At 46.0% G+C, this 72089-nt stretch overlaps 1 protein-coding gene and 2 long non-coding RNA genes across 3 annotated transcripts; 2 read left to right on the forward strand and 1 right to left on the reverse strand.

Annotated features, from left to right (window-relative positions):
• Window positions 1–24213: 24213 nt before the first annotated feature.
• Window positions 24214–25944, forward strand: LOC308159169. The gene is made up of 3 exons (XR_013937474.1): window positions 24214–24324; window positions 25660–25696; window positions 25879–25944. It is a non-coding gene; the product is annotated as an uncharacterized lncRNA (long non-coding RNA).
• Window positions 25945–26116: 172 nt separating this feature from the next.
• Window positions 26117–26990, forward strand: LOC308157511. The gene is made up of 3 exons (XR_013937452.1): window positions 26117–26159; window positions 26654–26754; window positions 26961–26990. It is a non-coding gene; the product is annotated as an uncharacterized lncRNA (long non-coding RNA).
• A 9632-nt stretch (window positions 26991–36622) lies between these two features.
• Window positions 36623–40395, reverse strand: LOC308159332 (cysteine-rich motor neuron 1 protein-like). Its single transcript, XM_080533099.1, has 5 exons — window positions 40132–40395; window positions 38798–39037; window positions 38177–38338; window positions 37782–37964; window positions 36623–37495 (listed from the first exon to the last, which is right to left on the reverse strand). Exons 1-5 carry the CDS (start codon window positions 40319–40321, stop codon window positions 37248–37250), a joined length of 1023 nt encoding a protein of 340 aa, XP_080389225.1. The 5' UTR covers window positions 40322–40395; the 3' UTR covers window positions 36623–37247.
• Between the last annotated feature and the right edge of the window lie 31694 nt (window positions 40396–72089).

The following is a 72089-nucleotide window of genomic DNA, read 5'->3' on the forward strand; positions in this document are numbered from 1 at the left end:
GCCATTCTTGTAAAATGGTCAGTAACAACTAACACATCAACTGACTTGTTCCTTGAGTCCTCCGCTGACCAGAAATCAATGCAAACCAGCTGAAGTGGCCTGGTTGATGTGATACTCTGCAAAGGCGCCCTCGCAGCAGGTTCAACAGTCTTACTGACAATACACCGCTGGCAGTTACGAACGTAGTCTCTTACGTCTCTGTCGAGGTTGAGCCAGAAGAACCTCTGTCTGGCCAAGCCAAGACTCCTGAACTGACCTTGATGGCCGGCATGGTCATGAACACCTCTCAGAACTTCAACTTTCTTAGACTCAGGAACCACATACTGGCGGCGTTTTGACTTCACGACTTGATCCCTCGAGACTCTGTAGAGTATCCCATTGCTCACAACAAGTTTCTCCCAGTGCTTCAGGTACCTCATGACTGTGACTGATTCCTTATCTCTCTCTCTCCTGGAGGGTCTCCGATGTCTCTCCACATAGTACAAGACTCGAGAGAGAGTCCTGTCTCTGAGCTGTTCATCCCGGAGTTCCTTCTCACTGTAAGCAGGAAGTGAGTCCTGACCACCTGGGACTAACTGAGGCAAATGGTGCAAGACTGCTACAGCGCGCGTTCTTGCTCCGACCTCCCACAGATCGTCATATGACTGTAGAACAACAGACACTTCATCCATCTCCATAGACTGAGCGTGGACATGCAGAGGTGATGGGACACTTTGAGCGTAACTCTCTGCCTGGCGTGGAGTGTCACCACTATCATTGGACGACCGGAAGGCGTCCTGTACAGAAGCACTCGACACATCCTGGACTTCGGAGAGGAGATTCTTGTAGGGCTCTTCAAGTAATCTGTGACTGACTCTCTGCTTGACGAAAGGCACACGACTCAAGGCATCAGCGACAACATTCTGTGGGCCTGGCACGTACTTGATGTCGAAGTTATAGCTCGCTAACTTAGCCACCCATCGTTGCTCGCAGCAGTCCAGCTTGGGCTTCGTCATGATATGAGTCAATGGATTATTGTCCGTCCAAACAGTGAAATCATGCCCCTTCAACCAATGGCTGAACTTGTCACAGACACTCCACTTCAAGGCTAGGAATTCCAACCGATGGGCTGGGTAGTTTCTCTGAGACTGAGAGAGGGACTTGCTGGCGAATGCGATTGGCCTCGCTCGGTCTTCACCCTCTTGGATCTGCGACAGGACAGCACCGATGCCAACAAGGGACGCGTCCGTTGACAGCATGAAGGGACGGCTGAAGTCAGGGTGAGCCAGGATAGCCGTCTCAACCAGCGCCGTTTTCAGCTTCTGGAAAGCCTGCTCCGTTTCGGGGGTCCAGTCATAACATTCAACTTCCTGCTTTGTGACCTTTGTTTGGACTGTTTCACCTTCCCTTTTCTCTTCTGGCCCGTCAACAGAGAGAAGAGAGGCTTTGCAATAGCGGAGAAGCTAGGCACAAAGTGCTGGTAATAATTGATCATCCCCAAGAAAGATCTGATTCGTTTCTGTGAGGGGGTTACACCGTCCGCTTCCATCAGGTCAGCACTTGTCATCTTTGCGATGCTCTCAACTTTGCTGGGATCAGTCAACACACCGTTGTCATTAATTATGTGGCCGAGGAATTTGACGGATTTCCGGAGAAAAAAACACTTCTTGGGGGCCAATTTCAGGTTATGACCACGCAGTCTACTGAACACCATCTCCAAGCGTTCCAGAGCTGTCCTCTCATCAGGGGCATACACCAATAAATCATCCAGATAAACCAGTAAGCTCAGATAGTTCTGGTCTCCGAAAATGCTAGTCATCATACGCATGAAGCTCCCAGGACTATTACAGAGGCCCTGCGGGAGGCGATTATACTCATACAAGCCCATAGGTGTTGTAAAGGCAGAGTACTTTCTGTCATCCTCGTGTAGTGGCATGTTATAAAACCCTGAGGTTAGATCCATAGTACTAAACAAGGAGTTACCTCCAAGTGCAGCTAAGCAGTCGGCCTGGTGAGGGAGAGGGTGAGCATCCTTCAGGGTCCTCTTGTTCAGCCAGCGAAAGTCTGTACAGATACGGAGATCTCCGTTCTTTTTCCATACAAGAACCAACGGAGATGCATATTCACTGGTTGACTTCCTGATTATATCTTTCTCCTCCATCTCACTCAGTACTTGGCGCAACTTCTGATACTGACTGGGGGGCACTCGTCTGAATGGGAGCCGGAATGGCCTGTGATCTGAGAGGTGAATGCGATGTATGAAGCCCTTTGCCTCTCCACAATCCAGGTGATGGCGTGAGAAGATGTCCTTGTAGCGCACAACCAGGTCAGCCATCTTGCTTCTACACTGTTCAGACACGTCACAGGAGTGTATGTCGAGCCCACTCAATCCCATGTACTTCAGTTCCTCATCAACAGTGCGGGCCGCATTTTCACTGGACGGGGTTACTTGACAGCAACTGAGTAGTGGGACCTCAGCAGGTCCGGTCTCATCCATGTCCTCGAGCGCAATGCAGGAGAAGACGTCGGCCAATTTAGCATTGCGTCTTACCAAGACGGGCCTGTCGGACGAGTTGATCAGCTTCAATGGAACCCATCCGTCTCCCCACAAAGGAGTAACAACTCTGGCCACCAGAACCCCTCTTGGAGCTGAGCGACACGATGTGGGCTCTGTCATCACAGCGCTACCAGGAGACACAATAGTGGACTTGGGTAGCTTGCCCCACATCAGGTACTCCCGACCAGGCTCAAGACACACGGCTGAGTTGCACCTGACTGTGCTTATCTTGTCAGGTATGACGTCACCTCGCCAACGGTTCAGACCAGCGAGCATCGAGAGAAACTGTTCAGATTCTGGATCGCCAGCAGGACAGGGCGTAGACACAGCCTTCCAGTAGCCATCACATTGCTTATACTGCCGGAGGATATATTTAATAACATTGGTGCCTAGTATCAACTCATCATGCTGGCCTTCAACTACCAGAGTGGGAACCATAATCCTACAGCCATACACCTCCATTTCCACGTTGAAAGCTGACTCAGGCTTGACACGGCGACCACCACAGCCAACAAGCACCACATTTGAACTGAACTGGTTATGCTCTGTAGCAACTCCAACCTCTTTAAGCTTTCCCTCTGCCGTCTTACTCATTGTACAAGCCATAGACAAAGGTCACTGTCTAGCATAGCATTTAGAGTCACTGTATTACCAACTGTCACAGGTGTGTAGAAAAGGCTGTCACTACCACTAATTGTATGCGTATTCTGATAAACAATATCTTCAGAGTTATCACTTGAGCTTTTGAGAGCTATATACACTGTCTCAGCACTGGATTCGTCCTCACAATGGGAGTTTACTTGGCGACCTATACTTTCTCCCTCTGAATACAGGCCACCTAGTTTCCCTGAGGCTGAGGTGCTCGGGACGACCTGATGGGACACTCAACTTTTGTGTGACCTGGGGCTAAACAGACAAAGCACAGCTTCTCTGACATGCAGTGTGAGATGGTAGTGTGTCTACTGTCATCACAGACTCGGCAGGCCTTCTCACGGGCGCCACCCTGGTATCTTCCGCCACGAGGAGCACTGTCACGCTGCTGCACTTTCCCCATCATCTGCTCCAGCCTCTCCATAATGCGAGCAAGAATCATGCCTCAGATTGCTGAGTGTTCTGGGCCACAGCAGTCGCGGAGGAGGGGCACGGAAGCTGGCCTAAAGCATGGTCCTGGGAAGGAATGAGGGTAGAAGGCAGACACTGTGTATGGTACACTGGACTATGGGCAGGAGCAGGGGGATACTGGGTGGAACACTGCTCAGACACAGACTGAATCGAAGGCTCTGGATGAGACTGCACAGTGTGGAGGGCGGTGGCATGGCTCTTCAATGGCACAGAACTACCGGTCCTGCCAGAGGCTCTCAGCTCTCTCTGATAATTATCAATCTTCAACTGTATGTCTCGTGAGCTCCACTCCTCAATAGCCTTGCATTCCAGAATACGGGATAGTCCAGAGTCCGGGCAATGCCTGACAAACATCCATGCTACCTCTTCAGCCATGTTCTCCATCCTCCTACCTTGTCTGCGAAGGCCCTCACCAGCTACATCAGCTGCTTTGTTGATCCTCAACCAGTAGTCTACAGGGTTCTCATTGGGTCTGGGTAGAGTGGCATAGAAATCTGACAACGGGAGGCATGATGACACATCACTGAAGTACTTGAGAAGGATATCATAGATGAGATCAGGGTTCTGCTTCACATCAAGTGTCTGATCGCTACGCAAACCAACCCTCACGACATCCTTTGCCTTACCCATCAGCCTTGCCAGTATCTCCTCAGCCTGTTCATGCATTGGACATGGGTGTGGATGTGGGAGGAGCCTCCCCTGTAAACTGCCCGACAGCAGCACAACCTGGGTCCTGACTTGACCCTGTGCCTCTACCACTGTCAGTAAACAACTGGGAACACCCCACCTCCCTACTATTCAACCCACCGATGACAGCACTGTCTGCTCTGCTCTGACATGCCCCCCATGCACCCCTCCCCATAGGCAACACTGGACTGGCAAAAATCTCATCATTAAAACCTGGCCTCTGAGCCATAGTGGTACAGACTTGCGTTGTGTAATATTACTGAATGAAAAAAAATAAAAAAATAATAATGTTTAAAAAAATATATAAAGTTACAGCAGGACATAAAAACCAAAACAATCAAAGCACTTTTTAAACTGATGTAATCACAGACCTCAGACTGAATGACCATTTACTATAATACTCTGACCCAGGGCTGGACTGGGACAAAAATTAGGCCCTGCCATGTGGCTCAGACCGGCCCAACACAATCGGTCCGACACCGCCGATCAACATGCTGGCAGTCTGTTGAATATACCATTTGTAAAACCCCCTATAGAGCGGAGTAAGTGACATGGACAGCAAGTATACCAATGCAAGTGTGAACCAGTGTACTCACTCACTGTTAACGTACTCCACGGTGATGAGACATGGCTGCTGTGCTGAGCAAACAATACCCATACTCAATACTGTTAAGTAGTTGTATAACAAAAAGCTCGGCAGCCATAGGAATAATTAAATTTATTTATTAACATTCTAATACTGTTAAGTAGTACAATTATTTATTAACATTTTAAATACAAACAATATCAAATATCACATCTTATCTACGAACATGACACTGCACTTGGGTTGTCGGCCGAGGGATCAGAGTGGGGGAGGGGGCCGATGGACAGCAGGGCCTAAGCATGTGATTGGGCCAGCCCATGTGTTAGTATAAACGGGGGCCGCCGCTTGATTCAGCGCTAGTTGATGCCGCGCTATTTTGGGCCGCGCTATTTTTATTTTTATTTTTATTTTGGGGGGGGGGGGGGTGGGGGTCAGGCGGCCCGACCGGCCCAAAACTAGCGCGGCCCATCTGCCAGCGGGCAGAAAGATTGTATAGCCAGTCCAGCGGTGCTCTGACCACACTTGATCTATCACACTAAGACCTGGCATCCACGGAGATCGGCGTTCAGCTGATCTTGAGATCGACGTGTCACGGCACCAGTGTAACCATGGTCAAACAGGCAACCTTCTTTCAACCAATTCTTTTATTTGACCTGCAGAGAAGACATATAAAACACAATTCTTCTCTGGTCTGCAACTCTTGTGAATCCATTACGATGGCAGCCATGTTCTGGTTGTCTCACCGTGTATGTATATTTCACATCAGGATAATTTGTTTACAGAAAGAACACAAATTTCCCTCAAACATTACAAATAACAATTACAAACAACATGTGGAGCAACATACCTGCAGAGAAGACATATAAAACACAATTCTTCTCTGGTCTGCAACTCTTGTGAATCTGCGCGTTCAAAATAACATACAATAAATGTTCTGTTTCACATCATCACAATACATGTAAAAACAAACAGCACAGTACTACACCAACATTTTCACCCTACATTACAAGATTCTCCACACAAACAACAAAACACGAGGAGCATTTTACATCACGCACATACCCATTACGATGGCAGCCATGTTCTGGTACCACCGTAAGTACGGCAACAACAGAAGGACAAAAGAACGCGCAGACCTGCAGTACACCCAAACTCCAAAGGGGGGCTCCAACAACAACCAGGGCTGCTCAAGCACGGCGAAACTCATCTACATTCACCACAACTAAACATACATTCCCAACTCTGTTACATTAAGTTAAGTGTAAAATACTCTGCCATCCATCTAACTCCCCATGTTCCTATGTTGTGTGTCCAGGCATCCAGACAGACAGTGTGCTGTCAGCCCGACTCCAGATCATCAGACTGGGCATTGTGTACAGTTGCTGTCGCGGTTGATGTTTTGGGGTGAAATTGGATATGTGTAGAATATCACCATTCAGAAAAATGCCTTACACAGGGAACAATGAACAATGAGTGAATAATCCCTTCAGATTGATAAAGATACTGTATGATAAGATAATGTATAGAACTATTCACACAAGTCTTACAGGGCTGATCTATTTTATTTACATTACCAATGTTTTTCCAAAAGTCAATTATTCTTGACCAGGAGATGTTTTCCGGTAATGTTTCACACCCTGTAATGGCATCTTTGCTCTCTTCAACAAAGTCAAAAATCTACTTGTAATTTCACTTTGGTCACATGTTGACGCTCATGTAAACATCAGAACCAGAATGTTTTACCTGTAGATGGCGCTGTTACACTGCGGTACTGTTGACAGTACCTCAGAAAATTTGCCTCACAGGTCATTGGTGCCCAACAAAATGAGGTGATCAAATCAGTCTCAACAAGTGTTCTGTTCTGATCCATCAGAATGAACAATTTTTCAGTCCTCTAGTTGTAAATCATCCATCCTGAGCTTTACAGTTATAATGGTTTCTCAAATTGATCTACAAAACTTTTGCTGGACTTGCTGCAAAAAGGCAACACCACAACAGATAGGAGTACAGACTCCCTGGGGCTTGATCAGTTAGGACCAACTTCCCAGTTGAACATGAACATCTGAACATTCTGATATTGCTCTATTAAATTAGCCTTCATACATATGGATAACACATACACGTACACACATACATGAATTCCAAATAGCAACCTCTTTCATGAAGAGTACCTCGTTGATCAGGTTCTATAAATGACTATCACACCTCAATGATGCTATAAAGACCCCGAAAGAAAAAAACATTCTGCACCAACAGAAAACATGTACAAAGAAGGAGAGGGTATTAATTAACCCTTTCTGCCTTTATATTGATGCATGTATCACACTCAATATGACGTCTCTCTTTCACAAAACATGTGAAAAAAATTACTATGGTGTTATGTTCATGTAATATTTCTTAGAAAGATTTTGATGGATTGACATTATTCTCCCACTGTAACTACACATCATTGTAACTTTGTGTATTTGCTCATGTCATCCTGACATGTCAAAAGAGATTTTTGCTATTTGTTCCTTCCCATTAGAAGTAATTCAATAGCTCCCTCTAGTGTCTGTCAAGCCAGTGAGCTTCTATAATTGACTATCCTGTGTCAACAACCTAACAATGAATGAATGAATGAATGAATGAATGATGAATGAATGAATGAATGGTCTTTATTGTCATTAATATAGTACAGGTACCATACAACGAAATTTGGGAGGGGGGGCTCCCCTGGTGCTAGGAGAAAAATACTAAAAACAAGAAGGGAAAAAGAGCTGGTTTACATAAATAAAGGCTATAATATAGCCTTTATTTATGTAAACCAGCTCTTTTTCCCTTCTTGTTTTTAGTATTTTTCTCCTGTATATTATACACTATCCACTATACTATACTATACAAATAAAACACTGTGCTGTACTCTATGCTATGCTATAAATATCCTAACATTTCCTATCTCTGAACCTTATGTACCCGAGGGTTGTCATATTGCACATAGTATTATTGCACATTCATTTAAAGTGTCGCAGTTTGCAGGTTTGAAATGTTCACAGTTGTGTTTCAGTATTGCACTTGATTACAATCTAGTAGCTGCCATCAAATTGTCTAGATTGTCCAGGGCCTAGAACCTAGGTCTTTGCTGTGTTCAGGGCCTGAATGGCCCTAGGGTAGAAGCTGAGCTTCAGTCTATTTGTCCTTGCGGACATGGTCCTGAACCGCCTGCCCGAGGGCAGCTGAACAAAGTGTTCGTTCCCAGCAGTGGCGGCTCCTGCCAAATCTCTCAGGGGGGGCAATTGTTGCGTTGATGGTTAAGGTGACACGTTCAAGGGTAAATTCACCTAAATCAGCGGGCTTAAATAAATTGACTCTCACAGCATTGGTATTCAGTTATCACATATTTTATTTTAGGTGCAGCAAATCCAGGATAAAGAGCAGTGGCACAGGGGCTGATAATGTGCAATGGATGGATAAAACTATTTACATACTACAAAATACAAAATATGGACGGCATACATACTGCTCACTTGTATTGAAATTTAGCTCGTCTCTCTTTCAAAGCAGCAAAACAATCAATGACCCTCTCATTAAAATCAGGCATCTTCCTGACTAGTTCCCTCTCCATTGAAAGCATGGCCAGTGCATTCAGGCGCTCCTGGCCCATTGTGTTTCGCAGGAAGTTCTTGATTCTCTTAAGGGTCGAGAAACACCTCTCAGCTTCAGCTGTTGTCATGGGAGTGGTAATTAGGATGTTCAACAGAGCTACAGTCTCAGAGAAAGTCTCCTGGAGGTTGTACCTGTGTAGAACCTGGTACAGTGCCAGTGCACCAGAGCAGCCCTTGAACTCAGCACTCTCATAGACAAGGGACAGCTCAGTCTTGAGCTTCACCTGGTTCAGCATGGGGTATGCCTTGACAGTGGTGTTCAGAGCCTCAACAGGGAATGCATGGCAGTGCTGTTGGAACATCTCTCCTTGGAGCAGCGTGGCACTCACAAGGTGGTTGGTGAAAGAAAACCTTTCTTTGGAGTGGGCCAGGATTGTGTCGCAGATCTGTCAAAAGTATGGGGTGTGAAAGAAAATGTGGAAATAAGCACTTTGGAAGTACAACACTGAATAAAGACTGCTACCATCCCATCCCTGAATGTAACTCTGATTGGTGGTGATTTTCCAACACTGTGTTTCAAAACTTGGACCTACCTCTTTAGACAGCCTCTGCTTCTCTTCTTCTCCCAAGACCCTCCTTGATGTTCTGGTTCCTGTGGCTTCTTGCTGCTGCTCTTGAGATGAGCTTTGGTCCCTGAAGGCAGACAGACCAACAGTGTTAAGATTTCAAATAAGAAAATGTGGCTGAACAATCTGCTGTCTTGTAGTTGTAATTGTATCTACAGTAATTTCTGAAATGTAGTCTAACGATGATTTAAGGTCTCCAGGAGAGAGGGATCTGTTTTAAGTATAACAGTTGACTTTAGCTTTAACAGGCTGTGCACATGAGTCACTCCCGACCACTTAGATATCTTGGAGCTATTTAGGTAGATATGCTTATTCTTGAATAGAAATATGTAGGTCTATCTATTCACAAATTAAACCTCAGACATTTTTAGACATGTTCTATATATTAGCCTATTACATATATCTAAAAAAAAAAAATGCTTAGTTGTAATTTGTGTATGTATGTAATAAAATGTATTGTATAGTTTGATAAATGTAATATACTACATTACATTAAGTAACTACATATTAATATAATGTAACATAATAAATTAAATGCAAAGTTTTGTTGCAAAAAAGAAGCTTCGCATAGCAACCTACCAAATGAATAGTGGAATATCCTACTCCAATTACTCGGGCAAGCCCTAATTTTAATTCAACTCGTTATATAAGCCTACTAGTTTTACCGGCGCCTTTCCCATTCATCATAGCATGCATACATTTGATTATTACAAAGTTCTATATTACGGAGAAGGTACAAACTATATTTGTTGATCTTACCGTATGGCCTGCATGCTGCTTGTGAAGCTTTGGACGGCATGTTTTATGAAGACTGCGTCAATGTCCTTCTTCTGCAGCCGTATGACATGACGTAAGCACGTACGATTCTTTGGGCATGTCCCAAAACCCCATAGACAAATGACCGAATGGCCTGAAGTTACCAAAATAGATTTTACATGCAAGTCTACGAGAACAGCCTAGTGCAATTTCGAGTCGAGGGAAAGTTGCACTGAAAGGGGCGGGACTTGAAGCTGATTGGAAGATACTCCACAGAACACTAGCTGATTGGACTATGATATACTCCACAGAACACTAGCTGATTGGACTATGATATTCAGAAGCAACACTGTCTAGAAGTCATAGAAAAAAAATCTCTCTCTTCTCCCTTTGGTGGGGCATTGTCCAATTGCCCCTAATGAACCAGCCTCCCCTGGTTCCCAGGGTGGGATAGGTCTCTGGAGATAACAACCTTCCTGAGTCTAGGCCAGACCTGGGCATTGTGCGGCCCCTGGGCTGCATGCGGCCCTATGGCTGTCCCTGGCCGGCCCTGTGTGAGGTCAATATTTCCCCCATAATAATAGAAATAACATGTAAATAAGTGTAGGCAATGCGTCCAGTACAATTGTATTGCTTTTATTTTGAAGGCGACAATTGTATTTTCAATTTACGTATGTGCGTACGTGACTATGTTATGGCGCTTTTCCACTACCATGCCGACCCGTGCTGTACCGCATGAGCCCGATTTGTTTTGATTTCTCCACTGCCAACTGAGCCGGGCCGAGCCAGGCAGTTTTAGTTCTCGTTTCAGAGGGGTAGCGAGAGGTAGTTTTTGCCAGGCTGTGTGTGACGTGTGACGCTGCAGACTGTTGATTGGTCAATGGAAATCGTCACAACATCGTCATTCCATGTTCAGAGTTCACCCTTAACCGCCATTTTTTATTTTTAACAGATTTCGCTCTCGGATAATGTCACTTACTGTTTCTGTAATAACTTATTAATAAAGATTAGAAAAATTATGATCACCATCTTGTTATCTTAGTTTAATGTCATTTCAATGCATCATAGAACTTTTATTTACAACAAGCATAACAAAAAAATCGCTATTATGGCGATGTGCTGTGCCTATGCTAGACATGCATTGTCGGTGTGTGTGTGCACTGCGTTTATATCACAAAATGTACATTTGATAAGTAAAGGTAAGCTAGCTAAGTAAGTAATCTAGCTAACTATGATTGGAAACATTGTTTCTATCCAGTTAGAATTATAGAAGATCTAGTTGTGTTTTCATGCTGTGCTGCCTGGGTTTGAACAGACTTTGGGATTAACTACAACATCTCCATAGCCTACGCTACATTATAACTTGGCATCCTCTGAAAATAAATGGTGGGATGTAAGTATCTTTTAACTTAGCAAACAATAGCTGCATTTACATAGTTTTGTTTATGTTCAACTGGAAAAGGTAGTTATCACAGAATTTCGTGTTTTGACTGCTGGGAGTTCGCCTTTAAAAAAGCCTTTCCACCTGTATGTACTGTATGTTACGGCACATGTGGGAATACGGTACATGTGGGAAAAATAGGGTTAGGGTTAGGTGCTACGTCTACTACGTAGACATTCTGGCATGTCTAACCCTAATCCTAACCTTAACCCTAACCCTACCCTTACCCCTAACCCTAACCTTAATCGTAGCACCCTAGCACCTAACCCTAACCCTAGTTTTCCCACATGTACCGTATTCCCACATGTACCGTAACATATATATCTGCCATATACCTCCACTATGATTGGAAATTAAGTAGTGTCCAGTTGTGGAATGATAAAATAAATAAGCACTAAATAAATAAATAAATAAATAAATAAATAAATAAATAAATAAATAAATAAATAAATAAATAAATAAATAAATAAATAAATAAATAAATAAATAAATAAATAAATAAATAAATGAATAAATAAACAAATAAACAAATAAATAAATAAATAAATAAATAAATAAATAAATAAATAAATAAATAAATACATACATACATAAATAAATAAACAAATAAATAAATAAATAAATAAATACATACATAAATAAATAAATAAGCAAATAAATAAACAAACAAATAAATAAATAAATAAACAAATAAACAAATAAATAAATAAACAAATAAACAAATAAATAAATAAATAGATTAAGTGAAGTGCTCTTATGACACGAAACTCCTACTGTCCCCGGTCGCTCCAGGGCCATATTCCACAAAGCTCGATAAAGTTCTAAGCCTCGATAAAGTTCTAAGCCTCGGAAATGTTAGCTTGCGTTCGGTGCCATCAATGTGGCTCAAATAATTCGCTGCTTGGTTGAGCTCCTTCTGAGTCAGATATAATTAGCCTGGTCCCGACCAGGCTAAAACACAGGCTATAGTCATCCGTGCGTCAAAAAAGGCTCACAGGCGGAAACTAAACCCTGAACGAAAGTTCCTCATGTGTCTTTTAGGAAATATTAGTTCCCACTTCACATGAGATAGATAGATTAGATAGTTTGATTAGATAGTTTGACTGTGTGATAGATAGATAATTTGATATTTTGAAAGTGTGATCGATCGATAGATAGTTTGATTGTGTGATAGATAACTTGATATTTTGAAAGTGTGATAGATAGATCGGTAAAAAAAAGAAAAGAAGTGATTGTCTCAACTTGCATTGCCGTCATCACAGCGGTCTAGCTGGCGTAGTGGTTAAGGCTGCGGACTCGAGTTCCAAAGGTTGCGAGTTCGAGACTTGACTAAGTCATTCATTTTTATTTTTTTTTACATTTAACCGAAGATTTCATGCAAAGGTTTCAAACACCATTGTAATCGTGTCAGTTCTTGTAAATTAGCCTGCACCATAATTTTATAGCCTACATACTTTTTTAGATGAGATTTTAGATTAGATTCAGACAACGAAATGCAGTAAAAAGTGCGCCTGAAGAGGGATTTGAACCACCGATATAAAATGACGAATAAATCCTATGGCAGCGGTCGATACCACTAGGCCATTGTGGCGATATGACGGTTTGTAGCCTGCTGCTGATATCACCACAGTAGTAAATATTCATTTATTAAAATATGAACATATAACAATAACTGGGGCTAGTATGACCTACGCATTTAATCGGTCAGCAATTTCTTGCCAAACCATTTCCCTCGCCTTGTTAATTGCGGCAGTATTGCACTATTTTACATCTTATTTTTCCGTCTTCATAAAAAATCAATAATTCGGAATGCTGCGCAAATGTAGTACCCCTGCAGAGTGGAGTATCTTCATTTCGACAGATCGACTCTTCTGGGCTGCGTATGTCTGCGTGCACGCGCCCATATCGAAGATTTGTAAGCCTGTCTTCTGTGAACACTGATGACACAAGGCTGATCCTCATTCGAGGAATCACCTGAGGCTTGAATACCAATCTCGAGGTCCCTGAGCGCCGCATTTAATTATAGCGCCGCTATATTAAGCCACCGTTAGTGGAATATGGCCCAGGTATGTTGTGTATAATATAATATAAACATCTCTGAATAAAAGTCTGAAAATCAAATTTCAGAATAAAAGTCTGAAAATCAAATTTCTGAATAAAAGTCCCAAAATATTTCTGAATAAAAGTCAGAAAAAAATATTTCTGAATAAAAGTCATAACATTTTTATTTCAGAATGAAAGTCCTAAAAATACAATTTCTGAATAAAAGTCAGAAAAATTACATTTCAGAATAAAAGTCCGAAAAATAAAATGTCAGAATAAAAGTCAGAAAAAGTCTTGTATGTATGTAATGTTAATAAATAATAGGCACAAACTGATGTTGCAAAAGGTCAAAACTATAGCTGCATTTACTTCCCTGTGTTTAAATGAGTCCTCTTGCTCTTCTATATTTGACCTACATTTTCATAGCCTTATACATGCCGTGCGGCAGCCACACATTAAACTTAGTTGTTTCCGATGCTGCCAAGTCCTCAGTGCAGTCTTAGACAGCTAAGACGCTAAGAATATCCACCCAAGCCCTGGTCTTCTCCGCAGCAGAATACTGCGCCCCAGTCTGGAGCAGAAGCCCTCATGCGAGAAAGGTCGACGTGGCTATCAATACCTCCCTCCGAATAATAACTGGATGCTTGAAGCCTACCCCTGTGTCCCTCTTGCCAGTCCTCGCGGGAATAGCACCGGCCGGCCTCCGACGGGAGGCTGCCACCCTCGCCCTGGCCAGGAAGGCACAAAAGCATGATTGGCACATCCTGCACAACACCACCATAACACCAGCACCTCCAAGCCGACTCAAGACCCGCCACCCTTACAACAAGGCAGCACAAGCCATGCTCAACTCCACCTCTGAGGACATCTCCAGAGATGCATGGCTGGCAGCAGCTTGGAAGCAGGAGTGGGAGTCAACCGGGTCCTCCCGAATCCACCGCTACATCTGGGACCCAGGAGATGGCGCCATTGGAGGAGACGACCTACCACGCCGGCAATGGACCACACTGAACCGTCTACGAACTGGTGTCGGTCGCTTTAAAACATCAATGAAGGCGTGGGGCCTGGCGGACAGTGCGGCATGCGAGTGCGGTGACCCAGAGCAGACCGCCGACCACATAATCACCATCTGCCCCTTATATAGACCACCCTCAGAAGCCAGCCTCTTCGACCTAGAACCAGAGATGCGGGCATGGCTACGCGACACCGAGTTGGACCTCTGACGTTACACGAAAGAAGTGCAGTCTGTCTCTTTCTTTTGAATCCTACAAAGAGTTTATGTCATCTCGACTGCTCGATGGTCCATATTGAAAGATAATGTCTCTAAGCTGACCGTCAAACCCCTCTCAAGACACACGTTGGGAATCTCGCATTGACAGTGTGAAAGTGTTACTGTATCAGCTGCATGAAGTGCACGCTGCTTTGGAAGCACTTGTGGATCATTCACTGGAGAAAAGAGATGGCATGACAGCGACAGAAGCCAAAAGCCTCTCTAAAGAGATTATATCAGCGCCCTTTACTGTGAGCATCATTGTGTGGCACAAAGTTTTGTATCACATTAATAACGTGAGTAAAATGATACAGAGTCCCTCAGTCAGTATGGAAACCCTGAGCTACTTAGCCCACCGCGGCTGTTTTTACGATTGGATCGATAGTCAGCCGCAATAAGTTGTCTTGCTTTGCTATTTAGCATTTGGGGCGCACTGTTTTTGTTTGCCTAGGGCGGCCAATCACCTCACGCCGGCCCTGGTTACTGCTAGCACTAGCAATGCTAGTAGTAGCACGGTGTAGGTACCGGATTTTCCCACCCTATGACCGGAACCGATTGATTGTATGATGATCCTGGTAATTGTCCGGTACATATGGACTCTACAGTTACAGATGTGATCATTAGAAGAGGTCCCCCAAAGATGAAACCTGGATTTAGTTATCCTAAAAATAAAGAGAACAGAAACTTTAGTGAAGCTTTATTTCTCCGAAAACTACCAAATGGGGAAAAAACTCAAAAACGGGACATGTCTTTTTGCTTTTGCTGTAAGCTTTTCAACATAAAGGATAGGCCTACATGGTGGTGAGTAACATCTCTATTCATGTCAATAATGGCTTGTGCGTATTTAATGTTGGGTATGATGACAGTTTTATCCTAAATCCTAATCCTTTACGAGTATAAAAGGTTTGAAATGAAACAAACATGGTTGTAAACTATCTAAATAAGTAGATATTCTATTGTCCATCAGCACAGCGTGTGAGCGCATTTCTTGCAATATATCGGTGCGGTTATAATAGTAGCCTACATCATTATAAGGGGGGTAGTGGTGGTCTAGTGGATAGTGAGTTGGACTTGTGATCGGAAGGTTGTGAGTTCAAATCCCGCCTGAAACACCACCGCTACTAGTGTGCCCTTGAGTAAGGCACTTAGCCCTCAGTTACTCCAGGGGGAATGTCCCTGTAATTCCTAATTGTAAATCGCTTTGGATTAAAAGCGTCTGCTAAATGGCTAAATTAAAATTAAATTAAAATTAATAAAAGGCCTCGCAAATCTGACTTCGCACAGTAACCATGGTAACCACAACAATAGTCTCAGCGTTCCCGGTTATGGCACTATGACGTCATACCATACCACTGTCAAAGCTGATGTTTGTGCAGCTGGGCATCAGTCTTGAACGAGACATCGATCGAGACACTCCGATGTGACATTTACGTGACATTTACCGGCTATCAACGGAGTTACCGGCTATCAACGGAGTTACCGGCTATCAACGGAGTTACCGGCTATCAACGGAGTTACCGGAATTATGATTACTCAGACGGTAAGGAACTGCGTGTAGGACAGTCTAATAATAGGCAGGCTAGCATATTTTAGTATGAATATATATTTACATTATACATATTATATATGTATTTACTTTTAAAAATCTTATAGTCATTCTTATATTATTTTGTTTATCTTTGTTCTATGCCCCTTGGATTGTATGTTTTATTATGTCACTAATTTTAATTAATTTTTTAAAGAACAACACACACCTGTCTAACACACATACACACCTGTCTAACACACACACACACACACACACACACACCTGTCTAACACACACACACACACACACACACACACACACCTGTCTAACACACACACACACACACCTGTCTAACACACACACACACACACACCTGTCTAACACACACACACACACACACACACACACCTGTCTAACACACACACACCTGTCTAACACACACACACACACACACACACACACACACACCTGTCTAACACACACACACACACACACACACACACACACACACCTGTCTAACACACACACACACACACACCTGTCTAACACACACACACACACACCTGTCTAACACACACACACACACACACACACCTGTCTAACACACACACACACACACACACACACACACACACACACACACACACACACACACACCTGTCTAACACACACACACACACACACACACACACACACACACACACCTGTCTAACACACACACACCTGTCTAACACACACACACACACACACACACAACTGTCTAACACACACACACACACACCTGTCTAACACACACACACCTGTCTAACACACACACACCTGTCTAACACACACACACACACACACACACCTGTCTAACACACACACACACACCTGTCTAACACACACACACACACACCTGTCTAACACACACACACACACACCTGTCTAACACACACACACCTGTCTAACACACACACACCTGTCTAACACACACACACCTGTCTAACACACACACACACACACACCTGTCTAACACGCACACACCTGTCTAACACACACACACCTGTCTAACACACACACACACACACACCTGTCTAACACACACACACCTGTCTAACACACACACACACACACACACACCTGTCTAACACACACACCTGTCTAACACACACACACACACACACACCTGTCTAACACACACACACACACACACCTGTCTAACACACACACACACACACACACACACACACACACCTGTCTAACACACACACACCTGTCTAACACACACACACACACACCTGTCTAACACACACACACACACACACCTGTCTAACACACACACACACCTGTCTAACACACACACACCTGTCTAACACACACACACACACCTGTCTAACACACACACACACCTGTCTAACACACACACACACACCTGTCTAACACACACACACACACACCTGTCTAACACACACACACCTGTCTAACACACACACACCTGTCTAACACACACACACCTGTCTAACACACACACACCTGTCCAACACACACACACACACACACACACCTGTCTAACACACACACACACACCTGTCTAACACACACACACACACACCTGTCCAACACACACACACACACACACCTGTCTAACACACACACCTGTCTAACACACACACACTCCTGTCCAACACACACACACACACACACACCTGTCTAACACACACACACACACCTGTCTAACACACACACACACCTGTCTAACACACACACACACACACACCTTTCTAACACACACACACACACACACACCTGTCTAACACACACACACACACCTGTCTAACACACACACACCTGTCTAACACACACACACACCTGTCTAACACACACACACACACCTGTCCAACACACACACACACCTGTCTAACACACACACACCTGTCTAACACACACACACCTGTCTAACACACACACACACACCTGTCCAACACACACACACACACCTGTCTAACACACACACACACACCTGTCTAACACACACACACACACCTGTCTAACACACACACACACCTGTCTAACACACACACACACACACACCTGTCTAACACACACACACCTGTCCAACACACACACACACCTGTCTAACACACACACACCTGTCTAACACACACACCTGTCTAACACACACACACACACACACCTGTCTAACACACACACACACCTGTCTAACACACACATACACACACCTGTCTAAAACACACTTACCTGTCTAACACACGCACACACACACACACCTGTCTAACACACACACACACACACACCTGTCTAACACACACACACACACACACACACACACACCTGTCTAACACACACACACACACCTGTCTAACACACACAGACCTGTCTAACACACACACACCTGTCTAACACACACACACACACACACCTGTCTAACACACACACACACACACACCTGTCTAACACACACACACACACACCTGTCTAACACACACACACACCTGTCTAACACACACACACACACACACACACACACCTGTCTAACACACACACACACACACACACACACACCTGTCTAACACACACACACACACCTGTCCAACACACACACACACACACACACACCTGTCTAACACACACACACCTGTCTAACACACACACACACACCTGTCTAACACACACACACACACACACACACACACACACCTGTCTAACACACACACACCTGTCTAACACACACACACACACACACCTGTCTAACACACACACACACACCTGTCTAACACACACACACACACCTGTCTAACACACACACACACCTGTCTAACACACACATACACACACACCTGTCTAACACACACTTACCTGTCTAACACACGCACACACCTGTCTAACACACACACACACCTGTCCAACACACACACACACCTGTCTAACACACACACACACACACCTGTCTAACACACACACACACCTGTCTAACACACACACACACACACACACCTGTCTAACACACACACACCTGTCTAACACACACACACACACCTGTCTAACACACACACACACACCTGTCTAACACACACACACCTGTCTAACACACACACCTGTCTAACACACACACACACACACACACCTGTCTAACACACACACACCTGTCCAACACACACACACCTGTCTAACACACACACACACCTGTCTAACACACACACACACACACCTGTCTAACACACACACACACACCTGTCTAACACACACACACACCTGTCTAACACACACACCTGTCTAACACACACACACACACCTGTCTAACACACACACACACACACACACACACACACCTGTCTAACACACACACACACCTGTCCAACACACACACACACCTGTCTAACACACACACACACCTGTCTAACACACACACACACACACACACCTGTCTAACACACACACACACCTGTCTAACACACACACACCTGTCTAACACACACACACACACACACACCTGTCTAACACACACACACACCTGTCTAACACACACACACACACACCTGTCTAACACACACACACACACACACACCTATCCAACACACACACACACACCTGTCTAACACACACACACACACACACACACACCTGTCTAACACACACACACACACACACACACCTGTCTAACACACACACACACACACACACACACCTGTCTAACACACACACACACCTGTCTAACACACACACACACACACCTGTCCAACACACACACACACACACACACACACACACACACCTGTCTAACACACACACACACCTGTCTAACACACACACACACACCTGTCTAACACACACACACACACACACACACACCTGTCTAACACACACACACCTGTCTAACACACACACACACACACACCTGTCTAACACACACACACACACCTGTCTAACACACACACACACCTGTCTAACACACACACCTGTCTAACACACACATACACACACACCTGTCTAACACACACTTACCTGTCTAACACACGCACACACCTGTCTAACACACACACACACCTGTCCAACACACACACACACACACCTGTCTAACACACACACACACACACACACACACCTGTCTAACACACACACACACACCTGTCTAACACACACACACACACACACACCTGTCTAACACACACACACCTGTCTAACACACACACACACACCTGTCTAACACACACACACACCTGTCTAACACACACACACCTGTCTAACACACACACCTGTCTAACACACACACACACACCTGTCTAACACACACACACCTGTCCAACACACACACACCTGTCTAACACACACACACACCTGTCTAACACACACACACACACACACACACACACCTGTCTAACACACACACACACACACCTGTCTAACACACACACCTGTCTAACACACACACACACACCTGTCTAACACACACACACACCTGTCTAACACACACACACCTGTCCAACACACACACACACCTGTCTAACACACACACACACCTGTCTAACACACACACACACACCTGTCTAACACACACACACACCTGTCTAACACACACACACCTGTCTAACACACACACACACACACCTGTCTAACACACACACACACCTGTCTAACACACACACACACACACCTGTCTAACACACACACACACACACACACCTATCCAACACACACACACACACACCTGTCTAACACACACACACACACACCTGTCTAACACACACACACCTGTCTAACACACACACGCACACACCTGTCTAACACACACACACCTGTCTAACACACACACACACACACCTGTCTAACACACACACACCTGTCTAACACACACACACACACACCTGTCCAACACACACACACACCTGTCTAACACACACACACCTGTCTAACACACACACACACACCTGTCTAACACACACACCTGTCTAACACACACACACCTGTCTAACACACACACACACACACCTGTCTAACACACACACACACACACCTGTCTAACACACACACACACACCTGTCTAACACACACACACACCTGTCTAACACACACACATGTCTAACACACACACACACCTGTCTAACACACACACACCTGTCTAACACACACACACACACCTGTCTAACACACACACACCTGTCTAACACACACACACACACCTGTCCAACACACACACACACACACCTGTCTAACACACACACACACCTGTCTAACACACACACACACCTGTCTAACACACACACACACACACCTGTCTAACACACACACACACCTGTCTAACACACACACACACACACCTGTCTAACACACACACACACACCTGTCTAACACACACACACACACCTGTCTAACACACACACACACCTGTCTAACACACACACACACCTGTCTAACACACACACGCACACACCTGTCTAACACACACACACCTGTCTAACACACACACACACCTGTCTAACACACACACACCTGTCTAACACACACACACACACACCTGTCCAACACACACACACACCTGTCTAACACACACACACCTGTCTAACACACACACACCTGTCTAACACACACACACCTGTCTAACACACACACACACACCTGTCTAACACACACACCTGTCTAACACACACACACACACCTGTCTAACACACACACACACCTGTCTAACACACACACACACACACACACACACACCTGTCTAACACACACACACACACACACCTGTCTAACACACACACACACCTGTCTAACACACACACACACACCTGTCTAACACACACACACACCTGTCTAACACACACACACACCTGTCTAACACACACACACACACACACACACACACCTGTCTAACACACACACACACACCTGTCTAACACACACACACACACACACACCTGTCTAACACACACACACCTGTCTAACACACACACACACACACACCTGTCTAACACACACACACACACCTGTCTAACACACACACACACACCTGTCTAACACACACACACCTGTCTAACACACACACACCTGTCTAACACACACACACACACACCTGTCTAACACACACACACACCTGTCTAACACACACACACACACCTGTCCAACACACACACACACACACCTGTCTAACACACACACACACCTGTCTAACACACACACACCTGTCTAACACACACACACACCTGTCTAACACACACACACACACACCTGTCTAACACACACACACACACACACCTGTCTACACACACACCTGTCTAACACACACACACACACACACCTGTCCAACACACACACACACACACACACACCTGTCTAACACACACACACCTGTCTAACACACACACACACCTGTCTCACACACACACACCTGTCTAACACACACACACACACACACACACACCTGTCTAACACACACACCTGTCTAACACACACACACACACCTGTCCAACACACACACACCTGTCTAACACACACACACCTGTCTAACACACACACACACACACACCTGTCTAACACACACACACACACCTGTCTAACACACACACACCTGTCTAACACACACACACCTGTCTAACACACACACACACACACACACACACACACCTGTCTAACACACACACACACACACACACCTGTCTAACACACACACACACACACACACCTGTCTAACACACACACACACACACCTGTCTAACACACACACACACCTGTCTAACACACACACACCTGTCTAACACACACACACACACACCTGTCTAACACACACACACACACACACACACCTGTCTAACACACACACACACACACCTGTCTAACACACACACACACACACCTGTCTAACACACACACACCTGTCTAACACACACACACACACACACACCTGTCTAACACACACACACACACACACACACACACCTGTCTAACACACACACACACACACACACACACACCTGTCTAACACACACACACACCTGTCTAACACACACGCGTTTTCACATTTGCATTGACAATGCCAAACAAAACAGAGGTAACCATTTCATTAATGTGTTACTGTGTTTATGTGACTGGATCTCCTTGAGGCCGAGCTGCTCCAGTGCTGAATCTTGTTCATCATGAGCCTCTCTCTAAAATGTTTAATCATTGCCAAAATATTACATTGTGATCAGCTGCATATGACTAGCAATTAGCTGCATACATCTATGCACGAATATAACTCAACACTGGACTCTTTTAATCACGAAATGATTCAATTTGTACTCTTTCTAATTTACTATTAATTAAGTACAATCGCATTGTTATTTTAGACCTAAATCCACCAGGTGTCACCTTTTTCTTGGGGGTAAAAATAAAAAACCGGAATGGTTAAAACCCTTAATATGTAATAACCAACGTGATACAAGACAGTCATAAATAAAGTATTTATTTAAAATATATATTTTTAAATATTTTTCATTAAAAAAAAAAATCTGTTTTTTATGTGAAGCTACTTTTTGTGTCTGAAGCTACTTTGACTTCACGTAACAAGTTGACCAGAATGTGACGATCTGAACTCTGTTGTGTTGCAGGTGAAGAGTAGGAGCACGAGGAAGAGCACCAAATGCGTTTGGAAGAGCGCAAAGAAGAGCGCCAAATACGTTAGGAAGAGCGCAAAGAAGAGCGCCAAGACTGATGCAGGTGAGAGTTTTCTGTTGACTTCTCCCTGTAGACTTCTATAACTTCTATGTTGAAGACTTGGTTTGATGAGAAGAAAAAATGTCTTTCATTCCTATTAAACATCCGATCACAGACAATGATAATGACTCGAACATCAATCCAATATCCACATGCTAACATTCATTATGAATGCATGGCCATACATATCATTTTGAATGCAAGACTGGGAAATGGCTCCATCATGGTATGCTAGTGTGAATATTGTAAACAAAACCATTGATTGTCTTAATGTACTACAGACTATATTTCATAGCTGGCAATAAAACCCCAGAATCCTCTCTGTTTGGTTCTTTTAGCTCCTTCTGTGATGTCCTCTGCTTCCGGAACGAAGAGTGAGGACAGAGGAGCAGTAATCAAGCTGCTGGCGGATCAGGACTCCTTCCCCATCCTGATGAAGTTCATGAAGGGTCTCACTGATGAGTCAGTATTATGCGCTCTACTGTATCTATGCTCCCTATCAAATCAAATCAAATCAAATTTTATTTGTATAGCGCATTTCTTACAAGATGCAACTCAATGCGCTTCACACAATGAAAATGTTCAGTCAATCAGTCAATCAATCAATCAATACTGACAGAGCCGCGAGCAGGCAAAAGTAAAAAAACTGTATACTATGTAGCCAGGAAAAATTCCCTTGCAGCCCTCTACCAATAGAGCGACTACTAGCCAGTTTGCTTACCAGTACCCAGCGGTCCCCCAGGGGAGGCCAGGACCACCGGCACAAAGCAAGCAAGCAAGGGCAAAAACCTGTACACCATGTATCCAGGAAAAATTCCTTGCATATTATCGGCGTACACACTGTCCATACATTTTGTGTTGTATTTGCATCGTTCTGCATCCAGTATGGTCACAGGTCCTGCCAAAAGAGAAACTTAAGCACAGTTATGATGCAACAACACAATAGAGACAATAAAGATGACAGCAATACAACCTGATGGTGGTCCTGGTACACCCTTGTACCGGTTCCAGTACTGCTCTAGGTGCTATTTGGAGCTGACAGTGCCTCATCAGCACTCGGGTCCATTTTCCTGTCAACACAAATCTCAAAAACACGAGTATGGTGTAATGGCCTAGTGATCCTAGTTCTATAATGTCCAATGTCTCCCTTAGTATCAAAAGGCGACATTGAATAAGTAGGTTTTGAGGTCACGCTTAAAAATGTCCTGAGTTTTAGACAACCTCAGGCCCTCAGGTAGGGTGTTCCACAATCTAGGAGCATATATGCTAAAAGCTGATCCTCCAAATCTCTTTGTCCTAGCCTCTGGCACTATTAAAAGTTCCGTGCCACTAGACCGTAGGGGTCTAGCTGGTGTGTATCTTATGAGCATGTCCACCATGTAATTGGGTGCATCACAGTGAAGTGATTTATAAACTAGTAAAAGGATCTTAAAGTCTATTCTATGACTGACAGGGAGCCAGTGTAGTGATCTCAAGACAGGTGTGATGTGCGCTCTCCGTTTGGTCCTAGTAAAGACACGAGCAGCAGCATTTTGAACCATTTGTAGTCTATTTATCATTTTTTTGGGGAGACCTGTCAGGAGAGCCTTACAGTAATCTAGCCTACTAGTAACAAACGCATGCATTAATTTTTCAGTGTCTGCCTGGGAGAGAAATGATTGTACCTTAGTGATGTTTCTTAGATGGTAGAAGGATGTTTCTATACACACCCAATATTTTGCACCCTGCGCATAAACAGTACAACAAGTGTGAGCCAAGACCAAAACAACTGAAAATGTTGACTTGTTTCTTTACCAGGCAGTGGACGGTGATCCATGACGGCATGACAGACCCTGTAAGTGTATTTGATGTGTGTAAACCCACCAGTACCGTTGTTTCACAACTTTGTTTATCCTGTGTTGTATGTCCTATGAATGGATTTCTCAGCATGTATATTATGTGTATCAAAGCAAGGCTTTATAATTGACCTGTCTTTAGTGTTCGAGAACACACTATAAATATGTTCTGTCATTGAAGGTAAGTGTCCCGCCTCCAGCCCCAGGACAGGAGGGCATTGAGGTTGCCCACGACGATGGACACAGCAGAGGTAAGTCAACATGTAGAACACATCGACCAAGGACATACTAACCATACTAATGAAGTATTCTATTCTGTAGCTATAGGCCTGGTGAAGCTCATATGAACTCTCTCTCCTCTCTCTAGCGGCCAGCCCAGTGACAGCTGTGACGACGCCTTGTGAGGGGAGTGGAGCTTCAAAGCCCAAGAAGCGTTCCCTCCTCCAGCGGATTCTCAAATCTGTGAGGAGCCTTGGCAGCTGCTGTCTCAGCATGTATATTATGTGTATCAAAGCAAGGCTTTATAATTGACCTGTCTTTAGTGTTCGAGAACACACTATAAATGTATGTATTCGGTTGTTAAGTCTGACGTCAAACGTGACGTTTAGCAATTTCCGGGTCCAAACCAGAAATTCCCTCCACCAGAGTACCAGTGTACTACAGAGGTAGAATGACAGTTCAATCGTTTTTTAGACTCAGATCTATTCATACAACAAGGGACACAGCACTTTCCCGTTTTTCCCATATTTGTCAGCGTCTTTGAGCCTCGGAAAAGCGCCATATAAATATAATGAATTATTATTATTACTGAGGCATTTCGAAGACAGCGCCTCAGCCACCTTTGGACCCAGAAACACGTCACGACTAGTGCACTGTATTCTAATGGCTCATAGATAGTGTTATTGAATTCTTGCTTACACGACTGCATATTAAGCCTCACAGGAATGTCTTTGCAGGACTCCCAGAGCAAGCAGAGTGGATACAGTATGCACCAGCTCCAGGGGAACAAAGAGTTTGGCAGCGAGAAGAAGGGCTATCTGATGAAGAAGAGTGATGGGTAGGTGGCCTGATGAAGATTGTCAAAAGCCAATCTTTAGTCTAATCCTTGAAATAAGCTTAATCAAGGTCTAGCATATCAGCCCTCTATGGACCATTGGTAACAACTTCATTTGTGGTCGTTGTTGCCACGTTTTCATGTTGCTGCCACATAGATTAGGTGATAAAAAAGTACAACAATTATTACTTGATATGTTTGTCACCTAGGTTACGAAAGGTCTGGCAAAGGAGGGAGTGTTCAGTAAAGAGTGGCTTCCTCACCATCTCACATGCCACAGTGAGTACTACATCACCCATAATCCATAACTACAGCAACGCACGCACGCACGCACACACACACACACACACACACACACACACACACACACACACACACACACACACACACAGAGTGATTTATGTTTCTTCTCTGTAAAGTGGCCATACCACCTCAGGAGGGTGTGGGTGGGTGCAAAGGGTTGTAGATATACCCACAATAAAAGGACTATTACTTCATAGCATATAGCTTTCATTGGCTAAGCTCATTCATTTCTTAATATTCTCTTCCTGTCATTTAGTCCAATAAGCAGCCAGTGAGACTGAACCTGCTCACCTGTCAGGTCAAACCCACCGGGGAGGACAAGAAATGTTTTGACCTCTTCTCCCGTAAGTCACAACACTACTGGTAGTTCTTGACTTGACTCAATTGAAAAGGACTAGGATCACAAACCGGCACAGCACAGTTGAGGAGCTTAGAATGATAAGGTTCTATCTCCGTTTAGGGTAGTTCAGAGATATTGAGCGTCAAAGTTTTTACATTCCATTATGTTTTGTGAGATGGAACCTTTGTATTTTATGAATTACTAAGTAAAAAATGTCAACATTTTAAAAAAAATAACACCACACAGGCATTAATAAACACCTAATGGATCAGATTATGTAAAAAACTAAATGTTGACAAAAATGGAGATATAATTCTAACGTCACGAGTTGATGAGTGAGAGGTCACAGAGGACAACTTAACCCAAAAAAACCACATCTTCTACCTCAACAGTGATTACAGAGACAGTACCAAACTCGGCTAGGAGTTTTTTTTACAAAATGTTAATGTTTAGTGTCACAAGAGGTACAGTATAATGTTGCATAAACTAAACTGTGGGTCATCTTTCTCTCTCACACAGTTAATCGCACATATCACTTCCAGGCTGAGGATGAGCAGGAGTTTGTGATGTAAGATACTTACATATTTAAAAACGTATTTTAGTAGCCCAGGCTTTTGTTTAGTTAAACCAACCCTGAGTATGGTTGTGCTTAACCACAGGGTGACACTATTACACAGCTCATCTCAAGAAACATAGATACTGGAAATACCTTTTTTGTCCAAAGATCATGCATATCAGATTTTGTGCAGATCCACCCAGAAACTGGTCATTTTTATGGTGGAAGTGGGCATGATCAAAACATGAACCATACCATATCAAAACAACTCACTCTCACTGACCCATGTGTGTGTAGATGGATCTCTGTGCTGACCAACAGTACGGAGGAGGCTCTGAACATGGCGTTCCGTGGGGTGAAGGAGAGTACAGGGGGGGAGGACTCTGTGGAGGACCTGACCAAAGCCATCATAGAGGATGTGCTCCGCATGCCGGGCAACGAAGTGTGCTGTGACTGTGGCGCTGCAGGTAAGCCCAAGTGTGTGTTTGTGTGTGCATGTGTGCATGCGTGTCACAGAAAGAGAGAATCCAGCCCAAGACAGAGAAAGAGAGAAGCCAGCCCACAGCCCTCATAGGGTTTACCACGGTCATCAGACACATTCATACCCTGTCTGCTTCATGCTGCTGTACTGCACTGCTGCCTCTATTTCCTGAGGAGATGAATCCTCCTTCTCTATTCCACTTCCTGTGGCAGGTCTCCTCCCACCCTACTGCTACCCGGGCAGATCCCATCGCTCAGGCTTGTTGTGTATTCTCTTAATGCAGCAAAAAAAATGACGCAGCTCGACCCCCTCTCACTCTCACTAATTTTCTCTCTCTTTACCTTGCTCTCTGTCTCTCTCTATCTCCCCCCTTCTTTTGATTGTTAATGTGTTCAAATAGAAAGCAAAAAAACAGGAACACGTTCCATCAATGATAACAAGGGGATGATGATATACAATAATATCCCTCTCCCTCAGCCCCATCCCCCTCTTTTTAATATTATTGATGGTTACATTTTGTGAAATGATGCATTCAGCCATACAAATATGGTGTTACAAACTCCTTTGTATACCTTTTGATTAATTATTTGTGATTAATTTGTCTTTGTGTTGTGTGTGTGGTGCCATTATTCAGTGCTTTCAAGGGCTTGATATCAAGTCAAAATGGACTTGATATCAAGTCAAAATGGACCGTGCGCCCTCTTGTGTTTAAATAATGTAACTGCTTTGGTCTCCCTCCACAGAGCCTAAGTGGCTGTCCTCTAACCTGGGCATCCTGACCTGACCTGAGTGCTCTGGGATCCACAGGGAGATGGGCGTCCACATTTCCCGCATACGGTCTATGGAACTGGACAACCTAGGGTCTTCCGAGCTCTTGGTATATTACATTTTTCTGTATTTTAATTAGATAATCTTTACTTTACTATCCTGCCTAGAGACCTAGTAACTAGTCGAAATTTAAATAGCTTTTATTAAACAATCATTTTAAGCAGTAGAGACAGTATGCCTGCTCTAAATTATGGAATTGTAGAGGTGGACTTGTGGATGTGTAGTTTTATTTGATTTGATTTGTCTTTTCTCTCTCCTTAGCTGGCCAAGAACATAGGGAACAGTAGTTTCAATGACATCATGGAAGGGAACTTGCCGAGTCTCTCACCAAAGCCCACTCCGTCAAGTGACATGTGAGTCTCTACATAATCAGATTCCAGTCGGTTGAAGACACTGAGTTCAATAGGGTCTGTTGACTTTGACCACTGTCACGTCACTGTAATTGTTGCCAATGCTAGAGGGTCACTTTTAGAATGTTCTTGTCCCACTTTGGACCCCTGCTTTTTACACGGTACTGTGTTGTTGCCAGGTTTCATTTATCATTTGTGTGACTTGATGTGAACGTATTCTAACATACTGTACAGAATGCAGAACCTTTATAGAATACATGCTAAATATGGCAACATCATAGCCATGGAGATTTTAAACACGAAATAGTGTAGAAACCAACTATATTATTTTCTGTGGCAGGACGGCAAGGAAGGAGTACATCTACGCTAAATATGTGGATCATAAGTTTGCCCGTCAGACCGGTGCCACGGTAACGGGCAAGCTGGCCGAGCTGTACGAGTCGGTCCGCTCCCGAGATCTGCTGCCGCTGGTCCAGGCCTACGGCGAGGGGACGGAGCTGATGGAGCCGCTACCTGAGGCAGGGAAGGTGAGGACCCCTCTCACCGCTGAGGCGGTCCAGGCTGAGGCCAAAGGAAAGAAGAGGTCCAGGTTCCTCAAGTTCCTCCCCAAGTTCAGCCAGCTCAAGGCCGGCTTCAAGGTAAACCAGATGTTACTATACTTCATACATTCCTGTCCGAGTTTGACATTTAATAGTCTCTGTAAACATTAAGACCGTTCAATGTTTGATCTTATAGATCTGTCATCTATTACGGTTTCACCAACTGCAGTCACAAATGTGCCCCTTAGGCTTGACGACTGGTATAGGAAAGATAGCAATGAAAGTAAAAATGCACTTTAGCTATGAGAGCTGTACCAACTGTAGCCCATTGTGCGCATATACGACATATAAACGATACGTTTCTTTTCACTGTTTTCAATCCCTCATCGCTATATTCAATGCCAAAACCAGAATTAATAACCCCACAACACAGATTTGTAGCAATCCAGGGCTTCCTCAAACTGTTGCCATGTTCTCAACTCTGAACAAACATTTGAGCAAGAAGCAACTGCGTTCCAGACCAACTCCACCTCCGACTTTGAATGAAAAGCAGGATAAACCGAAAACCCGCACAGTTCACTAGTGTATTGAACCGTGGAAGGCGAACCGTACCGTCCGATATAAAACCGAGAACCGTTGCACCCCTACTGACTACCCTGTCTCACCCTCCCTCACACCACCTGACTACCCTGTCTCACCCTCCCTCACACCACCTGACTACCCTGTCTCACTCTCCGTCACACCACCTGACTACCCTGTCTCACCCTCCCTCACACCACCTACCCTGTCTCACCCTCCGTCACACCACCTGACTACCCTGTCTCACCTTCCCTCACACCACCTGACTACCCTGTCTCACCCTCCCTCACACCACCTGACTACCCTGTCTCACCTTCCCTCACACCACCGGACTATCCTGTCTCACCCTCCGTCACACCACCTGGTTATCCTGTCACACCCTTCCTCACACCACCAGCTGTCTCATCACTGCCTCTTTTTTATTATTTTTTCAATTCCAGCCTCATCATCTTCTCTTTCACCCTGGCTGAACATTGGGTGATAATGGATTGGAATGCCTTTGACTTGGTTTATCTGATAACAGGTTAACAGTATCAGACGAGACCTAAATACTTTTGCTCTGCTAACTGCTAATGACAACGCTTGCCTTCCTCAAGGCCTATCTATGTCAGCAACCTGCTCTTCTGGATCTTCTGAATTCTTCGTTCAAGCAGTTGACGCGCCTAATCAGACCTCTGTTTGCTGCTTGCAGTGTTACCCATACGTCGGCGAGACTGTGGTGGGCCGTGATCGACAATATTTTAGCTGAGACTGTGGTCGACCCGCCACAGTCTCACAGCATCCTGTGGGAAACACTGGCTTTACAGTACTGCAGTCGGGGTCGTATGATGGAATGAGATGTTGTCACAAGATAATGAAGCCACAGCCTTTTATAGGACTCTGTAGCTGCCACCTGCTTCTGTCAGGGGAGGGAATGCTTGTCCGTCTGCCAAGTGTATTGTCTGTCTGTCTGCAAGCAATTAGCCCTCTGCTGGCACCGCTTCTCACTGTTAAACCAGACAGCCAGACAGGCAACTTGTCAGCCCGTGTCATTTCCGTCTACTGTCAATTCCTTCCCATTCCCAAAAAGTCAATTTTTAAAGTTTGGTAGACAAGACACTGAGACTAGCCTTCTGTTGGTCAGAAACTTACCGTTAGCCTTGTTCGCAGAGCGCCAGGCTAACCAGGTGCAAGCGTCAGTGTATGTGTGGATCTTATTACCCTCACACAGTGACAAAACATATAGGGTGTAATGTGTCAAAGGTAGAGAAACAATCATTAGACTTTAAGGTATGTGGTGCTTGGATCATCTCATAATTTGTGTGAAGAATCATCATCAAACATACGTGTCTACATAAGGCTACATGGCTACAATAAATGCAGCCTACTATTATTACACATTGATCACTCATTACGTTTTCAGCCTATTCTCTTTATGATATCATCAGCTGCCTTGGCTCACTTTCTAGTCTAGGTTATACATGTAGCCACCAAAACATAACAAAGGCTTATAGCCTGCAAGTGCACACCAACCCTCGACGTATCAGTTCTGCGTGCCTCAGTAGTAAATCCTCTTTGCGTAGCCAGTGCTCAAGCAGCTTAGCAGCCAGACCTCTCCCGTGTCAACCAGGTAGGGGTCATGTCAGCGCGCAGGCACGTCACCATTGGAGAGCAGGGATGAGGTAGAGTTCAGGGAGACGGAGAGAGAAAGTGACAAGAAGAAAGAAAGATCTGGGATTACAGCCAAGCTGTAAATGGCATTCGGAGATCCTGGAGGGAGAGGGAGACACCTCTTCTGTGACTGGGGTTGGTGCCGGCTAGGACTAGGCTGGTGGGGCTGCAGGGTGTATGACAGAAATGAAGGCTGACTTGGGGATGGAAACAGTTCCTTGACGAGTAGTGGCGTGACTAGTGGCGTAGTAGTGGTACTGCACTGTTACTTTTCAGAGGTCATTGGGGCTAGAGGGACTTTGGTTTGTTGTGCAGGTTTCAGTCAGAACTTGGAACAACTGAAGATAGAGGATAGTTGATCTCCAAGCTCTAACTGTTGAAATGCTGTACATTGCACCTTGACTTGAAGTGATGTGTAGTGCCTACCTGCTGTGTTTTGATTTGATCTCATTAACAAACTGTTTATCTCCCACCCCCCACAGGTCCCTCTCCTCCTTCCCTCCCCTGCCCCCCCCCCCGCCGGTGGCTGCCAAGTTGCCATGGAGAACTCGTCTGTGGCGTCGGCGTCCTCGGAGGCCGGCAGCACACTCTGGCAGGAGATCGAGGAGCTGGAGCGCTTCATCGACAGCTATGTGTTGGAGTACCAGGTGCAGGGCCTGCTGAGCGACAAGAACGAGAACGACGGAGACGTGGACAAGCCCCAGTCTCATGTCACCCAGGTTAGCGAATGTTTAAGTCCCAGTCCCATATCACTCAGGTTAGCTAATGCAGGGCTCTCAAGTCTCACGCATTGGGCGTGAGACACACGCATTTCAACCCGTTCACACGCTCACACGCCACACCTTGTCTCACGTCCAATGCGTGAGACTTGAGAGCCCTGCTAATGCTAAAGCCACAGTCTCACATCTCTCAGGTTAGCTAATGCTAATGGTAAAGTCCCAGTCCCATATCACTCAGGTTAGCTAATGCTAAAGCCACAGTCTCACATCTCTCAGGTTAGCTAATGCTAATGCTAAAGCCACAGTCCCACATCTCTCAGTTTAGCTAATGCTGAAGCCACAGTCCCACATCACTCAGGTTAGCTAATGCAACAGTCACAGTCGCTAGGCTAACCAGACCCAAGCCTTTATGAGTGGATCATATTACATGATCTCACACAGTGAGATTAAAACATATAGGGCGTAGTGTGCGGATAAGAGCATTAGCACTTAACCTCTCATCTCTCAGGTTAGCTAAGGCTAATGCTGTCGCTAAAACCACAGTCCCACATCTCTCAGGTTAGCTAAGGCTAACTGTAGCTATACTGTACCACTACAAGACTGCTACAGTAGAGCGCACCAATACTCTGCTATTCCGTGCTTTTGTCAGGCTAAACCAGATATATCAACAGCTAAGTTCTATTTACTGGCAATATAGTTTAAAGTTGTAGTAGACAGGTTATTTTTCATTCAAATATTGCCAAACGACCCTGGTATATCTGTAGCAGTTTGGCACCTAGTGCCTACTGCCAACCAAAATGTGCTTACGTACACAGAAAACTGGGGTAGAGAACCTCATGGGAGGTCTTGTCAGCTGAGCACTCACAAAATAGAGGTGCTAAAATTAGGAGATGAATTGACCAGAAGTGCAGTCCAGAATGATGGAGAAGGTGAGATGTGCAAACCCCATCTGTAGCAACCGTGGCATGCGGACCATGCCTTTGACTTAGCTCACAATGGAAAGTAGTGTTGTTCCGATACCGATACTAGTATCGGCATGGCCACCGATACGCACAAAAATGCTGGTATCGGTATCGGCGAGTACTTTACAAAAACGTTAAAAAATAAATAAAAAATTTACAAAAACTTTACGAGTTTTACAAAGGTTTTGAGCAGTGCCAGACTAAGTGTTAGCAATAATTTTACATCGAGGTGAGTATGCGGCTCAAAAAACATGTTTTTTTGTTTTGTTTTTTCAAACGCCGTGGTATCGGATCGGTACTCGGTATCGGCAAGTACTGCACGGTCAGGTATCGGTATCGGTATCGGGATCAAAAAATGGTATCGGAACAACACTAATATACACAATCTCCTCTCATACACAGTGTTTTTAGGAGTTATGGTGTCTTACCAATTCCATTAATTATAGATAGATAGATAGATAGGCCTATCACGTAAACATGTTACTTTTTTTGTAATACTTTCACAGAGCTCCAAGAAGAGCGAGAAGAAGGACAGCCCAGCCCCAGAGGAAGCAGAGGAGCCCAAGGCTGAAGGCTGCATCTGTAAGTCTACTGATTGGAAGATCCTTCTGCTGTAGGGTTGATACTGCATGAATAAGCTAATCCTCAACATTACTACAAGCACCAATACACTATGAGACTAAATGTAATCCTTGAAAAACCAAGAATTCTGTGTTACGTTAATGTCTCTCTCTCTCCCCCCCCCCCCCCCCTCCCTCCTGTCCCTAGCGGCCGTCTTCAGGAGGATGGCATCAGCCCTCAACCCCTTCAAGAAGACCTCCAGGAAGACCCAGAAGCCCACCTGAATGAGTCAATAAATGTTTGATTCTGTGCATTCAATCTATTGTATTCCTTGTCTTTTCTCATTTCACAGTTGGATTTAATCATCCACATTACCAGAGATCGGCTTTAAGGGCAGCCTTCATGGACCGGTGAAAACGTTCACACAGGCCATTGGCCTGTGGGTGGTAAGCCGTAGTGCGGTGGAGGGAGACACCCAGCTGCTGAGTAATGGAAGTCCATAAGCCAGAAGTGAACTGGGCCCCCCGATCAGAGGAAAGGTCTGAGGGGACCCCAAACCGGGAGACCCAGGTGCCGATGAATGCGCGGGCCACCTCAGCTGTGGTAGTCTCCGTCAGTGGGACGGCCTCTGGCCAACGGGTGGTCAGCACCAGAACAGCGAAGTGCGCTGCTGGACAAGGCCAAGTCCTTCCAGCCGATCCCTACCTCATGCCACAGCGTTCCTAAGGTACGTGTCCCGCCTGATCTTAAGGCAGCGGGGTATGTCTTTATCCGCCAAGACGCCCATCGAGCCCCTCTGCAACCGCCCTATGATGGTCCCTACCGGGTCGTGGAGACAGGCGACAAATCCTTTATTATCGACATGGGGGGTAGTAAGGAACGCATCTCGGTGGATCGCCTTAAGCCAGCTCATCTGGACTTGGACCGTCCCATCGAGGTGGCCCACCCGCCTCGCCGCGGTCGCCCCCCTGTTAAAACAGTCCCGACCCTAGCTCCTGCAGACCCCCTGCCCTGCCGTCCGAGGCCGGCCAAACGTCCGCCTGTTGTTTTTCCCCTGCCTCGGTCTCCTGTGCCTGCTCAAGGGCGCCAGAGTCGCTTTGGGCGAGTTATCAGAGTCCCTGACCGTTTTTTGGGGCCGGTTCTTGTGAATTCTGGGGGGACGTGTGTAGTGACCGCTCATTAGCGAGCAGAGTATTCGTAATTCACGGCGTTCCAGCCTTGTACAAAGCACTGTTGATATGTTTGTGTTTACTCCATCACCCAGGCTGCTTAGCGGGTGATATGACGGGATATAAGTGGGACGGAAATGAATGAATGTTGTTGTTGTCAGTACGCATGCAGAGAGTGAGAATAAAGCACATGATTGTTTTTCTACCGGCAAACCGACTACATCGTCCTGTTATTGCCGTCACTCCTACAACATAGCCTTTATTTATGTAAACCAGCTCCTTCCCTTCTTGTGATTTTTTTTTTTTAAGTTTTTTTTTTCTTCCCTTTCCTAACACCAGGGGAGCCACCCGTCCTAAATGTCGTTGTTTGGTACCTGTACTGTAGCAATGACAATAAAGTCCATTCATTCATTCAATCATATACAGTTTGTTTAACCCACCTGAATGAACGAGAATCATGGACTAGGTTTTAACATGAACGTTACTTGTGGCTTGTTTATTGAGGAACCGATGTCGCTCCACCAGTGTTGCCAGATTGGGCTACTTTTGGTCACACTTGGACGGGTGGATTCGGCAGCTTTTAGACTGGTTGGGCTGGAAATGGTCAAATCCCGTCTGGCAACCCTGCGCTCCACTACAGCGCTTGGCTGGTGGGGTGAGATGGAGCCGGGAGGATGTTGAGTTACCGTTGTGTGAAGTGGATAAAATCACCAACATGACACAACGTGACTCAGATTACATTTTCTGGGGATTTTTTTTTATTATTATTTTTGAATCCAGGTATGGCGAGTGCCATAGATTGCCATACCAAAACAAGGTCTATCGAGACACAGAGAGTGAGCCACGCACTTTTATTAATTAATGGATTAAAGAGCCGCACACAGACAGGCAAAGAGCCACACACAGACAGGCAAAGAGCCGCACACAGACGGGTTGGCCACCCCTGGACTAGATCCACTAGCTCCGCACTGCTACTGACATACGTTCTACTTAATCATCATGTCATCATGGCACATTTTCTTTATTATGCAGTGAGATACATACATGTGTGGTTTTATTCACATCGTGACACATACAACGGTTGGGATCCTAGATCATATTTGATTGTGGATGCGAAATCGACATATCGAATGTCCAAAATCGAATGTCCTCCTGATCATAGAAAGATTTACTACTAGAATCAGTACACATATCTTACCGCTAGACATCAGTTCTGTAATTCAGTATTTTATTTTGTTATTACACATTTCCTGAAATTAACGACTTACACGTTTGACAATCATATTCAAAATCATCAAGATAATGTTCCTCTTGAATAATGGCATTTGTAAAGAATAATGTGGGTTAGCTCTATGAATACATGTGAAATTTAATGTACATGCAGTCCCTAGTGAAACACATTTGATCCCTTTGCCTCTTCCCACCTCTTCTCTCTTGGTTTCCCAGACAAGTGTCTAACCTACACACACTGGTACATGTGGCAACAATCTCCTGGACGGCCTTCTGCACTCTTCACACGCCTGACGTGGGACCCAGGAGGGCAGGTTGTGGGTGCTTTGGGGCAATTCTCAAAATTGCATGTGCAAATAGCAGTTATTTGTGGGCAGCATTGATCAGGAGGAGTGAAGGGCTCAGTCAAGAAGGAATCAGCAGGGCAAGGTGGAGCTGGGATCTCAGGGCAGTGGACATTACTGCAGCGAGCTTTCTCTGACAGACACGCACGTGCACACACACACACACACACACACACACACACACACACACACACAGACCACATACACACACACACACACACACACACACACACACACACACAGGGGAGAAAGAGACTATGAGATAAGAATCCATAGCCATTTAGCCTCAAATCGCCTAAATCTCAGTAATTTGTCCTCTGCTGTTTTTGAAAAGTTGAAGATGCTCGATCAAATAGAGTTGGGATATCGCTATCACTACGGTTGTAATGTTGTTCAGTGAAACTCTAACTCTAACTCACCCCGCAGGTCTTCACACTGGTCTGGAGAGAGTCGTCGTATACGGATATCCTTCATTGAACACACACACTGGTCTCCCTGCAAATCACAGCCCCAACTCATATAGGGCTTGGGTACAGGCTCGGGTACAGGCTCGGGTTCACTCGGGTTCTCGTCCAACGGCTCATAATATCCGTACATCCGGACTATGAGGGGAGGAAGTTAATTGAATAAAGTTCAGCATTGAATCATACTACAAACCTCAGTCCAGTCCAGAGACATGATGGGCTTATATATATATTAATATATATTAATATATATATATTTCTTTTCTATTGCTTATGTATAAAGCAATAGAAAAGAAATAGCCAAACCAGGGAGGTATTTCACATGTCTGTATATACCGTACAGCACTCACCTTCCACTTCTTTTTGGCATGTTTCTGGATCATCGTAACCGTGGTGGCTATTGTAGCAGGTCTGTACGTTGTAGCAGTCACACACACCCGTCCTGATGCTGCAGCCCCACTTCCAGGGACACAGGGGGTCTTCCCAGGCATCCGCCGTCAGCCCTGGTAACTCTAGTAGACAGAGAACACAGACAGACAGGATGAGTTTAGTGGAATACGATGAAGGGAGAGAGGAAAAAGAGGGCAAGAGAAATGCTTTATTCCAAGGTCTGCCTCTAAACGTTAACTTTGTTCAACATTTGTGAACCATTTATCACCTGAAGCCTTGTATGAATCAATAACAATAGATCTGATGAACTTGCTCACTAATTAAAGGGTTACCAAATGATGTATCAATGTTTCTAAGCTAACTGTCATGAGGCGTTCAAATGAAATGTCAATGAAAAGAGACAATTTGCACACTCATTTTGATAAAGAAAAGAATACAACCTATCAGAGCAAGCTGGATCCGCTAACATAATCAACCCCTTTCATAACTGTTACTCAAAACCCAAATTCCACTCACAATATGTCTGGGCAATACCTCAATGTCAGCTCATAAGCTAGCTGTTATCATCCCAATCCTCTTACCTTTGCACACGCCGGTGTGGGGGGGTAAGGCAGGCTCGTGGCCCACGAACAGAGCGCAGCTGAGGTAAGTGTCGCAGTAACCCTTCTCCCATTGACGGCCCCCACACAGCTGGCCCCTCTGGCGGCCACACTGTTGGCAGCAGCCACACGGTTCTGTCATGTGTCTAGTTTTGCAGATACGCCGCACCCGGGGACACTTCACCTCCGAGCAGGGGGCGCAGAACGGGTAGAAAGGGGGAGCTACAGAACAGGAGATACAGATACGATCAAGGCAATGTACTGCATATCGTACTTTGGGGAGCATGGCGCGTTCTGGCCTGCAGGTGGAGCCAGACTGGTGGAGGGTGGATAACAGGCTGATTACGGACAGGTGTTAGTAATCAGACTCGTTATCCAACTGGTCTATTTAACCTGTGTGTGTTTGTTCCCACGAGAAACATGACAGGAAGCACCTGCTGAGTGCGAGAGAGAGGCAGTGACGGAGCGACGGCCAAGCGACACCGAAAGGGAAGTGGGAGAGAGGAGGCGGAGCCTCAGTCGGCTGTCGCGCTGCATTTATTTATTGCACTTAAAGACTATTATTGAATACGCCAGCACACCCGAGGGAAGGGGTGCTGAGCTGCTGCCACGGTGTACCAAATAAAACATTCCATTTCTACACCGTTCCTCTGTGTCGACCTCCCTCTGTGCCTAGAGACCTTTACACATACTGTATGTTGAAGGCACTGACAAGTACTTATTTGACTCTCTTCCTCACCCTGCTTCCCTCTGGGAGAAGGTTGCGGCTGCCTAAAACAGTAAAGGCCCGCCACAGGCTCAGTTATTTCCCCTCAGCCGCCAGGCTGCTAAATGACTCTGGCTTCCCCCTACCCTCCGCCCCCAAGTCTGCTCGGGACTGAATATGCACTGGACCTTTGAAAAAGTCTGCACTGCACTTATATATATATATAGCACTATTCACTGCAATGTCTGTCCTGTGTTGTCCTGTTTTTGCATTTGTTTTTGTTCATGTATACATGGGAAAAAAGCATAAACGCACCTACTGTAATGCCAAAACAAATTCCTATATGTGTCAAGCATAATGGCAATACACGTTATCTGAATCTGAATCTGAATCTGAATCTCTTATCCAGGCATAAGAAAACTATTTCAACAAACACTTGAGAGGGACAGTAAACAGTTGAGTCAACACACAATACATCAAGTACGGCTGGTATTTGACAGTGGTGCTGGAAAGTGGGGAAAAAAATTGAAAAAGAAAAAAGAAAGCAGTTCAAAAGCAACCAATTATTCTCCAAAAACAAATGATGATTGAGGAAAGATGGGAGACTCACAGATGCAGACTGCCTCCTCGCCGTACGTATCTGTAGAGCTGTTAGAAACACAGGCGAGGCCAGCTTCACAATGGCCCGCAGTCGACCCGCTGCATTTCTGCCCTTTACCCAGAGTATACTGCCCCACTTGCAGTGAGGGGCAACAACAGCCTAACAGTAGTGCCCAGAAGCCCAGGAAAAACCAAGCCATGGTTCTATGATTCTTAATTCCAAATGCACCACCGCCTGAGGTTGAAAAGGAGCTTGAGCCCCTTTTAGAGGCTTCTGAATGTTTCCAGTTCCTCCCACTGTCCTGCAGCCAGATTCTTGACCAACCATATCTGCCCGAAAATCAGCCAAGTACATACTCCCCTCTGGCTCCCTCTCTCTCTCTTTATCTCTACAGTCTACATGTAAACAGATTCTATTCAAACTATTTGGAACAGGATTTCACAACATCAACTTCCTTACGTAACATTGGTTCGATAGTGTAACCATACTGCACACCAAATTACATATCTGTCGCAAAGTTACAGATTTTGTGATATTAGAATCTATAATCAATCAATAAACAATCCTCTAATTAATGGAGAGTGAATGGGCAAGTGTGAGCATTGCTGGAATGTGTCATAATGAGGAGAGAGGAGCACAGGAAAGGAGGGGAGGGGAGCGGGCCCGGAGAGAACACAGAGCAGCCGCAGACACCACAGCCAAGAGACACCGTCATGAACAAAGCACTTCTCTGTCTGACTGAAAGGCTCACTCTTCCTCAAACAAACACACACAGACACACACACACACACATCATTTAGCTTTTTGGATTACAAATACACAAGATCTGACACACCTTGCAGATGAGACGGAGACAAACAGAAAAGGAGAAGAAACAAGGAAGGAACAATGACAATAACCAGAGAGAGGAGAGACTGATTAATTAGCAGAAAAACTAGCATTTAATAAGCCAGCCATCAATGGGAACAGTGAAAAAGAATAGCATACAAATCCCAAAAAGTATAAAGTTTCAATTTATTACTTATTTTAAGCCATTTAAAAAATATCTACTGTACAAAGGTGTTACAAAGATTTAACTGAAAGTGCAGAAGTCAGTTATAGTGAGTGTTTTGAATCAAACATTTTGTTATACAGGGAACACCAAACCTAACTAAACAACACTGTTGGACAGGGCCCAGTAGAATACAATACAGTACTTCCATAAAAACTTTTTGTCACACAAAATGGCATAATTGTTTCTCCGTGACATGAAATTAGTAAGCAAATACATCACGTACATACACGTTTAATAAAACGATATTAGAAGAAGCCGTTTTTAAGATACACAGTGTATTCTCCTCTGTAACAACTCAATCATCATAAACAAATTTGTTCAACAGTTCCCTTCAGTGACAGTAGGCTACTGCTATGATGCGTGACACTGTGGCCTGTTGCAAGTGGGAATGTTTGTTTAAATGTCAATAAAGTACAGTACAGTTCAAATGCCCAGTCTTGGAAAAGTATGTTCCAGAATAACCCTTTAACCATCGACACACAACCCTTTTTATGATCTTAATCTGTTTGTAAACCTGATTGTTAATAGTATTAGCTTGTTCCTCCTCTAGTTTATCAAGGCACAGTGACAGTAGATGAAGGAGATGCTGAACTACTGCCAAGAGGATAGTGTGAGAAAATAAATGGAGGACTGTTCTCACTGATTCAGTAACGTTCATAATGGCCTATTAACACAACCGTTAAGGTTCCCTGAGGATGACGTCCTGGAGTCTCTGTGCGATGGCCAGGGCCCGGGCCTGGGGACACGGGAGGAGGGGCAGACGTGGAGGTCCCAGAGCCAATCCTGACACCTCACTCATCAACTGCTTGTTTACAGTGAGATCGAACCCTGCACAAGCACACACACACACACACACACACACACACACACACACACACACACACACACAAACACACACACACACAGGAAAACAAATGACAACATGCCTAGACTCACAAGCCTACTAGTTTCAGCAGTAGTACCAGAGATAACACATGGGCCATAATGAATAGATCAGTGAATAAACATCCCAATAATAAACATCCCACTACAATTCCTTCCACTCACCCTGCTTCATTGCGTAGGCGAGGATATCTTGCACCTGGAACTGCAAAGGGAGATCATCAGTGAACGAGATTGACGGAGATACAATCAAATGAACAGATACAATGAAAACCCAAGTGAAGCTAAATGGAACCTGGGCGGAAGGCGTACCTGGATGGTCCTGGCCTGGGCGAGGTCCCCCTTCTCAAATGCTGACAAGAGGCTGTTCGCTCTCCAGCCCAGGTAGTTGTACGTGCTGGAGAGAGAGAGAGAGAGAGAAGAGAGAGAGAGAGAGAGAGAGAGAGAGGGGTACTGTATTCTACTGAAGGGAAGAGTTTGTGCCTATGCATATGAAGGAATCTGAATCTCCAGAATTGGTCCTGCATGTGGATGTCCTCTCATTGAACATCAGTCATACCAGTACTTAACTTGTTTGTTTGACCAAATATGTGTGTCTAAATATATATATATATATTGTGTCTAAATATGCATGTAACAGATGCTTAATGTCTATATCACCCTGTGTCCCTCTGGTAATTCTCTGCTAATAGTCTGATGCTGTCTGAGTGATTTGAGACAAATGGACCTTGTGCGTCAGAAGCCATGTTTTGGGAACACCCCGCGGGTGATGTTTGTGTTTTGTGAAAAAGAAAGAAGAAAAAAAAAAAGAAAAGTATTGTTTTTGTATATCTGTATCATCTGCCTTACTCTCAATAAAGTAAAAAAATAAATAAATCATGTATAGAGCTGCTCATTCTCCCATAGAAAGAAAAATGCCTGTTCTAGACTAAGTACTTCTTTTTGAACACTATGTAACACGGCACCTCCTTTGTATAAACCCCCAGGTTAAATAAAGAGGATATGTGACACGGTTGGCTGGAAAGGTCCGCATGACAGCAGTCCTCAAGTCGCGCAAATGACCAAAGAGCTTTCCGTTTTTTCCCCCTTCATATTATGAAGGTTTATGTGTTGAAGTGCCCACTGAATATAACAACAGTTTTAGGATCACATATTATGGGATGGGGACTGACCTGCCCACTGCCCCGTTGGCACCCATAGCCAGAGCTCCAAGAAGTTGCTGTTAAAAAGCAAAACAAATGTTCTTTAGTTTAGACAGACGATTGAGATTGAGAGATAACGTTTATTGCCACTATGCATTACACATATAGGAATTTGCTTCGTCACCACAGCAAGTGCGTTTATACTTTTTTCACATATCAAAAAACAGGACAACACAACAACAACACAGGACAGACAACAGTGCATTTGGATAGTGCGGTATAAAGTACAGTGCAGTGCAGAGTTTTTTTCAGTGAGTCCAGTTCAGTCCTGGGCAGACTTGGGGGCGGGGGGGGGGGGGGGAAGCCAGAGTCATTTAACAGCCTGGCGGCTGAGGGGTAGAAGCTGAGCCTGTGGCGGGCCTTAAGTGCCTTAGGCAGCCGCAACCTTCTTCCAGAGGGAAGCAGGGTGAGGAGGCCGTGGCCGGGGTGGAAGGGGTCAGCCATGATCTTCCTTGCCCTCCTCAGAGCCCTGGTGTCATGCAGGGAGTTGAGGGAGGGCAAGGGACAGCCGATCACCCTCTCTGCTGAACGTCGCACCCGCTGCAACTTGGCCTTGTCCTTGGTCGTTGCAGCAGGGAACCAGGTGATGATGGAGTGGGTGAGGATGGATTCTATGATGGCCGTGTAGAACTGGACCATCATGGACCTCGGCAGCCTGAGTTTCCTCAGCTGCCGGAGGAAGAACATCCTCTTCTGGGCCTTCTTTGTGAGGACCTCTGTGTTCTGCTCCCACTTTAGGTCCCGGGAGATGGTCATGCCTAGAAAGCGGCATGACTCCACGGAGGCCACCGGGGTACCTCCCAGCGTGATGGGAGGGGGCAGGGCTGCTTTCCTTCGGAAGTCCACCACCATCTCCACTGTTTTTAGAGCATTTAGCTCCAGATTGTTTAAACTGCACCATCTCTGCAGCCCCTCGATCTCACCCCTGTAGGCAGATTCGTCCCCCCCGGAGATGAGGCCCACCAGGGTGGTGTCGTCTGCAAACTTCAGGAGCTTGACCGAGGGGTGGCGGGAGACACAGCTGTTGGTGTAGAGGGAGAATAGTGCTGGAGACAGGACGCAGCCCTGCGGGGAGCCCGTGCTGGTGGTCCTGGAGCTGGAAATGCTCTTCCCCAGCTTCACCCGCTGAGACCTGTCAGTCAGGAAGTCCGTGATCCACCTGCAGGTGGAGACCGGCACCTGCAGCAGGGATAGCTGGTGCTCCAGGATGTGTGGGAGGATCGTGTTGAAGGCCGAGCTGAAGTCCACGAACAGGATCCTGGCGTAGTTGCCTGCAGTGTCTAGGTGTTCTAGTACGTAGTGCAGAGCCATGTTCACGGCGTCCTCCGTGGATCTATTGGCTCTGTACGCGAACTGCAGGGGGTCCAGCGCAGGATCCGTGATGAGCTTCAGGTAGGCCAGGACAAGGCGCTCCAGGACCTTCATGACGACGGAGGTCAGAGCGACGGGTCTGTAGTCGTTGAGGCCTGTGACCTTGGCCTTCTTGGGGACGGGGATGATGGTTGATGCCTTGAAGCACGCTGGGACGTGACACAGCTCCAGCGAGGCGTTGAAGATGTTGGTGAACACCGGGGCCAGCTGGTCGGCGCAGTGCTTCAAGACAGAGGGAGAGACGGAATCCGGACCAGCTGCCTTCCGGGGATTCTGCCTCTTAAACAGTCTGTTTACCTCTCGCACTGTGACAGAGAGAGGGGGTGGGGAAAGGGGGGTGGGGGTGGGCGGGGCGGGTGAGGAGGGGGGAGGGAGGGGGGAGGGAGGGGGGGGGAGGGGGGGGGAGGGAGGGGGGGGGGAGGGGGGAGGGAGGGGGGAGGGTGGGGGTAGCAGGAGGGACATTGGCCCCCCTGGGGGACGGGGGTGGTGGGTGTAGCCGGGGGGTGTGGAGGGAGAGGGCGGGGGTGGGCGGGAACCTCTCTTTCTCAAACCTACAATAGAACTCGTTCAGCTCGTTAGCGAGGGGGAGGTTGTCGGACATCAGCGGGGACCTGGGTTTGTAGTTGGTGATGGTCTTTAGGCCTTTCCAGACGGAGGCGGAATCCCCCTCAGAGAGCTGTTTCTGCAGCTTCTCCGAAAAGCGATGCTTCGCCTCCTTCACCGCTTTGGCGAACCTGTACTTGGCCTGCTTGACCCGGTCCACGTCCCCACATATTGTTGCACACTAACATAGCAATTCTGTAAGGATAAGACACAGTACAGAGTCTGAACTATGAAGAATGTCAAAGGGGACAGGGGGGGGGGGGGCATGCTTGGAAAGGCACTCAGCGATGAACTGGGCTTGCAGAGACAGAGAGAGGGAGCAAGAGAGAAAGAAAGAAAGAAAGAGAGAGAGAGAGAGAGAAACTGAAAGACAGACCTCATCCATGCCATATAGGAGTGACCAGTGAGCTGGACTGGAGCTGACACACTGACCGAAGTCCATCAGGTCACTACCGCTGAACTTCAACCCCCGGAAAGAGGGGATCTACTTCTCGATGCCCTCCATCACGTCCCTCGCATGCACTGAGTGGAAAACATGATCTGAGATTCAACAACAGTCTGTTACCAAGCTTCATACCGAGGCATGTCCGTGTAAACTGTATTTTACGTTACTGCTATCTGTGTAAAATGGACTGGGACAGGGCATATGGACTCTTGAGAGTGTGTCAAAAGTAGTAGACTGGGACAAAAGATATTAATATTTCTATTTCTTTCTTTTTTTTTAAGTAATTTTTTTCTGAGTGGGGCAGTCCCACTCATATTTTTCTTTTTACTGACAGATATAGTAGGGGTTACGACAGGAAGGATGGGTGAGAGAGAGAGAAGGGATCACATGCAGGATATGTCCGCGGCCGGAATCGAACCGGGAGCCCTGCGGTACATGTTCAGCGCTTAATCCACTACGCCACCCAAGCGCCCCTATATTTCTATTTCTACAGCTTATGAGGGTTTCCTGCTGTGTCATGGTGGAACCCAGCCTGCAAAGGTGTATCAACAGGTCCCCCCCCACCACATCAACTGAACGTAAAGCACTCACAGTTAACGCCGGTCACACATGGAATGTGGTAGTAGTAGAATGGCAGATCTGGGGCCGCTGAGGCTACTTCCTGAAGGAACTTCCTCAGGGCCTCTTTTTAGGAGAGGGGGGGAGAGGGAGGAAATACACACACGCACACACAGTCAATATTTGTTCAGGACTATAACAGGTAGAGCTGAAAGTCACCAAGAACAAACAAACACACAAGCAGTAGTTCTTCTTCTTTTACAGCAGAGAAACAAGGTCTCATTAACCTGCAGTGGCGGGCTTGAAGAAAGAGGGAGAGATGACCGCTATCCCATCAGCCCCAGCTTCAGCTGCATGGCGAGCCTGTAGAGAACACACAGCGGAAGCGGAGAGAAAGAGAGAGTATGGCACAGTCCTGAAACACACACCGTGTGTGTGTGTGTGTGTGTGTGTGTGTGTGTGTCAGAAGGTTGTGGTAGATAATGACTTACCAGATCCTGGGAGTCCTTAAGACTCATGCAACCCACATGAACTATGACCTGTTCCAGCCTGTGGAAGGAAACACACACACACACACACACAAACACACACACACACACACACACACACACACACACAATCAGCCAGGCAGGGAGCAAAGTGACTAATTTACATTCACGCAATACAACAATGTTTAACATGGTGTAAACTTGTAAAGTCATATAACACATGTGTCCCTGGCATACCACCACATTTGCAATTGATTGTTTTATTTTTATTTTTAACGATGGTCCAAACTGTTGAGTTTGGCAAGCCTAAGGTTTTGCCTATGTGTCTGATATTTAACCCTCATCTTGACCTCAGGAGCAAACGCAAAGCCTAGAATAAATACTAGACATTGACAGCTCTCTTATGCCTGTACAAATGATGTGACGGAGGACAGCTGACTAACCAGAAACACCTGTTAAAGCAATTGTCCCATTGGTGCCCTGAAATAGGGCACTATGTATAAAAAGTGTGAAACCAATATGTACACAAGAACCATTAAATAAAAGCTGAGGATCTCTACTTTAACCTCTTTGTAATTGTTTGATTTTACATCCAAACTTTTAGTTTTGGTTGGTCATTTCAAGCCTGCAAACTGCGACACTTTAAATAAATGTGCAATAACACTATGTGCAATATGACAACCCTAGTCGTCTATCTGTACAGTATAGTATAGTGGATAGTGTACATAGCCTTTATTTATGTAAACCAGCTCCTTCCCTTCTTGTGTTTTTTTTTAAAAGTTTTTTTTCTTTCCTAACACCAGGGGAGCCACCCCTCCTAAATGTCGTTGTTTGGTACCTGTACTGTAGCAATGACAATAAAGACCATTCATTCATTCATTAAATGTCCTTGCTTGTGCTGTGTGAAACTGGCACTATGCTGTATGTTTTTAGGGGGACAGCTCTCATAACGCTAGCTCTCCCACCACAGCGCATGCAAGCTCATGTTAGACTGGTAAATTGTCAATCCTGGTGTTATGGTTGGAAATTACCACAGCTCCAACTTTTAAGCTGATATTGCCAACACGCTTGTGTTTGACTATACCGTTGCTTTGTGACCAGCTGAAAATAGAGCCTGTAATCTTCCTTGCTTTGCTACAAGAGAGCATTAAGAATATAAAAACAAGATCTGACTTACTGATGAACATGTTTAAAAAACAAAAAACTAAGAAAAAACTGCCTTTTAGACCAACACCATACAAGTGCAAGCCCACAGGCTCATTTGCTAAAGAAAAAGACTAACGCTTCATGTGTCTCCAAACTCAATTGGCTAACAAGGTTCTGTTGCTGGCCAACATTCCCCTGACATTGATTTCAGTCTGCACACTACAACACACATGCCAGTGATTTGGCTCCGAAAATTATACATGGTTTCTCTGCATCTAAATTAATTAAACATGTGTGCAAATCTAAGTGGTGGCTCTCCAGACCTAGTCTGCCAATTGATGGTGACACATGGGACACTTGGGGGCTGAGCCATCCCAAGTGATACCCCCATTAATGTCCTTCGATGAACTGTGCCTACTAATGACTGGCCTACAGTACTGTAGTATATCCATGCCAGTAGGGAGGAAAATAACAGATTGCTAATTGGAAGGCACAATGGGGAACGTGTGGTGGTGGGAAGCTGATGGACCACACACACACACACACACACACACACACACACACACACACACACACACACACACACACACACAGATGTACTGCTCAATGTGGAGTTAGTGTAATAGGTCCTCAAAGTGAGAAGCATTGTACAGCAGGAGGGGTTTAAGGCAATGCATGCCACATTACCATACTCTTTACACATGCCTAACGTGTATTATACATGGCTTAGAAGGCATTTTCCAGTCTATTTTTTCTATTTGCACTATATCTGATGCGGGTATGATAAGACAAGCTATGATGAGTTATTATAATAATAATAATAATTTATTAAATTTATATAGCGCTTTTCCAAGGCTCAAAGACGCTGACAATATAGGATACACATGGGGAAACACAAAAACAACAAGTAACAACAACAAGTAACATGGAACACAGAGTCAGCGAACGGGGAGGGGAGGGGGGGTGGTGTAGAGTCCGGTGTTGATGTTGCTGGGAGCCTCGATGGATGTGGCGGCGGCAGCGGAGAATGCCTGCCTTGGTGGCAGCAGCAGCAGTGAGGCGATGGTTGTGGTTCAGTGAGTGTAGGTGAGACGAGAGAAGGGCAGGGGGAGGTGGGGGGCAGGTGAGATGGCCGGGAGTCCAGGGCAAAACGACAGGCAGTGAACCAGAGCGACAGCGCGGTGCCGCCGTTGCCGTTGTCATCAGTATTGCCAGCCTGGGACCGAACCCGCGCGGCCGGCCAGCCTAGCCGTGCCATGCCAGCGACCAAATCGCGCAGCAGTGAGTGAAGGCTGGGAAGGACCGACACTCACCTGCGGAGTTGGCAACCCCCGAGCCGGGGAGGGAGCGGTGGCTACCTCCCGGGACGAGGGTAGTAGCACAGCACGGCCAGGCCAGCGATGTCTGAGAGCGGCGCGCAGCGGGTCGGTCGGCAACACAGAGCCGGGGGACAGGAACGATGAGGCGGTGAGTATTGCAGTCCGGTAGTGAAGGCGGTGCCGGTGAGTATTGCAGTCCGGTAGTGAAGGCGGTGAGTACTGCAGTCCGGTAGTGAAGGCGGTGAGAGGCGGGAGATGGCGGGGGGGAAGGCAGCGGAGGTCGGCGGGACAGGATACAAAAAGGATAGGACAGGATACAAAAAGACAGGACAGGATACAAAAAGACAGGATACAAAAAGACAGGACTGGGAAACAGAAGCGGCAGTCACAACGCGGACGCCAGCGTGCTCTGAACCCGGAAAAAAACGGGTTAGTAGTTTATTATATCGAGGAATAGTTTTATTATGAGTTAAACTATCAATGAGTGCCACTTTGTTGCTTGTGTGACTACGGTCCCCTCTAGTACCCGTGCCATTCTATGTATTACTCCATATATTTAATTCCTGTCATTACCATGCATTTGTATTTATAACATTGTCCTTTCTTGTAATTATGATACATCAATTCTAGAGACTGCCGACATGGTTATATCCTTCTATTGCTAGAGTGTACACTAGCAAAAACACACTTGACAAATTGGCATTGTGGGTAATTTAAGAACCAGGATTCAGACAATATTTTGTAGGGGGATTGTGTGTGATTCTTTGTATATTTCATACACTTCTACTTTTAATCATTTCTTCCCATGTATGTATTTGCCTTAACTATAATGAGTTGTATTTACTGTATCTATTCTATTCAGAATGTCCCTGAAATAGGCTTGTCAAATTGTTTGGCCTGACACCAATATAACCGTGAATGGAATGTGTATACTGCATGAGGTCTGAATGTACATGTCATGTTGTTCATGGCACAGACCTCTGCCGCCTATGCCTATCTGCTCAGACATTCCCTGGCAATTCTATTGAATGTCATATCTAATTAACTTACTTGGAAGCTTTTCAGATAAATAACATTAACCTCAGAACAGTTTCAAAGTGCTGGCAATACAGGACAGACTAACATTTGAGGGGTGTGTCAAAAACATCATAGATGCACGCATTCACATCTGATATTTTACGTGAAGAATCTCCCTGTGTACTGGAGAGGCTGCATCAAGTCCAGCAACACTATTCGGCAGGGTTCGAAATGACATCTTTTGCTATCAGTATTTTATGGATCACAGTTGATTCAACAGTAGGCTAATCAGGCAATGTAACATTACTCATTGTCATGGCCATTTCTTGAAGTGACATTGAAAAGAATTGAAAACATACAGTATATTGCGCCACATCATATGGATCCATTGAAGGGGCATCCATTAGGAAACTTCCCCACATTCTCACGCATGTAGGGACTCCGTTTCCAGCACTGCATCACATTTTATTCACTGGAGGGGCACTTCTCCATTAGAGGAGCTCATCATGTTTTCTCACCTGTAGGAGTACACTCAGCACTGCATCCCATTTTCTCTACTGGAAAGGGCACCCTTTGGGACTCTGCCATGGAGGGGTCGGCATAGAGGGCACTTCCTAATGGCACCCTTTTCCATTGGAAGAGCAACCATAAGGAATGTGAAGTTTAAATCATTGTAAGGGCACCTTATAGGGCACAGCATCACATTTTCTCCACTAGAAGAGCACTCATTAAGACACGTTATCCTCCTCTAGAGGGCACATCATCATCATGTATCGCATGAAGCAGCACTCTAGAGCGCACCCAATCATTTGCTTCCCATGTAAAGGGAATCATAGGGCAGTTCTTCTCGTTTTTGCCACTCTAGAGGGCACTTAAGCAACACTTTTTCAACCATGGGGGCACCAGGAGGGGCGGACGCCAGTGCCTGTCTTGTATGAAAACCCCTCAGTTCATTCTATAATCAATACACTGCATTATTAAAGCCGACTCTCAATGCTCTAAAACATGACCCCGCTTCTCTGTGCTGTGAGAGAATGTGTGATTGACGGTATGAGTAGATAGGAGATAGTTGGTCCCATTTCTTGGTCCACATTAAAATAATCTGATATTTAATAATCTCATCTCTTTACTTCATGAGCTGCTATAATAAACTAAATGTTGTCAATCTATCTGATGAGGCAAGCTCATGTCACACCTTGTGTCTGCTGCAGCATTGGCATTGAGGTAGACCACCGCTGTGATGGCGGGGTGAACCTATTAACCCACTGTACTCCTAGAAAGCAACTAGGGTATAAGGCCGAAAACCCACCAGCCGCCTTACCTTACCGAACTTGTGTGTGGCGAAACTTTTGCTGGACTTTTAGGTGCGTCGTCCTCACCAGACGCGTGTTTGCTACTTCCGCGGCGCGTGTCTCAAATAACGGGTTTTCTGTTCTACAGGTTATCAGAGGTGTGCTTATCGAGAACTATTGATGTCTTGATGCCTTGCTGTCCCTATTTCCCCCTCTTTCACCTCTGTCTCTTTACCACTTTCATTAACTTAATTAAGATATCACCGGGGGGAAAAATACTACCGTTCTTTAATACTGAGCTGCAGCCCTATCGTTGTATGTTGAGCCCTATATCGTTGTATATTGAGTTTGCCTTTGATAATGGCCATCAATAATATGATTTTTCATTTTACTTAATTATGAATTGTTCTGGGTTCAGTCTCTGCTGTCATCCATTCTTAATGAGCGATTAGAAAAATGAAACGAAGAATAACGCAGTCACACACACACACACACACACACACACACACACAGATAGAGACGCAGCGAGAGAGAGATGAGAGGGTAGTAGTCTAGCAGCAAGTCCTCAAAAAAGGCTTTAGTTTTCGAGATACCCCTACCCGAGGTAGAACAAATGACAACAATGATTTTTCTTATCTTTAGGGTCTCCCATTAATTAAATTGATTGTTGTCAAATTTTATTTTGGGGGAAAATATGTTTTTTTGGTTGTTCTTTAGAGCTACCCCAATCCCTGAAAAAGAGCCAAATTAGACCAGGCCGAATATGGGGAAGGTGACAAAAAAGCCCATAACTTGAGAATGATCACTCTTTTCCTCTTCAGATTTGCTGAGGTATGAACCAGGTGGTTGTCCTACATCACCAAATAGTCAGACAACTATTTACCTAAATAAATACTGAATTATAGTCCTGTAAACTTTAGTTTAGACGGAAATTGTACTTTTTGGTGACAGGAACATAGGACCATCACTTTTCTCTCATTTATCAGAAAAACTGAAATCCCTGAAAAATATATACCGTATTTTCCGCACTATAAGGCGCACTTAAAAGTCCCCCCAAAAAAAAAAAAAACGACGGAAAAAAAAAAAACGACGAAAAAAAAGCGCCTTATAATCCGGTGCGCCTTATATATGGATCAAAATGTAAAAATTACATGACCAATATTTTTTTTTTAATAATAATAAAATGTTTCAGTACGACTGGTAAACTACAAAGCCGCACCGCTTGCAGCATTACGGTAATCAGTAAACGACGGCCGCCATCTTGGAATCTCCGCGAATGCTATTGTTATTCTATCATGTGCTCTGAATGGATGCCGTACTCACCCAACTGTTCAATTCGGACACTCACACCGCTTGCAGCATTAAGGTAATCAGTAAACACCGGTGTTGTGCTTACTCACAGTCCCACACCACAAGACCCCAAGTAAAGAAGACTAAACAGAGTTTCCGAGGGAACAAAGTGAGATTCTTGGTGCTTTCAACTTGAAGTTTTAAAGTACCCACTCGATATAATAAACAACAGTTTAACGATCACTAAACACTTATCATTTGTGTATTGGATTCATTATTCTCGTTTGCCGGAGGCTACCGGTAAGGGAGGGTTGATTTGTAAACATACTTTCGTTTTAGCTCGTGTTCAAAAGCAAGAACTGTGTGTTCATCTAGTTATGTGTAGTTATGTGTTTTTAGCATGTCGATGTTCTCCCAGTATGTTGTCATGTTATTAAAATACAGTTTAGACCTTCGTAGCGATGTGTTTTGTTAGCTGTTAGCCGCTAGCAGCGTTTGTTGTGGTTTGGTCAGATTCACTTTTCTCCCATTCAGTGTTTGAGATGAACCAACATTCAAATACGCCTGTCGTGTTCAATCTTTCTCTGATTTGAATGTATGACACATCATTTGAAAGCTTACAATCTGTAGTTTAAGCATGTGTAAAAACTGAAAAAGTACGTTGCACATTTCACCAGGAGCTGTCACATATTGGTTGTTGGTTATAATTGTATAGCCTATTGGTTGTTTTCTGGTGTTGTTTTGCTCTGTTTGTAGTCTACTTGATGTATTTTTATCAGCTGTTAAATCACCACAGTGGTTAATCCACTAATAGAGATAATAGCAGATTGAAAATGCTTGTAGCTAACTACTCTATATCTCGTGGTTGCAGCTATTGCGAATTGCTATTCACGCGAGTCAGCTGTGAATCACCGCAGGTCCTTGACGCTTGTTGCAAAAATGGATGACGAACGGCTGATACTTGAGGTGGAAAAATATATATTTTTGACAGTGGAGCAGGTAGAACGTTGACGGTGACAACGCTCAGGTGGAGCTTGGACAACGGGAAGTTGACACAACACCGATGGAGAGGTGACGCAACGCAGTAGGTGGAGCTTGGGCGTAACGCAACCCCAGTCAAACGTTTGACTGCAGTATCTATTCTATGCGCCTTATAATCCGGTGCGCCTTATAATCCGGTGCGCCTTGTGTATGAAAAAAATTCTAAAATAGGCCATTCATTGAAGGTGCGCCTTATAATCCGGTGCGCCTTATAGTGCGGAAAATACGGTAATTACTGAATTGTCTAGGGTGCTATTGAACACTAACCAGTAGTTGTATGGAAATATCTCATACAAATGAGAATATCTCATACAAATATCTCATTGCAAATGAGATTTCTTTAGACATAGGTGGCATAATAGCCTATAAGTTAAGAATGCTCACTCTGATGGTCATCATATTTGGAGAGGGAAATACCAGGTGGCTGAACTACATCACCAAATAGTCAGAATAAGAGTAACCCAATAAAATAAAGTTTATTAGTTCTAAATTACAAGCCTCTAAAACATAGGTGTAAATAGTACAGGTTTTATTAAAACTGGAACCTTAATTCAAAGTACAATTAAATAAAGCCTAATGAGCCATCTTTTCAGAGCTCCCTTTCGTAGTGTGAAGCCGATAATGCCTCCTTGACCCTTTCCTTCTCTGTTGATAGTTTGTTCAAGTGCTTGATCGGTGGCTACACAGTTGAAGTTTCTCTCATCTGAGCACCGCACAACAAACCCTCCTTCTCTCATGAATTTGTAGGACTCTGGTTGGCTTTTTTCAAGGGCTTTCATTTCAGCTATGTAGACTGGCATGTACTTTGCATAGTTCATCCTGCCAGCAGCCCGGAACCATGGTATTGCTTCAGACATGCAGTTGAGATGAAGGTCAAAGTTAGCTTCACGCTCTGATCGTAGCATTCTGAGTAAGAGATCAGCCCCTTTGAGGAAATTCAGCCAGTACTTAAAAGTTGCTGATTGTTGAACTCCCCTCTCTGAAAACTGTTGTATTCTTCTCCTCAGTTCAGGAAGGTCTGTCTCCACTTCACTTAAGAACTGTCTGGCAGAGACCTGGTCGTTGCCATGAAAGGCATGCTGCACATCTCGCAGGAGGTGTTCTTGTTCAGCAGACAATGGACTTTGGCCTTTTTTGTTCAGCCAGGAGACCAGTGCCATCCAGAAGAGCCTGAACAGAGCCTCTGAAACAACCTTGATGCTCCTCACACCTCTTGTCAGTTGTTTCCCCTGAAGCATCTGCCGAGCTGTTGCGTCAGCATAGACTCCAGACTCAGTTATCATGTCAAAGAGGCCCCCGTCTGCATACACCTTCCCAATGCTTGCCAGAAAGGCCATGGTGACTTGCATTCCTCCAATTCTCATGGTGATCTTGCCATCCAAAGCTTCAGGTTTGCTCCACAGAATTTGTTGTGCTTTGCTGTAGATGGCAAGGTCAGCAGTTACAAGTATATGCCTCTGTCCCAGTTCTTGAGCAAGCTGTGTGAGCTGCAAAAGAGCTGTATAGAGTGTAGATAGGTCTGATGGTGAAGCTCTTATGAAGGGCATATATTGTACTGTTGTTAATGGGATGTCTGACGTGGATACATAGGCATTGAATGCAGACCATCCTGGGATTCTCTGTTCTTCTTCTTTCATGATACGGCTCACCTTCCAAAGTAAGTCTTGGCCTTCTGCTGCCTGAGCTTTTGTGCTGTCTGATTTGAAGACCTGTGGTAGAACTAATGGTGGTTCAGATCGCCTACCTGGCTTGATGTATCTGAAATTCAAGAACAAGTCATTAGGCATCTTTTGTCATATAATTCAATCTTTAACAAAATGCCCTTACAAACAACAACACTCCAGATTCCTTAGATTATGATGTGTGACCTCACAAATAATGTGTAACTTGAATATTGGACAAATGCTAGTCTGACTTACACAAGTGTAATGTGAAACTTGAAGCCTCCAGTGCACATTACACATTTTACATTTTAATATTGGATTATATTGCATTAACATACAGTATATCAGAGCCATTTCAATCAAGTATTGCATGTGTCTGGCAGATAGTTGGTCTATAATATTTACCTCTGAACCTCTTCATTATCCAAATCACAGCTGTCCAGGGCATGGAGAGATCTCTCTGGGATTCTCAGGATGGGGTTGTGTGCTGTGGCAACATCACCTCTTCTGTATACAACAATTGCCATGGAATGTGTTGTATTTTTGCCATCCAGCGTCTCTTCATTCTGGTCAAAGTTGTCAATGGCTGCATCAATTATCCCATGTTCTGTGGTTCTTGTCAGTCCATTTGGAATGTAAACACCTTTGCTTCTCTGTAATTGATCTGCTGCTACTGATGTGAGAAATTGACGCACTTCATCATACAACACACAATGACCCATCATGTGTAGCTTGTTGATAAGGGCCTTGCTGCCAAACTCATGATGGATCATAATCCGAAGTCCTAGTGTGATAGGTGTACGTCTGCTGCAGCACTGTGCAATTAGATCATGGCAAAAGGTTATAACACTTGTGTTATTCTTCAGAGCTGGGTCCTCATCACAGGTCTGCACATTTTTAAATGCACCTGCATTGACACGCCAGTTCACAAAATCATACAGAGTGTTTGGCACATATTCACTGCACTGGAGAAGGGAAAGCTTGTCACTGCTTATGTAGAATTGAGGCTCATGCTCAACCTTTTCCATAGTTTTCCTCAATATACCTGCAGCCTGGTGGAGGATTTGAGTGTCAGTGAGGGTCTCTGTTCTCTGTGGAGGCATTGTCACCCTGTCTTCTGTTATGTTTTCTCTGAGGAGAGAAGCTTCTCTCATTGCATGGCCAACAGTCATGGCACCAGAACAGATCAGATCAGATTTTCCAGGACGTTCAATGAAGATGAGTTTATCCCCATAATGCTGGTTCATCTTTTCTTTGAGTTTCCAGGATTTATACATTGTTGGTACTGTAGCTGTACTAAGTTTTCCTTTATAGCTCTCAGTTACAGCACTCAGTGTTGTGACAGTCATATGCTTTGAAAAAACTGTCTTAGTTAATTCTTCAGTTAGCTCAATGAAAGCTCTTTCATGTTCATTTAACTTCTTTTCTGTTAAATGTTTGTTTCTAGCTGCTAGAATGTTCCTTTCTGAAAGATAGTGTCCTAGGCAACTTCTGTGATACTTTGCATCATAGGCAAAAAGATCTTCATAGGTCAGCATACGGTGATGTATTATTTCATCAAACCTCTCTGAGGCTGCATTGAGGACCTTTGACCTTGTACTTTCACCTGTACCGGTACATATAGGGGTCAGGCCTTCTCTCTTTGTGACTTTCTGGCTGCAATTGAAACATTGGCTGCAAATGAAACACTGGCTACGGATGTCAAATCTAGTGTCTCTGGACAGTCTAAGTCTTTTACTTTGACACTGATCCTGGGATGGTTCTTGATCACTGGTTGTAGGCGTATAGTTATGTGTGCTTGAATAACTGGCCCGACATGACCTGTGATATGAAACCTTGACCTTGAAGGACAGTATGTCATCTGAGTGGGGCGATAGTCTCTTATGAACTTCATTATCTCGTCCTTGAGCAACGTTCAGTATGGTTCTGAGGTTCTGGTTCTGACCAATGGAAAACGTGTCTATTATTTAGGTGTGAATGTAGGCTATACAAGACAAGTTGTTTACAAGGAAAACATGCACTTTTTGTTTTTCCATGTCATTGCAATTTATTTTGAATTCTTATGCAAAACGTTTGATGGGCTTTATCACAACCTACCTCATCCTCATGCACTAAAAGTAGCATAGCCCAGCCCTTTTCAGTTATTAAGCATACTAGTGTAGCCTACTATGTGCCTTGTGTCATTCTGTTTATCTGCAGACTAAGCAGCCATTTGGCACTAGTTTCTGTAAAAGTTCTATAAAACTTTTGGTTCTTTAAAAGTCTTTATTTTTGTATTGAATGATGCACTTTATTTATTTATTTTTTGATATTTTATTTATGCATTTTCAATTTACAGGGATAGACAAGATGCACTTTATTTTTGACACTTTTTTGATCTAATTACTCTTAGGTGAGCCTTTTTTGTTTTCATAAAAGGAGGCCAGATCTTGGCTAAAAGCATTGTGCACTGTCTATAACAGATTCTGTTTGTTAGAGGAAATAATAAATGAACATTTGAAGAGTCAGAAGTGTTCTCTTTGTTGTGTTAACAATAGTGATGTAAGTTAGATTTGGTGAGATCACTATGGAATATTAAATCATCAATCTTTGCTCACTACATAGCCTTTCTTACCTTCAGGTGTGTGCATGAACTACAGGTTATCAACTGTGAAATTATATCTGTTCTCATATCTGTTCTCATATCGGTTATCGGCCACGAGAAGCGGGTAAACATCGGCAGGGTGCGAAATAAGGGGGAGCTCGGGGAGCTACAGCTCCCCTAGTGGTGACATGAGCTCCCCTGGAAACATGGTTTGTGAAATTTTGGGGGAGCTCTAAAATATTCCAAATTGCGATGGATTTATTCCAAGTTGTGACGGATTTTACCTGGTGTAATATGATTTGTAGAGGCATACAATCTATTTTGATGTTGGTATTAGGTATAAATGATATATAATAGCCTATATAGCCTACATATAGGCCTTTATTGGCTACAACTATGCGAAGGTAACAGAGCGGGGTGCACTGACGCTGAACCCCTCATAGTGATAAGTAGGTGGACATGGTGCGTGCTGCTGAAATAGCCGACATGCGGTGTGTGGTTTGAAAAAAGTAACGCCAGCTCAGTAAATAATTCAAACTTAATGTTTACTTATAGGCTATGTGAATGTGACTGCACCACACATGTGAACAGTAACAAAGCAAATGCAGTTTAATTTTATGAAAAACATTGACGCTGAATCCGCTTAGCCTATTATGCTCCTGAAACGACAGAGCAAACACGATACATTACCAGGGATAATAATTACAATGAGCCATTCATTAAAAATAGAAAAAATAATATTAGGCTATTAAATCTCACTTAATGAGAAAACTGGCTTCTCCCATCGGTCACTATTTGTTGGCTATCTGGTGATATGGACGTCTTTGAGTGTCTAGAAAAGCGCTATAAGTCTAATGTATTATTATTATTTATTATTATTATGGACGTCACTTTAATCCGGCAGTTCTCAAGGTTTTTATGCACCAATCGATTCCTCTAGTCAGTGCGTCTTTATCACATTCATTGACGAAAAGGACGACTCGCATGTATAGGTGGAAGGGAACATTCATTGTGAGCACGGAAAATGTGAGTCTCACAACGGCTTTGCATTGATGAAACCAGGTAGGATGAACGCATAGTTCACTGTCCATTCCTAAATGCCCTGTTTCCACCGTCAACTTTCCTCTTTAGACCTTTGGAGAGTGACATGATGTTTCTCTTGCTAGCAGGTTAAATGTTTAGCTAACTTCACCCGGCACGCAAACAACCAATCCAATAATAATGTGACCTTGTAAGTCTGGGAGGAGGGGGGAATAATTATCACAATAAAACTATGTTAAATAATTATTAGAATAAGTTAGGCTGCGCTACATCGTCAGTCCACACATTTATTATTCAAAAATATGGAAAAGGGTGAAACTACGCTTCAACGTTGTTGAGAATCACAACACAAACTTGCTAGTCAAGCCAAAATACTGCAACGTAATGGATTGGACTGCTACCTAGATGAAAGCACAGGTGGGTATACCTGCTGGGCATTGCTGCCTGTCGCACCTCCGACGGTGCCAGTGGGCTGACTGCAGGGTCGTCAGCCGGGAGCCACCCTTCACTGATGTTTCGCTCCTTTAATCCCGGAACATCTCAAGGTGGTGGAGCAGTGACAGGGACGTCTCCCTGCCACTCCCTGCAGCCAGCCCTAGGATCCTCCTTTCCCCCACGCCTTGTCCTTTCTTCTGAGCCAGAGCCAGAAGCTCCCTTGTTCAGCCTCCTCCGCCAGGTCTTTGAGCGCCTTTCTCAGCTTGGATCCTGTGATCCCCAGCGACCTCAGGAGCCGCTGTGTAGATGTTCCTGTATAGCCTCTGCACCCAACTTCCACAGGATAGGTGACTGCCCTCCACCCTGCTTGCGAGCACGCAGCTGCCAAGTCTGTGTACTTTTCCTTCTTTCTCTCGAAGGCAGCCTCCATCCCCTCTTCCCATGGAACGGTCAGCTCCACCATGATGACTGTCCTCATCGGGGTAGACCAGAGTACGACATCTGGCCGAAGGGAGGTTGATGTGATCTCGTGTGGGAACTTCAGCTGTCGATCGAGGTCAGCTCTCATGTTCCACTCTCCTCCAGGAGACAGGAGGGACCACTGCTTCGTGCTGCTGCCCTGACTTTCTCCCCCTTGCCGGACAAACTGGATCCGCTGCTGTGATGTGACTGGGCTGCTCTTGTTTGATTCCAGTCTGCGTGTTTCCAGAATTTCTGCTAGTTTGCGCAGCACCCGGTCGTGCCGCCATCTGTACCGACCCTGCGTCAGTCCCGCCTTGCATCCAGAGAGGATGTGTCGCAAATTTGGGTTGTTGGCGTTGCAGAGTTGGCAGGTCTCCTCTGTGCCGTACCAGAGGTGCAGGTTCCGGGAACTGGGAAGGGTGTCGTAGGTGGCCCTGATCGAGAAGCTCAGCCTTGCTTGGGGCAGCCTCCACATATCCTTCCATGTGATGGCTCTGTTGATCACAGCCTCCCACGTTGTCCACCTTCCTTGCTGTTGTTGGCCCACGGCTCTGATTTTGTAGCACTCCTCTTCGATCTTTACGACTTCAGAGATCACTAGATCTTTCCTTTCCTTCCTCGTTGCCTTGGACCACATCTTGGGTGCTGATCCCCATCCAAAACCAGTCCTGCCTGGCTGCAGCACCCCGACGATCTCCTGGTGTTTCAAGCGATTGATGGCCTGGTCAACTGCCTGCGTGGCATCCCACTTGCGTCCTGTGCGAACCTGGGCCTTGCTGTGTTGGACAAACGGGTCGGGTGAGTCTCTCAGCTCGAACACGAGTCTCACTTTCTCCTGTTTATAGCCCAGGCTGATGGATTTCAGTGGGAGCTTCAGTGTGGTTCTTCCAAACAGCGCTGTATTAGTGAGGCAGCGGGGAAGGCCCAGCCACTTGCGGATGTAGTTGTTGGCTTTTGCGTCCAACTTCAGCACTGTTGTTAAAGTGATGTCACACAACTTCAGGGGCCACATGAGACGTTGGTATAAGGTGAACTGGTAACACCACACCTTGAATTTCCCTGGCAGGAGGCTTTGGTCGATCTTCTTCAGGCCGTCCAAGAGCTGGGAAGTGACAGAAGAAGCCATGTGCTTGTCAGAAAGGTCAGCCGTGTAAAGCCTTCCGAGGCTTCGCACAGGATGGTCCACTAGCAGCGGGATCTTCTCGCCATCCACTGAGAAAGAGATGTTGTCATTCCGGACTCCTTTCCTGATTGAGAGACTGCGGGACTTAGTTGGTTTTATCCTCATCCGGGCCCATGTTAGGAGCTCCTCAAACCTCTTCAGAAGTCTCGCTGTGCACGCTGCTGTCTGAAGGAGTGTGGTGACATCATCCATATAGCTCCGTAGGGCTGGGAGTCGCAGACCTGACTGGGATCTGATTCCTCGGACCATCTGTCTTCCGCCGATTAGGATGATCTCAAACGCTGCTGTGAAAAGGATGGGGGAGATCGAACAACCCATCGCTATCCCTTTCTCCAGCCGGTGCCAACACGTTGAGAACTCCTGGGTTGTGTAGCATACATGGAAGTTGTTAAAGTAGGTTGCTAGTAGGCTCTGGATGCACGGTGGTATGTGAAAGAATTTGAGGGCAAAATGGATGAGCTGGTGGGGAACAGACCCATATGCATTTGCAAGGTCCAGCCAAACGACGTGCAGGTCTGATTTGCTCCGCTTCGCTGTCTGGATCTGTTCCCAGATCATAGCCGAGTGCTCCACGCAGCCAGGAAATCCTGGGACGCCTGCCTTCTGACAGCTGGTGTCGATGTAATTGTTTGCCAGGAGGTAGCTGGTCATGCGCTTTGCCATCACTGAGAAGAAGATCTTCCCCTCCACATTCAATAAGGCTATGCCTCTGAATTGGCTGATGTTATGGGAGTCTTTCTCTTTCGGGATGAAGGTAGTGACTGCTCTGCTCCATGCTGAAGGGATGGATTCTGTTTTCCAGGCAATGCCCATTAGTCTCCACAAAAGCTTCAGGGTCATTGGGCAGTTCTTGTATACCCTATAGGAGACGCCATTTGGTCCGGGTGCAGATGCAGCTCTCGCATGCTCCACCGCCTGCTTAACTTCAGACCATCTGGGGGGAGTGGTGTCAAACTGAGAAGAGGGCTCGGGTGGGAGCGGTACGTGCCCTGGGGAACCAAGGGGACTCTCCTTTTGGCTGTCACTGAGCTGGTCCTTGATGTGTTCCTCCAGCTCCTGCTCGGTGGTCTGCAGCTTCCCCGATTTCGTCTCCTCAAGCAAACCCCGGGCGTACTTGAACGGGTCCCGGAAGAAGTTCGTCCTTGCCTTTTCCTTGTTGCTTCTACGTTTCCTGATCCTTTCAGCTCGCCTCAGGTGGGTGAGTCTGGTTCTGATCTGACTCCAGAGGTTCTGCAAGCCCTCCTTCTCCTCTTCCTCAGCTCTCCTCCATGCCTTCCGCAAACGTCGCCGCTCCTTTACCAGCTGGAGGATTTCTCTCTCCCGTCTCCCGCTCTGCCTAGGAACGGTCCTCCTCTGAGGCATCTCTCCAAATCTTCCCTTGCCTTCCTCATAGATGATATGGCCGAAGATGTTCAGCTTGGACGTTGTGCTGCCTCTTAGACTGTTCTGGAGGGTGGTATGTAAGCTTTCGTCGAAGCTTCTCCATGAATCCTTGTCGCTGGCCTTTGGCCACTTGATCTTGGGTTTCCGGTCTGGCTTCTCTGGGGTTTCCTTGGTGGATTCTCTACCTGGCGTTCTGCTCTGATGCTCCTGTTGTGGGTCGTGCAGATGTGGTTGCAAATCCTGCTGGGGAGGCTGTTCTTGCTCTCTCTCACCGGATGCAATGGTGGGATCAGTAGCACTGTGGTGCTCAACCTGGCTCTGATTCCTCCTTGTCTGACCTGCTGGCGCAGTGCAAGTTTGCATCTGATAGCTGCCGCCGCATTTTGTCCTCCCCTGGTGGATCCGCAGGCCCAAGTAGGTTGTTACTTTGGACCACCCACAGCTGCATTCTCTCAGGATCCTTTGATCGTTAGTCGTTGCCGTTCCAGTCGTTACCGTGTTATCTGTCCTGATTGGTCCATCTTCCATCCCGCCTCTCGGTGGACCGCCGGGTTGTTTTTTTTGTAGTAAATAACTACAACACTACTTTACATTGTTAGCAGGCTCATAAAACAAGCCGTGTTAGTTGACTAGCGATGTGTCATTGATTTTCGACAACGCGGAAATGTATTCACATTTTTCGAAAGAAAAGTCAAAGCATTAGAACGTAGAACGGAACATCGCACGCACGGAAAGCCACCGGCCCCGATTTGGCCCGAATTTTTTTTTACATCAGGAGATTATTTTTTGTTGTTGCTTTAATCCCTGGGCTCCCCCGCACACCGTGATTTAATTCGCACACTGAACATCGGTATCGGTTGGGAAAAAATGCATATCGTGCATCCCTAGTACTGACCATTGTATCTAGCAGCTCTCTGCTTCATTCATCAATCACTCCAACTCCTACCGTCAGGTCGGCGCCTCCGTTGTTGTTCAAGCTAGTGTCGCTTTCCCAGTTTTTGTGTAATAAGTGAACATGTTGTAATGTTTGCCCTCTAGCACAGTTATAAACTTAATAAATGACTCGTGTTGTCTTCAGTCTCAGCACTGTGTGCGTTTATTGATCCACCATTTTAGGTTTCACGTCCCGCCGTTTCAAATCCCGTTTCCTGGTCTCGCGGGAATAGCTGACGTAATTAAAAAAAACTGTCCCTGAAAGCTGAGATGTTGCACTTCAACCAACATTTAGGGTATTACGGTAAATGTGACGTGCCGACATTCTCAGAGTCAGTTTACTCACAGTGATTGGCGGAGCGTTCTGTGGATGAGTTACGTGGAGTTTGGTTTACAACATTTTTGCTAGCGCGGGCTTTTTGGATCTTTAAACTTTAAAAAATGTCTCGGAAATCATTGAGGGTGTCAAAACCTCCATCTCGATTTATCTATGAGGAGTCAGAGGACGACAGTGAACATGGGGACGTGATTTGATTTCGTCTTCATCAGCGTGAGTAACTTTGCATGTTGTAGCCTGTAACATTTGTAGCCTAACTTTTTGGGTAACTCGCATAATATTTTCCTTCGGGATGACTGAGACTCAAGCCTATAATCTTGTTATATTATCTACATGACTTTTAGCAGCATGCCTTCTGAGGGGAGGAATGGAAGTACTGAGAGGGGAGAGAGTGCACACCGCAGACAGCTTCAGAAGCCGGTCACCAGTCAGAGCAACCGGTTGGAAAACGGAGGCAGACCCTGACATTGACCCTGACATTGACCCTGACATTGACCCCAAACCACCACGGTTTGCTCCCAAAAGGAGCCCCGGAGTTCAGCCCCCCCTCAACACTGGGAATCCATCCCCAGGCGAAATCTTTTTACAGTTTTTTGATGAGGAAATAATGAGAGTGCTGTGTAACAACACAAACAGCAAAGATGACTGGGGATGACTGGGAAGGTCCAAAAACTGATCAATGAGAGGGACAACGCCTTCTTCGCAGGGAAGGGCACACTGCTGTACAGCACCACCAGGGCTAACATAAAGCGCGGCATCCGGGAGGCCAAGGCAGACCACAGAGAGAAGATTGAGGAATGTGTTATGTTCAATAACGGAGTCGAACTCAGAGCTTCTAGTCGGAGCTGGGATGGAGGCCATGATCTTTTGGAAGCAGCTGGGGGCGGAGCTTAAACCGAAAGCCATGCGTTTGTAGCGGAAAACCCCTCTGTGAGTGATGAACGCTGTGAGGTTGCGGCTCTCGGGGTGTAGTGGCACTTGGAGGTAACCCTGACGGAGGTCCAGTTTAGAGAACACGCTGGACCCGTAGAACTGGGCGGTGAGCTCCTCTATCGTTGGCAGGGGGTATTTGTCAGGGATGATGGCCTTGTTTACCGCTCTCAGATCCACGCAGATGCGCAGCCTTCTTCTTCGCCACCACCAGGTTGGAGATCCAAGGCGATGCATTCACCTGCTCAATGATGTCGCTATCGAGCATGCTCTGTAGTTGAGAGGAGATGTAATCGCGGAGAGCCAGGGGGGAGCGGCGGAGGGGCTGTATAACAGGCATCACTGTAGGATCTAACAGAGGCTGGTGGGCAAAAGTGTCGAGGCAGCCTACACCGCTGAACAGCGCAGGCCACTGTTGCTGCCAGGGGATGGAAACGGTGTGAATCTCTGAGCCAGCTGTGTCTAGCAGGGTGAAACCGAGGGCGTTGAACAGGTCGAGGCCTAACAGGTTGGTCCCGTGGCGTGCAACATTGAACCTGAAAGCCGGCAGTGTCCTCTCCCCGTACTTCACAGGCAGCTGAAAAGAGCCCACAATGTCAATCTCAGAGTTGGCATAGCCACGCAGGGTGGTGGAGGGCAACCCCAGGGGCACATGGGAGAAGAACTGTGTATAGGTCGTCAAGTTCACAAGGGACACTGTGGCTCCAGTGTCTAGGAGGAGCGGCAGAGTGACATCACCAACCATCAACGAGCATGTTTTGAATGGCGCTCGTCCTGAGCTGACATTATGGATGACTGTGGTAGGTGACTGGGAAGCTCTAGCTGGGGCAGACCTGCAGACCTTGTGAAAGTGGTTTAGTCTCCCGCAGTTGGAGCAGGTTTTACCACGGGCTGGGCATGTCTGAGCTCTTGAATTGTGTGCAGAAGAGCCGCAATTCCCACACGGCTGGTGTGGCTGGTCGCGTGACCGAGAGGCCAGTAAAACGCTCTCCCCGCCGCTGGCTGCACTCACGTGGAGGAGGGGCACCTGTAGGCTGTGCGCGCGCGCTGCCGGTGAGCTGGGAGAGGCTGAAAAACTAACTGCACATTCCAAGGCTGTTTCAACCTGGACCGCCATGTTCAGAGCTGCTGATAATGTAAGTTCATCATTTTCCAGTAACAGTTTTTCCCTAATCTTGTCACAGTTCGTGTGTAAGATGAGTTGGTCTCTTATCATTTCGTTCTGTAATGTCCCGAACTTGCATAAGCTCGCCAAACCCCGCAGATCAGCCACATACTGTGTCACTGTCTCACCTGTACGTTGGTGTCTTCGTCTGAATATGACGCGGCGGAGAAGAGCGCTTTGTGGAGGGGCGAAGTGTTGCTTCAGTAGTTCCACAGCGTCTATGTATCTCGCCGCGGTGCCGAGAGTTCCATACACGCGCTGACCCTCCGCTCCTAGGCAGTGACGCAGCAGCGCACATTTCCTCTTGTCAGATATGTCCTCCAAGCCGGCGGCTAGGATATATGTCTCGAAAGAGGAAATCCAGCGGTTCCACGGAATCGGTGGTTCTGCCGGGACTGCTAGGAAAGGAGAGGGTGGAGGTAGAGAACAATCAGCCATCCTCGTCGCCAATGTTATGTTCAATAACGGAGACAGAACTCAGAGCTTCAGGTCGGAGCTATTCTCCATTTATTCAACATCGTGTGTAACACATAACGTAATACGGCACTGTAGTAAAGTCCAAACTGTCGTAAAACTACAGACGTAACAAGGATGAGTAAAAAGTGTTTCTGAATCCCATCTTTTTAAGTTTGTCATGCTCCTCTCGCACCATATGAGTTTCTTGCCAAAAGATTATATGTTGATTTTCTCTTTTCATCTTAGCTATGAGTTTTCCTCTTTTAATTGGATTTTGTAACCCGTTGACATTAAGTGTAACTATCCTATATTCTTGTTGAAACATGCGATACCAAATGCGGTAAGTCTAATCCCACAGTAAACCCAAGACCTGAAAACATAACTATATACAGTAACATAAAATATGAAAAACAAAAAAGTACATTCAAAAGAAATGACTTCCATTGTTTGGCTAATCCATGGGAGGGTATTTGATTGGGAGTTTATTTTATTGTTTGATTCATTTGATTGGGTAAAAGTATGCATGCAGAGAGTGATTGGCTTAGATAGAAATGGGGGCGGGCTTAATGGAGGTAATCTGGGTGGCAGGGAATCGGAATGACAGTGTGAAGAGAGATGGGAGTTGGTAAGGAGTTCTGTATGATTGTGTAGCTTGTTAAATCTTTTTCTGTTAGTTTGTTCACTGTTTATTTACATGTACTGATATCAATGTGTTGTGTTTAGTTTTACAATCTGTTTAATAGATGAAGAAGGAAACCAAACCGAATTGTGTCAGTCTCATCATTTCACCCGTACTGCCGGAGCAAGCAGAGGATTCGCCATCAGCTAACTAGAGGGAGAGCTGAACAATTGTAAAACACCCGCTGACGACCGCAGGAGGACGGACCGTCAGTTAGCTAAGGAATACAAGCCCGGTTGGACGCAACAGAAGCTCCGGGAGGACAAGGATCCATTCACCGGAGATAAGAGCAAGCTAAAGCCTGGTCAGGTTAGTGACGGAGCCGCGGCGCCCGCAACTGTAGCTAACTAGCCACTTGCTAGCCAGCGTAGCATTAGCAAACTAAGCTAGCGTTAGCCCTGTTGTTGCAATAGCGCAGCAGGCACGCGGTAGAGCTTATAGCACTCAAAGCTACAGCTAACTAGCCACTTGCTAGCCAGCGTAGCATTAGCAAACTAAGCTAGCGTTAGCCCTGTTGTCGCAATAGCGCACAGGCACGCGGTAGAGCTTATAGCACTCAAAGCTACAGCTAGCTAGGCAGGCAAGGAGTGAAACAATCCACGGCTAGTTTCAACTGGTTAACCCAACTGCAAGAATCAACAGCCAGCTAGGCTAACCTACAAGACCCACCAAGAAAGGAATTGCGAGCTAATAGCAGCTACCCAGAGAGCTACCCACACCCAGCACTCTTCTCTGTGACTCTATTGACTGTTTGCATTAAAATAGGTTTGTGTGTACCTGGGTATTAAGTCGTCGGGGGGAGGAAAATCCTCTCCCACTTTATTATTTTATTTTTAGCAGTATCCCTGGGATGACCCCACGGTGAACCTGGTTCCGCTGCCGAAGACTAGTTAAGGAAGTGCAGGGACCAGCGCAAATCAGCTCAGGGAGTCAGAGAGGGCTGAAGATATAAGATAGAAAGACGAAACAGGTACACACAAGTTATTTCTGAGTCACAGGCAGAATGGAAGCACTAAGGACCGAAAGGGAAAAGTTGGCAGTCACTTTTGAGAGGGGATACCGCCACATCATCAGGTCAGTGGCATTGATGGGCGAAGATGACATGAAACGCGAGTGGATAGCGCTCCTATCAAACGCGAAAGACCTAAGCTCTGCAGACGACAATTATGAGGAAGGTTTGCAGGCCAAAGCAAGTCAGGAACCTGAGACAGGTAACAGTCAGCTTCTTCAAGACATCACCAAGGCCGCTGAGGAGAGAGCTCAGAAGGTTGAACAGGTCGGTCACGTTTTAAAGGCCAACATGTGGACAAGGTTCGCGGGGGTCGAACTTTCATCCACAATTAGACGAGCAGAAAGGAGTCACGAAGGCGCGAAGAGGATCAGTCTAGAGGAGGCAACCCACGACGTTTGTAAAGAACGAAGCACACTCACAGATAACCTCATCATCAAAGCGCGAAGTCTGCTATCAAGCTGGGGGGAGTGGATCCCTGTAGTTGAGGCGTGCAACACGAGAAAGTCACTAGAGGAGCTGGAGGACAAAAGGGATGAACTTTGGGAAACGTTTGTGACTGAATTTGGAAGAGTTGAGAAGGAGAATACTGACAAAATGGCCGACAAGGCCGCCGCAGCAAAGCAAATGGCCACCGACGCTCTCGCCGAAGATGAGAGGAAAAGGGCCGACGTTCTCGCCGAAGATGAGAGGAAAAGGGCCGACGCTCTCGCCGAAGATGAGAGGAAAAGGGCCGACGTTCTCGCCGAAGAAGAGGCCAAAGATCGAGCGACGAATAGAGAAAGGGCCGACGCTCTCGCCGAAGATGAGAGGAAAAGGGCCGACGTTCTCGCCGAAGATGAGAGGAAAAGGGCCGACGTTCTCGCCGAAGAAGAGGCCAAAGATCGAGCGACGAATAGAGAAAGGGCCGACGCTCTCGCCGAAGATGAGAGGAAAAGGGCCGACGCTCTCGCCGAAGATGAGAGGAAAAGGGCCGACGTTCTCGCCGAAGAAGAGGCCAAAGATCGAGCGACAAATAGAGAAAATAAAGAAGCCATTGCCAAGCTGGAAAGGAAAGCCGCTGAGGCAAGACTGAAGTCAGCTGATAGCGTGGCCGAGTTTGAGAAGGAGACAGCGAAGGTGAAATTGGGGGCCGAAGAAGAGATCGCTGAGGCAAGGCAGAAGGCGGCCGTGATTGAGTTGAAGGCAGCAGAAATAGCCGCTCAAGAGCGCGCCAAACTACTGGAGGCTCAGCGGGAAGCATGGGAACAAGCCCGGGAGGCAGGGCTGGAGAGCGCCACATATGGAGGCAACCGCACTAGAGCCAAGATCAAACTCCCTCCAACAAGGCTGCCCGTGTTCAGCGGGTGTATGAGAGATTTTCATCGCTGGCGGAAAGATTGGGAAAGCCTGCAGCGGCAGGGAGACCCATCGGGGTCGCCAGAGGTGAAGAAACTCCACCTCCTCGAGAGCATAGACCGAAAGGTTTTCGAGGAGCTCAAACTCTCGAGCTACCGCTCAGCGGAAGACGTATTCACAGCTTTGGAGAATCGGTTTGGAGACAAGGCAACCATCGCGCTGCAAATTATTGAGGAATTGGAAAGAATACCAGCGGTAAAAGGAAACCAGCCGAGGAAAGCGATCGACCTTATTCAGGCAGTGGAAAGAGCCCTCATGGACCTGACAGACTTAGGAGAAGTGGGCGCTATGAAGAACCCACTTGTACTTAGGGCCATCGAGAGCAAACTGCCAGATCGTGTGCAGGAAGGCTGGTTTGCTTTTGTAACCAAACCCAAAAACCAAGTCGCCCCAGACAAGCGGTTCGATGCTCTTCTTCTGTTTCTGAAAAGGCAGGAAAAAATCCTCGAGGGGATGGCTCGAATCCAAGGCTCCACGGAGACCTCTGGGGGAACACCGGAGAGGCCAGTCAGATGGGAGAAGAGGGCGTTCACGAGGGCCATGGAGAGAGACTCACCGGTAGATGAAGAAGAGGAGGAACATCGAGGTGAAACCAGAGTCACGGGCAGGAACTCGGAAAGAAGAGAAGAGTGTGACATCTGTGGAAGCGATCAGCACGGTGGCAAAATATTCTTCTGCCAAAAGTTCAAGAGTGTCAGTCTGGCAGAGAAACGAGCCATAGTAAGGCAAAGCAAAGCCTGTCAGAAATGTTTGGGCATGCACGGCGCCGACGGGGAGTGTAGTAACCGGTACCTGTGCAGAGTGTGCAAGCGGGATGAAGGAAGGGCAAGTCATCACTACCTTCTGTGTCCCGAATGGAGTGAGGGGAAGAGGACAGGGCCAGGGTTCGCTGACAAGCAACGAGAATTCCTGGATTCTTTGGGACTCAACCCTGAACAGGAGAGGAGGGCGAAGGCATTCACCAGTAAGGCTTCGATGACGCTGAGCGCGGGCGCAGAAGGCGGAAGTCTCTTCGCAGAGGATGGGCCAGAGGAACATCCAGTACTAATGATGATATTGACAGTCAAAACAGAAGATGGATATGACCTGGGAACTCTCATAGACCTCGCCTCCGACACAAATTATATCACCAACCGGGCCGCCAATCGGCTCCGACTGGAGCGGAAGCAAGTAACACTGACTGTGCATGGAGTCGGTGGAATGAAGGTCAAGGTCAAGACTAATAAGTACCTGCTAAAGGTCAGGGCGTGGAGCAACAACAGATGGAGTCCCCACGAGATGGTATGTTACGGGCTCGACACAATCGCTCGTGCAGACAAGGTCATCAGTCCAGAGCGACTCTGTAAGTTTTTCCCTGGGGTCGAGAAGGAAGAGCTGGTCCGACCTAAGGAAATCGAGCTCTTGATCAGCCACCGAGAGGGACGACTCGCTCCACGGTGGAGAAGAGGGACGGGAGACTTAGTGCTGTGGGACGGGCCTCTGGGGAAGACCGTGGGAGGAACGCACCCAGACCTGTTTGAAAGTTGGGAAAGATCCGCACACAACTCCCAGACGCACTTTGCGCGTTCTCTGAGAACGGAGGCAGTAAGATTTGAGGAGATCCCCTGCAAGACGCCCAGCGCAAAAGAAGAGGATGGAGACCAGAAGCCGCAAGGTCATGAAAAGACCGGGAGAACAGCTGCAAGCAGCAAAGAGGTCCTCGAATGGTGGAGCTGGGATAGCATCAGCGCCGCGTGCGAGCCAAAGTGTGGAGGGTGTCGCTGCGGAAATTGTCAGCCGGGCGGGAAAGAGATGACTCTCGCAGGGGAAAAGAAGATCAAAACCTACGCAATTACCCGCGTCAACATCGGGGACAAGCCAGCCGGATGCATCGCCCAGCTGGCCATGAGGAAGACGGCAAGGCTGCCAGAGGTCGCCCACCTAAAAGAAGAGCGGAGAGCACTTGAGGAGGACACCTATGTAGACGACATTCTAGCGTCTCATGGCGACAGGAGAGAGCTGAGGAGCATCACGGAGGGAATCGAGAGGACGCTCAACGCTGGAGATTTCGCTCCGGAACCACGGATCCAGTCGGGTCAAAGTGGGAGGAGCAAAGAGGGCAAGCCTGCAGAAACGAGGGCCAATGTGGAGCCAGAGTCAGAGGTGTTGGTGCTGCCTGATCAGCTGAGCGAGGAAACATCCAGGGGAGTGGCTGTAAGGCTGGTCGAGTCAAAGGCCAAATTGACGCCGATAACTCAGAAAGGGGATGTCGTTAAATCCGAACTGTGTGGGGCCGTAATCGCATCCAGGCTTAAGGGCTTCTGGGAGAAGCAAGGTCGACTGGGCGTGGAGAGATGGTTTCATTTCCTGGACAGCCGGACCGTCATGGGGGCCATTCAAAAGGACCAAACATTCTACGCGAACAGGATCGGAGAGATCCAAAGGGCTGGACCTACTGACGACTGGTGGTGGATCCCCGGAGATCTAAATGTCTCAGACCTCGTCACACGAGGCTGCCCGCCGGAAAGCATGGGAGAAGGCTCGACCTGGCAGAATGGTCCGGAGTTCCTGGCGTGGGCAGTGGAGAAGTGGCCCATGAAATCCGCGGCGGAGGTGGCTGC

Source organism: Nansenia antarctica (genome assembly GCF_963989245.1).
Source record: "Nansenia antarctica genome assembly, chromosome: 5".
In the NCBI taxonomy this organism is placed as follows: domain Eukaryota; kingdom Metazoa; phylum Chordata; class Actinopteri; order Argentiniformes; family Microstomatidae; genus Nansenia; species Nansenia antarctica.

Excerpts from the sequence above, each read along its gene's own strand:
- LOC308159332 (XM_080533099.1), bottom strand. The coding sequence starts at position 40,321 with ATGGCTTGGTTTTTCCTGGGCTTCTGGGCACTACTGTTAGGCTGTTGT. Across the intron at positions 38,339-38,797 it reads CCACACCGGCGTGTGCAAAG|AGTTACCAGGGCTGACGGCG; the intron begins GTAAGAGGATTG and ends TCTGTCTACTAG. Across the intron at positions 37,965-38,176 it reads ATGCCAAAAAGAAGTGGAAG|TCCGGATGTACGGATATTAT; the intron begins GTGAGTGCTGTA and ends CTCCCCTCATAG.